The sequence below is a fragment of the Eupeodes corollae genome, chromosome 3, assembly GCF_945859685.1.
Source record: "Eupeodes corollae chromosome 3, idEupCoro1.1, whole genome shotgun sequence".
Taxonomy (NCBI): domain Eukaryota; kingdom Metazoa; phylum Arthropoda; class Insecta; order Diptera; family Syrphidae; genus Eupeodes; species Eupeodes corollae.
The window spans coordinates 895548-953514 of NC_079149.1; the positions used below are offsets into that span (position 1 = coordinate 895548).

The following is a 57967-nucleotide window of genomic DNA, read 5'->3' on the forward strand; positions in this document are numbered from 1 at the left end:
ATTGTGTTTGGGATTAGTTTTGTACAAAAATATACAAAATTTATACAGAAAAGAAATGAATTGTTCTTCATTTAATTATTTTCCCGAACGAAGGTAATATGATTGTTTAGAGAAAAGATTGTGTTAAACAAATAAAAACTACAAAGCGTTTCAACACTAAAAATGCAGGTCACCTTAATGTCTAACATACCCTGGAATGATTTAGTCCTTAAAGTAACGATTTACATGATCTATGCTGCATAGCTCCAACAAATTTATTTTTATAAAAAATGCTCACTGAATGTCTTATAAGCTTTTAGTTAGTCAAAAGTATTAAACATTCATTTTCTTAATGAATAGAAATTCATTTCGACATATCGTTTCTTATAAAATAATAATAGCTTTTTGCAAACCATCACTTAACGAAAAATATTAAAAAAGTTTCTTTTATCCACAAAAAAAGCTTAAGGCTATCAAAGACGCAAACCGTAAGAAAAAGGCTATCCTTATCCGGCCAAAAATTGTCAAATTGGTTTTGCTTTATTAATTAAATTAAATTAAATTACATACAATGAAATTTAAGTTCTAAAGGTTCTGAAACAGAGAAATACGAGTTCCAAATTTCAATTTTCCTAAAAAGATTTAAAATACAGACCTTTAACAAAAATAATGGCTTAAAAGGTTTAAGAAAATAACATAAATCTTAAATTTATGTTTGCTTCAATAATTCGACGGAATATGTAATTTTTCTGGACTAAACTTTTCCATGTTTTTTCTTAATAATTTATTTCAAAATAGTATGATCTACGTTCAAAAAGTTTGTAAAAGTCAGCCATATATACCTTTACATTATAATTTTTACAGCTTATCTTCATTGTGTCTTAAACTAAAAAGTATAAAGATAGTATTAAAATATTTCCTTTTGAATTTGAATCAATTTAAGTCAATTTCAGTTTTAATCCCCAAAGTATGGTGGGAGTGCCCCCATCGTGTGTTTTGAGTTTATATGGAAACAATATTATAATTTAATCACCATCCTTTGAAACGCCAGAAGCAATTTAAAATGGCAAAATATATCCTTAATTTAATTCTGTGAACTTTAAAATTAATTTGCTTTGATTTTTTTTCTGTTGTTCCAAGACTAAAATAATTCAATTTTCAAAAACTTTCAATAATGCTTGTTCAACTAATTGGCTTCGGAAAACTGTTATTTGCTTTTCTAATAGTCAGCTAGACAGAGGAGACTGGGAGACATCATATTCCTATAATTACCTTATTTTTTAATTTTTAACTTTTCAAACGTTAAATATCATTCCAAAAAGTTACTTACAAAACAACAAACTTTCACCATGAAAATATTTAGTGTAACATTTTACTTTCCTCCGGACAACGAACATATACGCACTTGAATTAAACTTTTATTCAACTTATAGGTAGGAAGGTTAGGTATAGATTGAAACTTTGAAGCAAAATGTAGGTAATATCATTTGTAAAGTTTATTCTTTTATAGAAAATGAAATAAAAAGAAGTATATAAAATGTTATTGGTTCTTCTTCGCCTATTTTGTCGAAGAATACAAGAATAGGTCTGCCATGACAAAAAAACAAAAACTTTATTTGTCGTACAAAAACAAAAACTCATCTGAAAAGAGGATTACTTCTTCTTTCGAACAAAACATTCGTGGGAAAAGTTCAAAGTCTAGGCAAGGTATATCTACCATACAGACATGACGACATCGTGTCAATATAAAGAACTCAAGAAGAGAACCAGGAACTACCTACCATCAGCGAAGCAACCAGAAACAACCAAACAAAGGATAAGGTTGGTGAATGGTGATGCCAACAACTTCCACAAATCGATTATTGTTTTTATTCTCCACCTTAAGTTTATACTTTCCATTTATTCAGGTTGGAATCCGCATCCGGCGGCGGGAAGTGAATAAAGTTAAGAAAAAAAAATTCAATTTAAACGTAATTCACAAGTTGGAAGATTTTCTCCATTAGGAAGGTCGTAAGAAGCAGGTTATAGGAAGGTAGGTACGAGCATAAAGTAGGTAGGTATATAGCATCCATCGGATTAAAAAGACTGTATATCCTTCAGCTCCGCTTACTTCAATGCTTAATGATTTGGAAATGAGGCATAACGCGAATAATGGCGACACGGCATCAAAATCGACATCGCAAAAAGAAAACAATGTACATGTAAACTCCAACTTCTGGCAGTGAATTGCAATCATCAATGAACTTATTTCTTTAAGTTGAACTTTATTTTTTTAAAGTTTATTTTTGTTAGGGGGAAAATTTGTTTTATGGAAACATTTGGTTAAGAAAGGTAAACAATGACTTCCGGACTACCACAACTACAGGAAATTTGTTTTCAAAAATGTTATGTTTTCGGATTTATTTTTGTTTTGTTTAACAAGTCAAAATCTATGCATACAATATGTATAAACGACGTATAGATAGCAAAGAACTCAACTCCATTGAAGTTATGCATTTTAAAACAGTGACGAAATGTTTATTTTTGTTCACGTTTTTTTTTGTAAGTTTTCTATCTGAACTTGAAAAATTATGCCAAAAAAGTTGTCATAAGGCTAAGTGTCCCATTATTTTATTTTATTTTTATGAACGACTTCAGAAATATCGACGAACATTTTACTACATACTTTGAAACCTAAAAGTCATGTGGACATATAGTTCTCATTTAACAAAATTCTATTAATAAACATTCAGAACTTATACGTTTTTTTCCAATTTTATGAAAAAAGAATTAAATGAGTAGGAGGAAAAGCAACTATGAAATTGCGTTAGAAATAATCGTTTCGATTTCGACCAACGTCACAACGATTACCCAACCTTGTTTTTAGGTATCGTTTATTGGGTTTTTTGTTTTCTTAGGTATGTGTGTAAGGTTATATTTTTAATAGAATGTTTGTTATTTTTATTTCTAGTATAGTGCGTGCTGAGAAAAAAAAACATCACACCAGCATTTTAGTGAATCCTTTTTTAAACACATAAACACTTTATACCAATATGCACACAAGCCTAATGGTTTTCAGACGTCAGAGGATGATAAACAGCTATATAGTTGATGTATATAGAAAAAAAAAGGACATATGTATATGGATTTCCTTAGGCTTTTATGGGAGTATATTGGTATATTCTTTTACCTAGTCCTAAAAGTTTATTTTTTTACTTTTGGTCAGTTTCGTTTTGGTGAACCCTGATTGAGGAAAAATATTTGCAAAATAACTTTCTTTTGGATTAAATTCTAGGAATTTCATCACCTGCTTATTCAATATTCACATCACAACCACGAAGCAGGTTTAATAGGAGAAAAAACAACATACCTAAGATGATTTTTATAAAAATCTACGAGTAGGTATGAAGGTGAGAAAAAATAGGAATTTATATTTTCTTACTAAAGGTACATACAAAATGGTTATTATATACATACCATACATGAACATTGAAAAAGGACGCGTTCATAGGACGACGATGAAGACGACGAAGCAAGAATTTCAACGTAATATTACCCTATTCCTCCATATGCAAACCGTTTGTTCTTGCTAAAACTTCCTAATCCATTAGTAAATTTTCACCTCTTTTTAGTTTTTTTTTGTTTTTATCTTGGATTTAAAGGTCAGGGATATGTTTGCATACATAACATACTCCAAACATATATTTGAAATTAGGATAAATATTGTATGCTTAAAGGATTGGTTCCTTCTACCTAATAAAATTGTTCTTTGCATAGAAATTTAATAGGTTATTAAATATAAATAAAAGAATTAAAGTAGTTTATGCTTCACATGACAGGAAACATCCTTTACATGATTCATGTTTCCATATGTTATATTATTTTAAACTTAAGTATGATAATATCAATTTGGCTTTTAGTTTATGATTCTATTTCGAAGGAAGACAAAAGAAAAAGTCCAGATCTATAATATGACATTTGTTTGGATTGATAAGCTCATTATGCATAGAGGCTTTGGATATATTTACTCGGCCATGGATACGACTTGCGGATGGCCAAAACTCATCTGTATTATAGTAAAAACCTTATAATTTATCATCCTTTTATATTTAAAACGATTCTTCCATCTTTATTTGATTAAACTTTAAATTCCATCACATCCTTTTTGAATTTTATTAAAAGCTATTTTATTTTACTGCTCGAAGAATGAATGAATTATGTGCTAAAGTTCCTGCTCAAGATAGATCTTAATGTAAAATAAAAACTTTGATAGAGTTGAGTGAAGAATATAAATGCAATCAAAAACTGTCTATCCTTGCTACCCCAGATTTAGAAAAAACCTATATATTTCAAAATTAATGCATTTTCAGTAGTTCCTTTTAGTCTGGTTCCATAAACATTCATATATATGTATTAGAATGAAAAACTATAAGAAAATTATTATTGTCGCAAAGTTGAATGAGAAATAAACAGTTTTTGATCAAAAGTTTTATGATAGTTATATCCTTAAACCCACGATTATACGTACCCAGTGAGAGTTTTGTATTCAGAAACTTCTTAGTGGAGTTTTCGTTTAATCGGATGGTACGGTTTATGAGAAGTTGGAGGTTAGAAATAGTGTGTTTGTTGATAGCTCCACATTCTAACTGAAGGGTGGAACAGAGAATTGATATCAGGACGAGTAAGGGTGACTGTGCGAGAGTAAGGATTTCAATGACACATCAGATGGTGAAGGATGATTTTATGTTCTTTTAGTTCGTTATGATTTATGACGAACGATAAGTGACGGGAAGAGGTTTTAGGAAAATGGTTTGACTTAACAAAGTAACTGTTTTCTTACACATGATATCTTCATTTAACATTGTCATTTGGCTCTTTTGCAATAAAACGAGTGAATAGTATTATGAAATGTCTCAAAATGAAAATAAAAAGCTTTAAGTTCAGCCAATCGATTGAAAATTAAGCAAAAAACATCATTAATTTAAAATACGAAGAGAATTATATACTTTTTTCCATTGAAATGGTTCGTCTTTTTTAAAGGGATTGATTGCTTAACCACCATGAAATAAATCGTATAAAAGAAAAATTTACTTGAGTTTATTTTAAAAGGAAGAAAGGACAAATACCAAAACATTTCTATTTTCTTTTTATAAAAAAAAGTTTTTGGGACACGTAGTTTATATTTTGACAGTCTGTCTGGTACATGGAAGACAAACAGATTGATATGATTAAGATTAACATATCTCATAAATGATTGAAATACTTAAAGACTAAAAGGTTGAAAGATTGGTTTAATTTCAAATAAATAAAACCCAAAGCATCGACAGATTTAAGTCGTTTATGCTCTAAAGGTTATGGCTTCTTAAGACCTTGACTGAAGTCCAATAAGACTTTGCTGATTGTGTTGAACTCAATAAAAGAAAAGACAAACAAATCCAACTTATTGGTATTTCATGTTTACTTAATTTGGATATTGAAAAAAGTAAAAATTATGTCCATCGTCATCAGACCAAGCAAATAAATAAACTTGCTCAATTTTTGTCTGCATACAAATTGGCCTACACTAATCCACGGGAATAATTCACGTTCTTAAAGGCAAATTTATGGTCTTGCTTTCACGCGGACATGATGTAAGTGTATCTCAATAACAGCCCCTAACAGCCCCACTGAAAGTCCTAATGATACTTTTTTTTTTAGTCTTTTAGTCTTTCCAGAGTTGTTAAGAATTTAAGGCTATAAATATCGTAAAATTTGCTGTTCATGGCTTTGCTCCCAATCGTAAGCACCCATATACCAGTCCATTGGTTAGTAAAGACGCAGTTGGGATGTTGTTGTTATTCTTGTTTATTTTTGGTATATTTTTTTAAGAACCTATCCATTTGAAAGCAGAATTTTTGTTGTTGTTGTTTATTTATTATTCGTTCGTTGTGCTCCATGTCCTTGAAGGGTGTTTTTTTGAAACTCAAAGTATAGTCACTGAAGCAATTCCATGAATCATTGTTGCCAAGTCCGATGAAGCGATAAAATGATTCGATTTCAATTTGAATTTTGTTTTGGAGGGAGAAGTGCTCTTGTATAGTGTTGGCAAAGGTATTGCTTTATATTCTTGTCTTATGAGACACACCGTCACCTTTACCGTCACCGTCATAGTCACAGTCACTTCATTGATTTCATCTTCGTTTGTGTCCTCTAATAAAATGAAAGTTGGGGCCAATTCGAGAGTTTCAAATGAACTGCAGTGATAATTTTTCACGCTTTTCTTGGCAGTGAAATTCGATTTCTATTGAAATTTATGTTGATTTTGTTGTTTTCTATATTTTGCTTTGTCTTGCATAAAATGTATATACAGACATGCATATCTATGTAAGGCACTTCGTTTTGATTTGAGACATTTATCATCGCAAGTGATTTCAAAATAAAAGTTTGAAAATATAAGAGAGGTGAAATAATGGAAGCAGTTTCTTGCAGGTTGCATCGAATTTGTGTATTTTTTTGAATATTGATGTCGAAAAAAATAACAAATGATCCTCGTTGAAATTTTGTGTAAGGTAATATTTTCTAGTTGAATTTAAAATTGATTATTTTTACATAGATGGATTTTTTCAATGCTTTTTCTAACATTTCAATGGTATTCACGTCATTCCAAAATTGATACAAATGAAACCTGAACAAAATTAAAATTGTTAGTTTGGTATTTTGGACTAATTTAGTCCATCCACGAATATTTAATAACAACCAACATTATTAAGATATAAGTTTAAATTCTTGACGAGCAAGCACTTGTGGGTAGAAATGTTGTTAAAAAACGAGGACAAAAAATACATCATACTTTTTAATTTAATTTTTATGAACGATGGAAAATTATTAAATTTTCATCACTCATTAAACTTCATAATGTGAACATAAAATTTCATTAAAACGACATTTTTTAAAGTTAATTACCCGAATTTCCTCAGCCACTCTCATATTCATTATAATATGAGGTATGACTCTCGCAATCGTTATTACCTTTTTTTTGTTTTAATTACCCTCAATAAAGTATACAACCTTTTTTTAGCCTCCCAACTCAAACTCATATTGTCATCATCCTTCAAAGGCGAATATTGAATTTAGCGGTATATAAATGAACAGTTGCATACAAAGATAATATTGAATAAAATTTAAAAAAAGACGTAATTTGTTTTTAATGTGTACAAAAATTATGCGTTTTTAAAATTTAAATACGCGACGTAATCGTACGTTCTTGCCTTTTTTAACGAGCTTATTACTAATACTAAAATTATTCTGTCATCATTAAAATTAAAATTAAAATTAGTTTTTGTAGCATGTAGAAAAAATGTTTTTATTTCAATTTTTGTTCAAATCAATCAAATTACTGTTTTCGAAAATCGTGGGTGGATAGCAAAACTTAGATTTCCTATTTAGAGTACTATAATTTTTTATTACAGCTGTTGGAAATAATTTTTCTCTGAATTGTGTGTGATCAAATTGGTCCAAATACCGTATGTCTTAAATTTAATATTGCAAAATACTGTAAATATAGAATACTGTATAACAAAGGGCTGTATGAATGAATCACTGTTTCTTAAATTTGTTTGTACAAAAATAATGCATATTTAAAATCGAAATTTGAAAAATTCCTTGCACTTTTAGTTCAATCGTTGCACTCGAAGATTCAAATCTTTTTTAGATCCCAAACAAATTCATACAGAAAAAATTAGTCTAAATAAAGTTAATGCAAGTCAATGTGATAAAAGAACCATTTTGATAGCTTTTTCTCACAAACTAAAAAAATGGTTTAATACAAATGTTGTAAGAAGGACGAAAAAAAATGATTACATTTTGACATTCAGCTGGGTTCTTCATTTTTTTTTCACTTTCACTCTAATAGAATTAAAAACGATTCAAAATATAAATTAGCGTTCTGAAATTCAGCTTTATCGATATTGACTTCTTTTTTTTTAACTCAACACGAAGTGAATTTCCGTGTTCTACACTTCGTACATTTTGATATTAGCGATTTTCCAGAGATTTGACCAGATTTAGTTGGGGTGATTTAAATTCGACAAGTGAAAATTGTTTAAAAAGAGTATAAGTTTCACTTGAAGAAAATAAACCAGCTTCTACTTCCAAAGGACAATGGATTTTAAGCTATTCTTCCCTCCCACCGTTCTTCCAAAAACTTTCAAGACGCATTGAGAAACTATATTTCGAATATATTATTAGTATACAGGATAACCGAACTTTCCGAGTGGCCAACATTGACTCGGACCACTACCTCGTTGTAGCCAAGGTACGGCTACGGATATCCCGGTCCAAAACAAGGAAGTACTGTGAAAAGTTTCGACGTTAGACGGTTACAATCGCTAGAGACTGCCATGTCCTTTTCCGATCGCGTCTCAAGTAACCTCTTAAGGAGTCCTATGCTGTATGCATTAAGCATTAAAAACCAGTGGCAACATTGCCTTGCAGCCATCAGAGATGCCGCCTCTGAAGTGCTAGGTTTCACACGGCCACAACAGCAAAACCCCTATTTGACGACGAATGCCGGCAAGTGCACGCAGCGAAACAAGAGGCATACAAAACGGCGCTGCACAGAAGGACCCAAACTGCTCGCGAGCTCTACGAGCAGAAGAGGAGAGAGGAAAACTAGCTTCTTTGATGGAAAAAAGATAGCACGAGAAGCGCGCGATCGAGGAGATAGAGGGATGTCACAACAGGAATAAGGTTCGTAAATTTTACCAAAAGGTAAAAAAAACTCAAAACGGTACCAGCCACGAACCGAAGCCTGTGAAGACGATCAGGGGAACATCGTAGTAGAAGACCACTTCTCCAAATTATATAACGGCGATCAGGAACCAAATTCCGCTGTGAGGGAGATAGAACCACTCAACCAAGGTGTGACGCAGATCAACAATTCCGCCTACCCGACCTCGAAGAAGTGAATATAGCTATATCTAAACTGAAGTGAAACAAAGCTGATGGAGCTGATGGCATCGCTGCGGAACTATTTAAAGCAGTAGGCGATGACTTGGCACGGAGCATGCACCAACCAGCGTTACCACTTCTCAAAAAAAAGTGGAAGTAGATTTTGGGAAAAAAGTGAAGTAGATTGCGAAAAATGGAAGTAGATTTCAAAAATTAACTTTTTCATATTATTCTACATATTTTTAAATTACATTATTTCAATACAAAAATTAAAAAAAAAAAATAATTATTAAAGGTTTCATATCATATACTTCAATATGTTAATGTAACATTTCTTAAATTAAATCTTAGTTAGCAAAAGCAAAGATTTGGCTCGTGTGACTTTAGGATGTTTTTATTGCAAAGGACGAGTTCTTCAAGAAATAGTTATTGTAATCGTAATACAATTTCATAACATCAACAAACCTTTTATCTTTGTTTTTGGACAACTTGAAAATATCATTCCATATTGAAAACAAAAAATCAAATCCAAAATAAGACTAGAGCACAACTTAAAATAAATAACAGAAACAAAATAAAATGCACGACTGTTTAGCATGAACACACTCATGTATTCAAAAATGTCTGCGTGAAACTATTTCGTGTATTGAATTAAAATGTGCCTGCAAAAAGGTTTGTTTTCAAAAATGTAAATGCCATTTCATTTATCAAGAAAAAACTAAAAAATTTTTAAATTTCTGTTTGAAAATCGTTTTTAAATTTTAGTTTAAAAATATTTTAGGTAACAAAATTTTGAACTTATTATTAGACGACTGGCATTTCAATTTTGTAAAAAATGATAACCCATTTTCAAGAAATCGAATTTCGAAAAAAATAATATTTGTTCTTAAATTAAAAATAAAAACAATGATATTTTTGGCAGAAAAATAAATAGTTTAGTTCTTGAGAAAACTTAAAAACAAAATAAGGGTTCTAGCTGGGGTAGCCTTGTGAAGCAATACAAAAATATTTTTTATATTGAAAGAAGCTAAACTAAGAACACAAATTTTAGCAAGAATTTAAAAAAAATCTATTGGTTTGTTGCTGAAAAAAATCGAATTATCGATTTTTGACCGTACAAATGTATTGTATTGAAACTACTGTTATTTTTATTTTGAAAAAATCGGGGACCCACTTTTTTCGTCTTCTCTACCGTCGTAATGTCACGTTCGATTAAAATCTCGAATTCGAATTTGTTTACGAATACAAAACTTGCAATTAATTGTAATTATTCAATGCCTATATGTAAGATAGATAAATATATTTACAATTTCAAACTTTGTAAATTTGTTATTGTGAGATCGATAAGCTTTGAAAACGTCGTTAAGGATTGTTAACGAAACGAAACAAAAAGAATAAATAATTTTCAACTATTGAAATGTGAAACCATGAGAATTAGGGCATTCTTTTCTAAAATCAAGTCGTTGTTATTGAAATACGGCCTAGACATTTTCAACAGCGCTTTTGACTGGAAATTATTATAAAGGTCCTTCTTGGCTCTTTCATGTATGTTTATATGTCGAAAATGACAAAAGGGTTACGCTAGAATACATAAGATAAGACGGTAACTTCACTGCAAATACTCAAGCAAAACTCTCTAGATAGTTTTAAGACTACATACAAGAGTAAGAGAAATAAGGAGTAGATGCAAACTATTTTTATTAAAATTGAAGTAGGTAAAAAACAAGATATTAAAAACGAAGTAGATTTCACTATTTTGATGATGGTGCGAAGTAGGAAGTAGATTTTAAATTTATTTGAAAAAAAGAAGTAGATCTACTTCAATTGAAGTAAAGTGGTAACGCTGGCACCAACTCATCTGCAAAATATGGTCGGAAGAAAGCATGCCCAATGAGTGGAATCTCAGCATAGTATACCCGATACATAAGAAAGGAGACCCTCTAAACTGCGCCAACTACAGAGGCATCAGTCTCCTTAACATTGCGTATAATATCCTCTCTGCAGTATTTTGGTCCTTATCAGTGTGGCTTCAGACCAGAAAAGTCCACTATCAACCAAATATTCACACTACGGCAGATCTTGGATAAAACCCAGGAGCTTCAAATCGATACCCACCATCTCTTTATCGATTTTAAAGCCGCGTACGACAGCATCCATAGGGAAGAGCTCTACAGAGCAAAGTCTAGTTTTGGTATCCCTGTCAAATTTATCCGTTTGTGCAGAATGACGATTATGAATGTACGCTGCTCTATTAAGGTCGAAAAAGATCTCACCGAAGCATTTGATGTCAAAAAAAAGTTTTAGACAAGGTGATGCACTGTCATGCGACGTCTTCAACATCGTTCTGGAAAGAATTGTGCAAAACTCAACCGTCAACGCTAGAGGCACAATCTTCCGAAGGTCCATTCAATTACTCGGATACGCAGATGATATTGACATAATTGGAAGATCAAAGCGTGATGTCAGGGGAGCATTTTTGAGCATTGCGACGGAAGGAAAAAAGGACATTGAACACCGACGTCTAGGACAAAACGTCACCATGGACAGCTTTAACTTCGAGGTAGTTAAGGACTTTGTCTACCTAGGCACCGCTATTAACACAGACAACGACACCAGCGCTGAAATCAAACGAAGAATAACTCTTGCAAATCGCTGCTTCTTTGGACTTAGAAGGCAATTGAGAAGTAAAGTCCTCTCTCCAGCTCCTAAAAGCAACATCTTTAAGACACTCATCATCCCGGTTCTCATTTAAGGCGCTGAGCCCTGGACCATGTCAAAGAAAAATGAGAGCGTCTTGGGATGCTTCGGAAGCAAAATTCTGCGGGTGATTTTTGGTCCCAGCCCGGAAGGTCTTCGAATCCAATTGCGAGGGACGGTGCAGTTGAAGAAGATCGAGACTCAGGTGGCGCATTTAGAAGGATGAAGAACTCAACCAACTTGGGGTGTGAAGCTGGACACAGCTAGCTATGGACCGAGCTGGCTGGAGAATTTAAATTTCGATTTCATTTCACTCGATTTTGGTAATCTTAGCTAATTATCTAAACGATTTTTCTTGCTAAGCATTTGCGAATACAGAGTTTTTACTAAACAGGAACTTTAAGGCAAAATTTTGTTATACTATATTTCTGTCATACAATATTTTTTAATACAAATTTTTAAATGGAACATTTTGAAATACAGTATTTTGACCCATATAGTATGAATTTACTCAGAGTATGAATTTGTTTCATGTTTTACCCATTCCTGAATTTTGCTGCTTGGCTGTCCTTTTTGGTTACTTTAAGGATTGTGAAATTTTCGTGCTTGTTTTCGACGAAGAATAAATTTAAACTTTTATTTTAATACTCTCTCATGTACGCATATGCAATGAAAAGTTCAGCTGAAAATAAAATATTATTATAAACAAAACAAATAAAAACAACATTCGCTTTGGGATTTACGTATGATTATAATTCGTATTTTTGTCTCTTGTTTTTTTAAATATTTTTTTATTTATAAATTCATTCTCAAAGAAAACATACATTTGTTTAGTTTTCGTACACGCAACAAATTGTATTTACAATTATTAAATAAATAATTTATCAGGAATTATTTTTAAGAAAAATTAATAAAACAAAAAAAGAATAAAACATTTATCTAGTATATGTTAACGTTCTTTATTTGTTTAAAGATTTTAATATTAAATCTCATTTTTGTAACAATTCATATGATTTTATTTTTGTTTAAAGTAAAACTACAATTTTGTTTAACAAGTTTGAGATTATATGTTTTATCTAAAGGTACGTTAAATACATTAGTTTTGGCACAGGTTCTTATGCATCTATTTTTTTTAAATAGTGTTGTTGTTGCGGATTTGGGAAGTTACTGTTTTTAAAGTTTTTTTTTGTTGTCAATGAAAAAGGTATTTTTAGCTTATAACATAAAAAAAACATGCGTATATTTTATTTAATACTTTTGATTGTTGTATATAAGGATTCAATACAAAATCATATTTTCACTGGAAATATAAATACCTATATAATTTTTAATAATTTAAATTGTATCTGTTCAAATTGAGTATTTTAAAAATATTCCAGAATTATTTCTTTACATTTGTGCTTGCATTACAAATCATATGAAACTATGAATAAAAAAATAAACATGTTTGTTAAATAGTAAATAAATTAAAGAGACTCAATTAAAAATGCCGGTCTGAGTTAAACATTTTTAAAAAAGGCAAATAAAATCATTTTCATAAATTAAAATCAAAATTTAAACAATAAATATATACATAAACTATTCATTAAAATAAAATTGAGAGAAAATGTAATTTTCAATAATTTTCTGGAAATTAATTTACGGCATTCACAGTTTATTGTGTAATTCGTTTTTCATATTTATATTAAAGCGAAAAAAGTAAAACGAAATAAATGAAAATGAGAAAGAAAACTCCATTTGCCCGAAGGATAATGGTTATGGGATGGGAATAAAAGTTCTGATAGAGTCGATATTTAATTTTGTATTCAATTACCATCTGGTGGGTGATGTTGCTGCGCTTCACAAAGGACTCTCTTGCTACAAGTTGTCGTTGCCGTGGAATACTTGATAAGTGAAAAATTTGCATACACACATCCAGTGCGTCGCAGCGCGTTTTGAATCTTATAAAAATAAAGGATACACGAAGAATATGTAATGCAAGAAGTTTTAAGATACTTTTAAATTCCATAAATGGGGCAGTAAGCTATGATCCGTTATGTAAGCTTCCTCGTGGGATTGGATTTTATTTCTTATTTTTCGTTTTTTTTGTATGTTGATTTTTGCTGCAATTACAAGAACAAATTGAATCAATAATACAAAAATATTCTGTACATATCAATTCAAAATACATAAATAATTAAATAACTTTTTTAAAGTCGAATGGGGATAGAATATTTTAAGGACAAACAAAAAGATTAAGTTTTAAAGCTAAAGAAGCATACAAAAAATGTAAATTTAAATAAGTACACGGCTTATTTGTTAGATTATTATGGTCGCCTCAAGGAAATCCTCTGAAGAGTTCTTATGAAACGATTTTCGACAATAACATACAATTTATGGAATGACCCACAATACACCCTCAAATGTCCTTGACTTAAATCTACCCTTTAATGACGCGTCATTATTAGAAGTTCCTAAAATTAAATTTTAGATTAATAAGACAATAGATTCTCTTAAGCGGCCCTCTTTCAGCTGTTTATGTATTGAATTGCTTAATTCCAGCACACTTCCTTTTTAGTTGTCCCTGAAAAACCATATAACCTTCAAAACAAACGAACATTATTGTAAAATTAAATAATGTTACCATGCACACTTTAGATGCCAGACAAGTTTTCAAATTAAAGTTTTTGGCAACCGACCCTAGTGCCCGCAAACAAAAAAATAAAACAAAATTTAAACCCAACTTCCCCACATCGGAGTAGACCAGAAAAAAATGTTTGATAGAATTCATTTTCGTTTTTCTGCAGCAGAAAATGTTTTTATTTGTTGGTTTATCACATTCATTTTATCAAAAAAAAGAAGCGGGGTTGAATGAAATCAACCACCACCCTCCGGGTCACCGCAACACCATTTCAATGTAAAAGTTCTGGTATTTTTTCCATTCGTCTAAGTCGTCGTTGTATAGTAGCACAATATTAGCATCACCGGATGCGGCTTTGGTCCCTCTTTCCCTTCAGCTTTGGGTACACATTTTTAAATTCACACTCCAACCCCAGCGCTGCGGACGGACGCGACGCGTCACGCGCCGGATCAGAAAAGGTGGCTATTAATTAAATTGCTTCATTAAATTCCAGTAGCAAATAGTTCCTAACAAGGTCCTTCGCGCCCCATCGACCGGATCTAACCAAAAAATAAAAAAAAAACAACAGGAAATAAATTTTTCCGAAAGTGGCAGTCAGAAAATATTAATACCCGCATTGTTCCAGCTTTTGTATATGGTCCATGGGGTGAATTCGTTTGAGTTAGCGATTTGAAAGTAGACGCTCTCTCTCTCTTTCCTTTTCTGTTGTAAGGTTGAATAAAAATTAAATTGGTTTTTAGAATTTGTGTGGATTTGCACACAAGTTGCTGTCGCTTTCGTTCTCGTCGAATGTTTTCCAAGGAAGTGAATAAATCAATAATTCACGATTGGAAAACGAGCCAAACCAGCAAAACGATTAAATTCACTCTCGGAATACCGAATAATCGAAAATTTGTTGCTTCAGAAGAGAGTTTAGCAAAATAACTTTCGGTAAATATTTCAGCATCAGTTTAAAAGATTTCCATTTGATACTCGTTTTGATATTTGCTGTTACCGTTTATGACTGTTTTTTTTTTAACAGAAATTTCAGTAACTCCTTCCCATAACAGTAATAAGAATAAATATACCTGCTTAAAGAAAAGTATAGAAAAGCTTTATTCCTATATGAATCAGAGACAGTTTTCAAGACTTATATATATCTTTATACTCAAACTTATAAAGACCACACACATTTAAAGGAACTATTTATGGATTTAAAACAAAAACTTTGAAAACCAAACAATTTCCATAATTTTGTAATGTCGTATGTCGTCAGGGCTAATAACCCTTTTTGGCAATCAGATCCTTTATGTCAGTTTTTCTTAATTTCACCATTTCCCTGCGGGATATGCTTCTACGCACGATTTATTTGGGGCACTTTTCATTTTCTTTCCGAGTCCCTGCTGATTTGATTTTCCTTTCGCAAATTACTTCGGCATTAAATTTATCTTTGCTGGGTACCGTTTTCTTTGCGTGACTCCTTTAAGTTGTGTCACAGGATAAATAAAAATAGGAATACACCACCGCTGCCGCAACCGCGCTGCGTCGCAGTCGCTTGATAAAAGATAACATCCATTCGTGATCCTGTGTATTTATGTACGAGTCGAGTATAGACATTTCCATCCCCACTTAATAAATCGTCGTCGTGGGTAGTCCTTAGAGTTGATTGACTATAATTGTGGTATGTGGTATGTGAATAGGAACTTGTAAGTCGTATATCTTTTTGGAAAGGTAAATTTGCAAGATTATTCATTACAATTCGTTAAGCCTTAGCCTATGCGTGTAGGTATATATTACAGAGGTTGGTTGACAAGACTCTCATCTGTTTGAGAAATGAGAGTGGATATTAACGCGAATGTTTTTCTTCAGTATTTTCAAGCGAAAAGGGAAAGATGATGAACATTCATCAAAAGATTAACTACACGATTTTAAGAAAAAGAAGGAATAAAGAATTGCAAATGTTTTGAAATTGTACTACATTTTTAAAACAATCAAAAATGTTAGAATTGAATCGTATTGAAACGAGCTATAACTATTTCTGAAATTGAAATATTTTTAAGCGATAGAAAAAGTTGAAGTCGTGCACACCCTACTCCTTCATAATCACATCAATACGAAAAAAAACTCTATCTACTAACAGGAAAAATGATGGATTTTGAAATATGCTTTCTATATTTTTCCAAAAGCAAACCTCTAGCGTGTGGATTTCCAAAAGCCCCTTTAAAAAAAAGTTTCACGTCATAAGCTCAGATATATAAAGAACAACAACAATTTATTTTCTAGAACACAACATGAATAATGTCACACTTTCTGAAACAATAAAACAAGAAAAACTTTACAACTTAATGCGCCGCAATACGCGTCATCATGTCTATAATCGATTTCAATTTATCTCCCCTGTTTCTTGCATATACCATGTAGGAGTTGTAGAAGAGGTTATTCATAAAACATGTACTTATATACGATGATGTCCTTACACACAAATGTACCTATGTACATATATCTATAAACCATATGTAGAGAGTACAATTTTTATACCCCCCGAGCTTTGAGTAAGGCAAAAGGGAGTTTGGCGAATGTTAATGGCGTACAAGGATGCTAGGCGCATTGTAGTACATGTGCCATAGAAAACCACTTTTCCATGCAGGGACACCATCAACATCAACATCACCACCAAGCACCAAGCACCGAGCACAAGCCCAAGCCCAAGCCCAAGCGAAGTCGACGCTAAATCCGATGGATCTTTGAAGTTTTTGGAATCGTGCCAGGGAGATTTAAATGCACTTTGGTTCTAATAAAAAGAATTTCTTTTGGGTTTGTGCTAGTTTTTCGGTTTTCCCATTCAATCCACAAATATTGATGGGAAATTTAATTTTTTTTTGTGGTCTAACTCTTTCCCTTTTGCTACATCCGGAAGCGGAAATGTGTGGGTGAAATTTGTATTCATTCTGGCATCTAAACTTGATTGTGTGGATTTTGGGTGTTTTTTTTTCTTCTTCTAAGCCAAAAAGGCATTACAATGTCGCTTGAATGACATGCCGCAACATATTTCAAACCACTGACCTGGTTGCAACGATAATCTTTTTCTTTAGTGGCCGGCGTAGCAGTAGCAGTGGCAAATAAATTCGAAATTCGAATTCACAATATTTTATATATGTATGCGAAAAATAAAAACTTTTGTTGCACCGCTTTAAGTTTTCCAAATAACAAATATCATGTCCAAAAAATCAAACAAAAAAAATTAATTGTACGATTTTATTTTCTAGAACAAATACAAATCAAACATAGAAATCATTTTAAGAATAACAAACTTACAAATTGGTATATATACAACGATGAAAGAAAAATAAAAAACTATTTAAAAATTTAATATTATAAACACTCCTTGACAAGATTTGAAATCAGACTGAAATTATTGCTGAAAATTTTGAAAAAATAAAAAAAAGTCAAAGAAAAATGAACTGAAATAAAAAGTAGTTTTTTTAACAAGTAGAAAATAAAATTTACGATTTAAAACTAATGAGCAAAAGATTAAACACTAATGAAACATTATAATAAAAATATGGCTTGATGACAAAAACCTTTAAAAAAATGCTACTAAACATTTGTAAAAATTAATTTTCAACTGGAATACCTTTAGAAAAAATTAAAGTATCGCTTTCAAAGTTAATTTATCTTATACAAAATATTGTTGGTAACTTTTAGAACAATTTGAATAAGAAATCAATTGATGATTTTTTACATAAGAAAAAAGATGAGACTCACACTGATAACTTTCCATCCCGTCAATTTGTCTTGCTTTATAGTTTTTAGGTTTTCGTGTTTTGTTAAAAAAGTTGTCACTTGAATTATTTAAAAAAAATTTAAATTATCAACAATATTTTGCTTATTTTGAAATAGTTTGATTTCAAAATCAATTTTTGTTAGCGACATTTTTAGTTGAAAACTAATTTTTACCAATTTTAATAGCATATCTTAAAAGTTTTAGTTTATTATAATGAACAAATACAAAGTGGATAAATAAGAAATTATTTGAAATCTTATATTATTCAAGAAATATCGAAAACAATAATTTTTACCAAATTTTCGTAGATTTTATTTTTAATAAAAAAAACCAACTGTTGGACTTTTATAAAAAGTTTACTGAATGTCGAAAACAATATTTTCTGTGGGATAAAATTGGTTTGAAGCTAATATTTTTAATTTTAAAAAGGAAATTTGAGTCGAAAATAAATTTTTTCCAAGTATTAGTATTGTTTTTTTAGAAAACTGTATTTTTCTTAAAGTTTTACCGAATTTGAAAACAATATTTCTTATAAGATAAAATTAGTTTAAAGCCATAATCTTAAATTTTTGAATAGATAGTTAAGTCAAAATTCAATTTTTACAAACTTTTAGAAATTTTTTTTAGGTTTTTATTTTTTGTTAAAAAGCTGTCAATTCGATTTTTCTCAAAATTTTCATTTTAAAATCTCAGTATTTTGAAAAGATATTTGAGTCGAAAATCCAGATTTAACAACTTTTAGTAATGTTTTTTTTTGGTTTTTATTTTTATAAAAATAAACTATAAATACATAAATACGATTTTTCTCAAGATGTCACCTGATATCTCTACTGTTTCTTTAGCTATGAACAACGAAAAAAACTTAGCGAACGTATACGGACGTACGAACGCACGCACAAAATCTTTTATTTACTTTAGGGACCTTGAAACGTCGAAAAATGTCAAAATTTTCAATTCCACAATTCGAAACGATTACAATAACTTAATTTGAAGGTTAATAGAATCCTGCCAAAGATACGACGTCACGAATATATCAACAAAAAAAGCTTAAGCTTAATTTATTGAGTTCATACTTTTAAAAGCATATTAAATGAAAACTTGGATTATTGCTAAAATATTATACTTAATTTCAAAGGGCACTAATGAGAAGTTATCATACCAGTATCATTTTTGGTGATGCTTTAAATTTCTAGACACGTTTTAAGCTTTTTCCTGACAGGGTTGTAAACTTATGCTATTTACTTACTTTTGTATTAATAATAATATAGAAAGGAAGCATACAGTAGTATCAAAGAGTGCAAATAGGACTACACCCTAATTATTTATTTTTTGAGATATTGTACCCTCTCATACCCATAGTATAATACTCTTCGAAAATGTTGTCACAAAAGGTTCAAAGGTTGAATATTGAACCAATGATTTTCATTTATGATGAATAAGTCACGATACGCTCTATCAAGATCAAAGTATATTATTCAAGCCATTAATCAAACAATACACTCCACTGGGCTGAATTTTAGATCAATTCAAAAAGCAAACCATATTTACCATCAGCCAACACTATTAATTTAACCATTTATGTAGGTACCCACAGAAAAACCACTATACAAAAAGTCCAAAATTCCAGTGAATTAAATGGACCACAAGGAAATCAAACGTAAAATGTTTGACGTTTGCTATCTTAGCTTAGGTTTTTTTTATTTTTGCTCATCATCCTTGTGGTCCTGGGGACCTTGGGGCTGGGAATTCGAAAATAACTTTTATTGAATCCTCACAGTATACAAATACATACATAGATACACATTTCTATGTACTGTACTGTACATTAGGGTGGGTCAAATGCTTTTATGAAAAGTCCCGTGCTTATAGCATGGCAAGGCGTTAAGTTTTATTGTTCACTTATAATTAATGCTTCATAACATTATTTCAATTCAGGATTGTGGTGAATTTAAAAAAAAAAACTTAATTTTTGATTAACATTACTTATGCTTTTCCCAACTTATTCTAATCAGATTTTATTTTATAACCGTTTGATTTTTGGTTTAGATTTTAAGTCCAAACAATAAAGTAGTTTCAGCCACAGTGTTAGACTATAAATAAGTCCTGATTTAATGGAAAATTGTTGAAAACGAAATAGTGTTCTACGTGCCCAAAAATAAATATAATCGTATTAAAAATAAATAATCTGTAAACGAAGAAAATTTCAGAATGTTTGTAGAACAAAAAGAAGAAGGTCTTTCTTGTTTTTTCTCCAACCATATGTTATCCACCCTAACGTACATGCACCTCATTTTCTATACATCTATTAGCTATTATTGTTTCTCTATATTCTTCTACTTGATCTTTCATTTATTCGGCTTTTTTATTTTTTTGTAGCTACTAGCTACCCCCTCTGTCCAAAACCAATTTAATATATATTTTGGGGGTGGTTAAAACCTGTTGTATATCTATCCGTCTCTTCGTCTTCATCTTCAATAGATAAAAGTGAAAATAAGGAAATCTTCCTCTCTGGAGATATCTATTAATATAATATGGAAACATGGATAGCAAGCAATTCAAGGATATCGATATCAGGTTTGTCTTTGTGGAGCCATTTAAACATCAATAATTCTCGGCCTACCAATCGAGTAAAGTCTCAGGCAGTTCATAAAGAAGATAAAGGTTTCCGTTTAAAGAAAAAAACAAAAAAAGAAACAAACCAAAACAAAAGGACATGATGATATGAAATCTTTTAGAGTGGTGGCTTATTAAAGTTTTTGGGTCGTTGGATACTCCTCCTGCAAAACATATCCTTGTAAAAATTGTGGGGCTGTATACTTTGAGTCATGTTTAACAAGTCAACAAATAGAAGTGATACACTATGATGTAGGAAGAATAATATTTAAAAAAAATAATGCCTATTTCCAATGGTTAAGTATTAAGAGTATATGAAGTTTTTGGAATTACTTGGCATTAATTTGCTTTCTTTCTTTGATTTCTTTTCTTTTAAAAGATGAACTGAATTATGAAGAAGGTTATCATTAATTTTGCTTTTTTTTAATTTCTTTAAAAACTGAACAATACTTTTCAAAAGGATTTTATTGTCCTGGGGCTTTATTATGAGGTTCGCGGGGATAGTTTTCAATTCGACCTTTCAAATTCGACTCAAGTTGCATTTTCTTATTACCGAATTCGAGGCGAAGCAAAAATAGTTCTTCCTATATTTCAGTGATTTGAAACATTTGGTTAGACTTTTTCTTCCTATATTCCAGTGATCTGACAGCTTTCGCAACAAAATTCGTTTTGTGGATTTTGGATAAATTATAAGAAAATTAAAATTAAGCTAACTCAAATTTGTATATATGTAATTACAATGAAGAAAAAATCCACGAAATTGAACAGTGAATAATAATGAACTCTTTTGCCTGTGAATCCGCCTAAAAAAACTATCGGATATCAACTCGCCAACAAGCATTATGATTATGACATTTTAAATTCGCCTTCGAGTTCGTTAATTGGTCGAATTTAAAACGAAGAAGGCGAAAGAGAAAGCAATAATTAAAAATTGCCAAACTATCAAAACGGTTCGCCGCGAATCCCATAATCATGCCCCCGTATTGGAATAGAGTATTGTTGAAATACATTCTTTTAACAGTGCATAAAATCAGTTAACTATTTTCGAAATTTCTCATAAGTTAGGGGATGAATTATGAGTCTAAACCATTCTTTTAAAACACACGTTTTATAGTAAGTTTTTAGTACCAACTCTGAATCCGAATTGGAATTCCTTTTCTTAACGCAACGTATACGATTTTCCAACGATCCTACATAAGTGGCTCACAATCTGGATATAAACCGGGAAAGTCTTAAAAGAATTTCAAGCTAGATTTAGATCAAATACTCTATCGTTCATAATATTTTCATTCTTTGAAGTGTAGCGGAGAGCTTTAGCGCGCAAAATAAAAAACTTTACGCATTTATCGTCGACTTCAAAACAGCTTTCGATACAACTAATCGAGGGGTTTTGTTCTAAGTTATATAGTCGAAAAGCAATACCCAAATCCGGTCATGTGCTCGAAGAGTTGTTCAAAGGAACTCAGTCGGTAGTGTTGAGTGCTGCGGAACTTTCTGACTGGTACGCAACAACAACAGGAATGAGGCAGGGTTGTACATTGAGCACGACCATGTTTTCGCTTTTCTTTAATGGCCTCTTTGATTACCTTCCTGGTTGTGTCGATTTCGCAGGAGTTTGTATCAAAGCTTTAATATTTCCGGATGGTGTAGTTATGTTTGCTTATTCTCTCCAGAAACTTTGCAACTCATGATTAACAGATTATACCACTATTGCAGTTTATGGAACTTGATAACACACAAAAGTCCAAAGCTATGGTTTTTAAAAAAGTTGGAGGTTGAAAAATGGAAGTATAATAGTGAGACTATTGGCTGTGTCAGTGAATAAAAATGCCTTAGAGTAATCTTTTCAAGTTATTTGAGCATGGAAAAAGAATTTACAGAAAAACTGCAAAAAGCAAATACTGCCATTGCTCGTTAAAAAAATGCTAAATAAAATACAAAAAATATTTGAAAAATAATATTTAAGATAGGGTTTATAGTTTTAGAAAATCATCACGAACCTTATTAGAAAAAGCTGTTTCAAGAATTTACATAATCTCTAAAAGTCTAATGTGATGTTTTTTCTAATTTTTAAATTTTAAATCTGAGAAACTTGACGTAATAGATTGATTAAGAAGTCGAATTCGGCCAACGGAAATATAAGGAAAAGCATAACTTGATTACGAAACATTGTTATCTGTGAATTTAAGTCCAAAGATATATAATATATATGCATGTCAATTTCATTCTCTTATACAAACTTGACAAGACTTTTTGTACAACAAGATTATTTTTAACATCTGTGCATGACGCAACAGCTAAGGTATAAATATTTTATTCTTCCTTTTATATCAAGCAATTTATGTTTTTTTCTCTGATGTTTTTGTATCCCCCCTTTTAGACATACTAAAACCCCTTCTTTTCAAAATATCCGTATAAGCTACATAAAATTGTTGAGGAATTCCACAACAACAAAAAAAAAAACACACACACACACAGAATATTTTTAAGACTTTTCAATTAAGATAACGGTGAAACAAAGCTTAACCATTAATTAAGTTTTTTCATCAAGGTAATTTTGCCTGATGCGTTGAAGTCTATCTCTACCTCCTCCTACCCACAAAATAAGGTTCATGTTTTTATTCCCAAAAACTCAAAAGGTACACACACCTAACTACCGCCGTGTTTCTCTTTGAAGCCAACCCGCATTAACCATCAACATCCCGAAAAAAGAACGTTTAAATACAACGATACAACTATAGGGAAGTGAACATAAATGGATGGCGGAAATTAAAAAAGAAAAAACTACAAGACTAAAATTGCATTATGCAGCGAAACATCCGCTGAGTGAATTTGTTGGACCGCAGCAAGTTTTTGCGGTCAGCCAGCACTTAAAACAGTTAAAAGTAGTTTTGGCTTAGAGCCAAGCCAACAGAACTGAAAACGTCAAATAAAATTACTTACCTTGGCTGAAATGGAAAGAGAGAGAGTGGGTCCTTGGCGTAGTTTCCTTCTGTTTTGTTTTTGTATGTTGTTTTGCTCCTGGCATGAAAGCACTAATTAGTCCTCGTTCTCAATACAGTTCTCCTCGAGAGTTAAATCGTTAAGGGATTCACAGTGGTCAAGTACGTTGTTTTCAAAATCGGCACTCGCTGGCTGCTGATCTTCGCAAACGCTACTAATTTCATCTTGGGAGTGGTGCTGTTGATGCAAACTTGGCGATGTGCGATGATGGAAATTTCTATCGACTTCCGTCGGTAGGGATTCGAAGTATTCGTCCATGAAAGAAAATTCCGAATAGCTGTCAGAGTCATCGCATTCGAAGTAACGACTCTGTTAAACAGAAATAAAAACAGTTAAGTAAACATTTATGAAGCTATTTTTAGAGCGAAAAGAACCAATAACATTTTATTATACTTACTTGACAATCGAGGCATCGGCAGTTATCACATAGGGTGCAGGAAAGTCCTAGGAGTTGGGCTGCTTCCTTATATAGTTCGGCGCTTGATTTTTGATTAATGTTGCTGTTGTTATTTTTATTCGTATCGCTGTTTCCGCTCCAATTACTATTATTTAGGTTGCTGCCGCTGCAGCTTCTTGAATTATTTTTGCTAGAATGGTTATTAATAGCTTGGGTAATTCTTCCATCATTTTGTGCATCGGCATTCGAGGTGTGGTTATCGTTTGAGTTTGGTTTGCTGCTCAGTGAAAGCTTTTCAATAAATCTTTTGACGTAATCCCCCCACAAGTAGAATTTTCAGTTTTCAAGTGTTTGGTAAGGAACATGCAATAAAAGAAGAGCAATATTTGTGAGCATAGATAGGGACATAAATTTTAAGAGTCGTAATTTTATAGACGCTTTTAAGGTTGCTTTGAGAGTTAAAAAGGTCGATATTGTGTTACATGTACCAAATATATGGTATACTTAACAATTATTGCGGTATAAAGATAACATAATTTTTTTTTTAATACAAATTGACATAATAACTTTAATCGTTTTATGGATCCTTATCTAAGCTTTGAAAACAAAATTTTGCTTTGAAATGCATTATTTTAAGTTGCGTAAAATCATTTTTTTTATTCTTAAATTGAATTTGGAGAATACAAGAATATGAAAAAGCTTTGAGAACTTAGTTAAACAATTACCAACTGCCCTACAAATTTTCAAATCGAAGACATACTTTCTTAGAACAATTAATATTTAAAAAAGAAGAATTTTAAGGAGTCTCAACTTCAAACGAAAAATTTGTAATAAATTGTTGCTATCTTCAGTTCGTCTCCTTATTTCATGTCATGGTTGTAAAAGATTTCCAAAAGATTTCATAACTTATAACCAAGTGTTACCCACTATCCGGAATTTGAACGAAAAAGTCGTTCATACAAGAGACTCGTGTTATTATTGGGTTATATTTATAGGAGTGTCTTTTATTACCAAATTATCATACGAAACTAAAAGCTTTAAAGAATATTTGTCATGTTTTGATTATGTTTTTGATTTCGTATTCCTTTTATTATTCATCCATAAAGACTTGTTAAGGGCATGAAAATAGAATTCCAAGGTCGTTGTTCGCAAGTTACCGCCGCAACCATTCAACCGTGTTACCATATTTATGGCGACCGTTTTATCAAGTCCCAATCCAATTTGCATTGTCTCCCATCAAATGGGACCGACCAGCCGGAGTAGTTTGTTATGTAGAACTTTTTTTTTTTTTTTTAAATGAAAACATTTATACACACCTCTCAGACGACGACGAAGACGACGATTGCTTTGGCCAGAACCAGAACAAACTCTCAAGTGCCCCGCAATACAAATTCCAAACTCTCATACGAGTATAAGACGAGACGTTTCACTTTTGTCGCACCAAAAACTTTTCTCATTTTAATGAAACGGAAATCCCTGGCTGGTAAGTTTTCTTTCTTTTCTTCTTGCCATATAATGCTCAACTCATGGTCGGGCTCGTGCTCGTGCTCGGGCCGACATCCGGCTCCATTGGTCTTATTTCTATATGGTTCTCGAATTGCCATGTCATGCATGGCACATTATTATTCTACCATAGTATCCAGCTATTATGAGGTTTTATTTTACTTTAGATACAAGAAGTACAAAGGAAACATAATGTATTCTCCAGGGAAGGACATCCACGGAAAAGATTTATTCACGCATTCGAATGTACTAAAATATGTACTACTATACCATATATCTAACCTTTATATATGTACATTATGTTATATGATGTCGATCCAGATCCAGTAGCAGTTCTATTCACAAAAATTGTATAGGGTTGGATTTAAGATAAAAGTGGCTTTCATCGCCAAAACAAAGGTTATTTTTTATTTCTCTTCTGACGTCATATTGTTGGTATGGTATGGTATGGCTTTTGCCAAGCTTCTTGAAAATGCATTTTCACTGCTAATTTCTTCAAGGAAAATCATAAAGTTGTAGCAAGACCAAGAGCAACAAAGAGAAGGAGGAGGAGGAGAAGCAGTTAAGTATATCTTACATTTATACGATAATATAGAACATTAAAATGAGCAAGGAGTAGAATTTTACGTGGTTGGTTCTTTTGAGACTTAAGTGCTAATGGTCACTGCACCTGCTAGTTGAGTTATAAACTTATTGGTAGCTTTTGAAAGTGTTCACGCTTTGTTTTACATTTTTAATGACTTTAATTTTTGTTTGTCCTTAAAAAGGCGTAGATATTCATGTTGATGCTTGAAAGTAAAAACTAAAGTTAAGAAACTAACATAAGTAGTTCTCAGGTGACAAGTACAAAAGAAAGTTAAAATGGAAACAGGATTAGTTTTTGGGTTTATTTTTATTAGTTTTTGGTTGTAAAGAAGGAAGTCCTTGAAAACAAATCCCATTGAAAGACTCGGTTCTCATTTAATCGGAATAATTTTCACTTAAGTGAACTTAGTACTAAGTTATCATTTTACATATTATACGAGCTTGTTGAAGGATCACAATCCATATCCCATCTTGTTTAAATTCCCTTAGTGGATTAACTTAGAAGACAAAGAATAACTAAACGAATGACGTTTTTCACAAAAAAAAATTATTTTAAATAATTTTCCGTCCATATTTTTAAATTATGTTTCTATTTCTTTACATATGTTAGTTCCTTTCAATGTTTTCAAAAAGTAGGTAATACTTAGAATATTCCTTTATTAAATTAAAAGATTTTTTTTCAAATCATTTTTGCCTCGAATGATGTTGACTTTAAGTGAATGAACAAATTTAAGAAAAATACTCAATTAAGATCAGGGTCATTCAATTTTAATACATGAGCACAATTTTTTTTTATTTTAAAAATAGTCCCAATAGAACGCAATCTAAATCCACGTTAAGTGTTTAATAAAAGTTTAAGGTGCTTCTATTGTAAATTCATATACGATAAAACATGGATAATTAACTAACTTTCTTTTTTTTAGGAACCGAAATTCTTATTAGTGAATTGAGCTTAACTGCCTTCTCCGTTTGGTTGCACATCATTTTGTATAAATTTAAGAAATTTTATCTTAATGAATTTCTTTTGAATAAACTTTTCAAGTTTTTGTAAACTAGCTAACAATCATATAATTGTCTTTTAAAACGTGCCATACTAGGTGACGCTTTTATCCAGGTTTTACTGTATGTACATATTTTTGGTGGAAATTATGGTAAAGGTTTGAAATAAATTCGTTCGTACAAAGACCGCTTTTAAGTTTGTTAAAAGTACATTTTATTAGAACGTTTCAGTTCCTTACAATTAAGATCGAGATGTTATAATTAAAAATGCTATGTATGTGTTGATAGATGAAATAAGTATTTAATAATTGATATCTTCTTGTTTTTATAAAGTTGCACAATAAAAGATAATTCATTTGCAATAAAAGACGCTTTCTGGCTGAATTTTAAAAGTGCATCGATTATACAAAAGGAAACTTCAAACGTAGTCATTAACAACCATATACTTAAGAGAGATCGCATATAAGACTTCAAAGGTTTTTCCTCCAAGAATACTTAAAGACAACATTTTTTTTCTTGTAGTTCTTTATCCTTTGAGAACTTAAAAGTTTTTCCTTTGCCATAGTGTATGCTTTTTACATGATAATTGCTGACAGTATAAAACTCACAAGCGCAACTTATACACAAAAAAAAAAAAAACAACAACAAGGAGCAAAATAAAACTAACAAATTATTCAACTTCTTCCTTGTGCACCTGCGGGAGTCTCTTTATCCCTTGAATATTCTTGCAAAATACGAGAAAAGGAAGTAAGATTTAAAAGTTTCATCCTTAACAACACGAGACAAATGAAACTGAAGCATATTTTTACCTTTCTCGGTCGCGTACACAGTTGTTGGTAGTTGGTAAATTCTCATCACTATGCTTCCGCCATTTCTCTTCCTCGACTAAGTATTTCCAAAACTTTGTCTTCTTGGCAATTAGCGCTGATTTAACGGAGTTAGATGAATTGAAATGTTTCTTCTTGCCGGCACCTACGCCACCTACGCAAGGAAGCACGCAACTTGAGCCACTACCATTACCACCACTGCCGCTACCGGAAGTACTGTTGTTTCTGCCACGTAACGATAGTGACATTTGGTTCTCCATCAAATGATGGTATTCTAGTTGCGGGTGATGCACCGGATGGGACTGTGTTCCCGTTTGGGGATCATTGCTAGTACCATGATGATGGCTCAAGTCAGGACTTATATGACTATTGGGAGAATGGCAGTTGTTGTTTTGTTTGGTGTTTCTATAATTATTAATACTTCTGCAGCTGTGGACCGTACTACTGCTGCAATTGAATAGCTTTTGTAAAGCGGCCGCAGCGGGCGAACAGGATGTCATTGATGATGAATTACTCTCTACGGTACTCGTAGCACCGCCCGCAATCATTTCGCTGGAATGGTGTCGTAAACTTTTCAATTTATGTAGACTTCTTGAAAGTGAACAATTCTTGGGGTTGCTGTAAATTTCATCCGAGTTGTTTTGGGGATAACCAAAGGCGTTAGGACGACCAAATTCCTAGAAAAAAAGAAGAACATTTTTGATAGAAAAAGTTTATTTTGTCATAATTTAAGTGGAGATTTATGTATCTATGCCAATTTTATTTTGTTAGAAGTTCCTATTTTTCTTAAATGTCATTTGGGAATTTTGAAAACAAATTACTGGAATGAAAGATGGATTTTATGGTATTTCAAAAACAATCAAGTTCTCTTAGAGCATAGAGAAACCTCTCTCTTGTATAGTTAAGTTTATTTACAAATACAAAGAATAAATCTTTATTTTTCATCATGTCCCCGCGTTGTACTCGTGGTGTGACGGTTAGTACGTAGGACTGTCATTCTAAAGGTCTTAGGTTTAATCCCTGCTTGTTCCACCTTATGTTTTGAGGAATTGATAAATTCTCCATGAGTAATTCTTGACATAAAAAGTGCTTTCTTAAATAAGCCGTTCGGTTTTGGCATAAAACTGTAGGTCCCTCCATAGCCGAGGGTTGTAAAATACTCATATCCCGCGTGAAGGGATGTGGACACCATGTATAACTTGGTCGACTTCTATATATATACAACTTATACTAATTCATCAATTGAGAACGGTTGGTCCGTCTGAGAATTTTCCGAAAGAAAATTTTGGGATCCGGAAAATTTAATTCTTTGACGAAATTTTATCACATTTGCAATTTGTAAGTGTGTAATGTAAGTAAGTGTGGACAATTCGTTGTGTTTTAAAAATTTGAGATAGTTGTTAAATTTTTTCTTTGATGGAAAATGCAATAACCCGATAGATGGCATCATAGTTCAGGTGTGGGCAAAACGACTCCGTTGTTTGTTTTTGTGCCTTCAAAATCACTTTCTACAGATTTTAATTCCATTTAAATATAAATCGTATTTAAATTATCTATATAACTGTGGTATATTATCATTCTAGAGCAAATCTGAAGGCGTTAATTTAAAGTGAATCAAAGTTTGTTGTTCCAGCTATTAATTAAATATACAAACCTTTTTGAATCTCTTTGTACTTTCTTAAACAAGTTTAGATAAAAGTTCTTCAAACTTCATGACGTTTATTATATTGTATTTAACACCTACATAGATGATATTTTTGTTATTTTACGACCACCTTGAAGGTATTTTCTTAGCTTTAATTGAATCAAAGTTAAGAACAACCATTAATCTCTAATAACGTTTCTTGTACCTGTATTCCAATGTCTTAATATTCCTTATTATCTTAAGATTAATGAAAAATAAGTCATAACTCTTGCTCTTTAAAGCAAGGATTTATGTAATGTTGTAAGCTTCTATAGATTACCGTTTGTAATTTGGTACGTGTCTCCAAGGCTATATCAAAATAGTTTTATCGTTCAACATACACAACACACAATCATATTACTTCTACGTGCGATAACGATACAAAAAAGGTCAAAATTCATCCATGAAAGGGATTTAAGTTAAAAACGCTAAGGATCTCTGTTTCCTATAAAATTCCTTAGACGTAACGGTGAGTATATGTATAGGCTTTAGGGTAATACGCCATTTCAAGATATAGGTACGTACGTAAAGGCATTCGTATTAAATTTAGTTCTATCACGAATGTGCCTTGTTTATATTTTTTTTATTTCACATCCGTGTCCTGTTCCGGTTGTGTTGCTCTCCCATTTATATTAAACAAATATTGGAGTGGTATAAATAACAGCGTATAAGCAGTTTCTCATTAATGTGAGAGCTACTTACCCCGTATGTGTTATAGCTGGTATTAAGTACATAAATGGCGTTTTTATTATTATTCTGGAATACCATGTCGTCCATGTTATCTGAAACAGAAAAAAAGAAAAACGAAATTAAATAAATAATAAAAATAAACAATTGTATCCAAACATATAAATACAGAAACAATATTTATATATTGCAAAAAAGGACCTTGGATAGAATAACATTGGAAATTATTATTGTTTTCATTTCGTTTATGATGGCAGCAGCAATACCTCTCTTAAAATGAATACATGGACAGGATTATTTTTTTAAGGATAACGCAAAACCAAATAATTTATGAGAACCCACAATAAAGTGTAGGATAGAAAATTAATTCAATTAAATCAGAGTTAAAAATGCTTTGTTCAAGCACCATCACACAAAGGAGTCCTGGAAAACGCAAAAAGGACAGCCTCGTTTACATACAATCATTAAAATTTTCACCAGCCATCCCAGCGACTTAAAAATCTCCAGACAGAAAAACGCTCAATATAATAAGTGTTTTGTTTTTGTTTTTGTTTTTATTTTTGTTTCCGCTTTGTTGATTATTTTTTAATTTACTAACGGAATTGTGATTACAAGTGCTTACTGGTCGTGATTGCTGGGGATTTCGTCATAGACAATAATTTTAATAAAACAAAAAGCTTGAAAAGTCCAACGATTGTTCCTGGAAAGTGGGATGACAACAAAGGATTTGATTTCGCTTGCAGAAATTAAAGAAGAAATTGCTCTTAATTTTTGAATTTCAATTTATATGAAAGGACAGAAAGGGTTGTTCTGAAAAAAGAAGAGAATAACATCAGAGTACTTAAGAAGATTAAAGTTAGGCTTTTCTTGAAATAAAAATATTGGAATACTGATTAAAAACACTTTTTTTATTAAGAAAAAGGAGTTGAATTATTTTGCATTGTAATCTTGCCATGAAAGTATTATATCCAAATTTTGAATTTTCTTAATTCACTTTACAGATTCAAGAATCTGCAATTTTAGCTCTTTTTTAAATTTTTTAATTTTTCATTGTTACCCATTGAACATATTACGAGACAATTTTTGGCGTAGTGGAACATTTTCATGTTAAACGTATCCATACTTATTTTGTGCCAATGATTTTAAGTTTATATTTAAAGTTATTTTAAACTGGTATTTGTTATATTACGAACGACTTTTAAGCAAACCCTTACTAAATTATTGGAATCGGTATAGTCTTTTTAGTGTATAATATTCATAGCTATATAAACTTTAAATAGTATCCATTAAAATGTTTACTTTTCAACCTTATACAATGTTTGTAGTTATAGTTTATAACTTGAACAAAATCTAACTTCTTAACCCCTTTAAATTGAAAAAACCTTTTCAAATATTTAACCACAACCTATTAAAATTTTCAGTATCATTTTTGGAATCCACAAGTTTTAGTATAAGTGCGAAAAAGGAATTTTATTATACACTTTTACTTTCTTCCTGGTGTTATTAGAACACAAATTGACAGTTATAAGGGGAAGCACAAACGACCACAAATTTTGTGAAAATTTATGTTCCCCTATATTTTTTTGTTTTCTAAAAATATATATCGGCAATTTAAAACATTCACTCCAACGCTTCGGCATTATATTTTGCCATTTCGTATTCTTTATGTCCTTCAAAAGTACCATAACAAACACACTGTTAGGGCTGCAAAAAAGCCCCCAAACAACCCTCATTAAAGGCTTGAAAAATAAATTCAACTCCTTTGCGTCCCACATACGACCGACCTATACACCCACCGACGACGAATTGCGGCGACGACGACGGGGGGTTGTCACTCCTTTTAACTATATGAGTCATAGCCCCGTCTGGTTGAAGAAACACCTAAATATAAAAAAGGAAAGTGTCAAAGGCAGTGTGGGGGTAGAAAAAGAGGCAGAAGAGAAAAACACAGCATGATGATAAGGCAACCAACAAGTGGCATGAAAGAGCAACGGCGAAAACGTTCAAACGTTCATCCTTTGCATTTCCTTTGACAGCATTCATTTTATTTACTTGCGGGTGAAAGGGCGTCTTGTCGACAACGACGACGACTGTGACGATGACGACGACGCGAACGCCTGTTTCCGCTCATGTACCTATACGTATATGACAAACTTAAAGTCAAATCCTGTCGTCATCCTGTCGACCCAACGTAAAAGTTGAACTGAAAAAAAAACGGGTAAAAAAAAGGTAAACAAATTTGCCATGTAGGCAAAGAGGGTTATATAGACTTTTTTATGCCATGCCCTCTCAGGCAGTAGAGTGTACTTCTAAATGGCCTGAAAGAAATCCACAAGTTGAACACTTAAAAGGGGGAGGTTTGAGGGGGTGGGTCAGAAAATATTCTTCCAAAGACGATTCTATACGATGATGTTTTGCTTTGCTACAAAGTGCATGAGAATCCCCTAGAATGACGACTCCTTTAATCTCAAGACATCTCATCGCCATCGCCATAAGGAAATGTCAACATAAGATAAAAATAAATTAGAGGAAACGGCAGTAAGTCAAGAAAACCTTAACCATCCACTGAACTTACAAAGAATAAATTGTTGAGATAGCTGAAACCTCCAACCCTCATCCCTTAAATAACAAAAAAAAAAAAAAACGCGGAAGTTCTTAGGTGTATAAAGTTGGTTGGTGTGTCCTATTTGGTTTAAACAAATAAGCAGAACGAGAAGTAAATGGACAGGAGCCAGGAGCTAAAGAAGGCCTTAAACTACGAAGAGGTACACAATCAAAAAAAATAAGAAAAAACAAGACAAGCTCAGACTTACCCAGAGAGCTGTTGATGAATTTCGTCTCTAATGTTTCCAGGTCTGTGCTCCTGCCAAAGAATAAATCGCCTTGTTTCCTCTTTTTCAAGTTATCCTTAGGTAAACGTTTTCTCTTGTGTAGATCTGAGCTACACCAGCTCGTTATCCATAAGGATTGGAAATCTGTAAGAAAAAGGTGTTTTTTTTTGTCGTGTAAGCATTGAGAAAAAAGAATTTATTTAAAAAAAGACATCCTTTAGATACAGGGAATGAGTTGAAGATAGGTTTTCTCTTAGTGAAAGTAGTACACGAAGTTGTAAATAGGGTGGTGTTTTTGAGCATCCAGACAAAAACAAAGACTGAGATGAGTAAATGATTAGGGGATTGAGAATATGATGCAATCGGTAGAGTATAGCTACACCAAATTATGCTGACCTAAATTTTGCTACGCTATTGCTAAACACAAACCACATTGGTAGAATAGTTTAAGATTTGTGAACGTGTTATTTAAAGTTAAAGATCCGTATAACTTTAAACAAGAAACCTCTTTTATTTTCATATTTTTTACAAGTTGTGCTCACAATTCTACACCTATTTTCATCGTTATTTTTTTCCCTTTTTACACACATGTTAAGACGACAAATCAATGAAAAGGGAAGCAATAAAAACTATACACAACCGAAAGGCCTCTTGACACGACTAAGTTTTACCTGGTTTGGAAAAAGTAAAAGAGGCTGGGATGCGACCCACACCGATAACTTCCCTACCGTCTGTCGATTTGTCTTGCTTAAAAGTTTGTAGGTTTTGGTGTTGGGTTAAAAAAGTTGTTAGTTATTGAAAAATCTTTAAATTACCAACAATATTTTTCATATAAAGAAATAGTTTAGTTTAAAAATCTAGTTTTGTTAAATAGATTTTTAGTCGAAAAAAAATGTTTACCACTTTAAGTAGCATTTCTTAAATTTTACCAAATTGGATGAATGAAATTAATTTGAGAGATTTCAAACTGAACATCAATTTTTACCAAATTTGCGTACTATTTTTTGTATATTTTATTTTTTTATGAAAAGACGTACTGTTGGATTTTTAAAAAAAAAAACTACTTAACATCGAAAACAACGTTTTCTGTAATTTAAAAAATTTTGAAGACAATATTTTTAATTTTTGAAAACTGTTTGATTCGAAAGTAAATTTTTACCAAGTTGTAGTATTTTTATTTTGTTGTAAAAAAAACTGTCAATTCGATTTTTCTCAAAATTTTACTGAATGTTGACAACAATATTTTTTAAAAGATAAAAATATTTTAAAGCCAATATTTAAAAGTTTTGAAAAGATATTTGAGTGGAAATTTAATTTTTACCAACTTTAAGTAATTTTTTTTTGTAGGTTTTTATTTTTTATAAAAAAACTGTCCATTCGATTTTTCTCAGAATCTTACCAGATGTTAAAAACGTTATTTTTCGTCCCACGAAATTGTTTTGAAGATAAAATTATTTTGTATTCGTTAAATTTTCAAGGTGACACATTTTTTTCAGTTTTTTTGATTAATAAAAAAAACACTGATTTTTTTCAAAAAATATACTTGTTTGGTATCACATTTTAATATATTATAGTAAATTGAATTCAAGTCTCAAGCGTTTTTAGTTCGTAAGATATTTGGGGTAAACCAAAATGTTCACCTTTTTTTAAACTGCTAGGGTAAAAAAACAACCCAGCATTATTGTTTGTATAATAAAATTTATTTGAAGTCGATATCTCTCCTGGTTCTTGAGCTACGTACTACGAAAAAAAAAACGTCGGGAACGTACGGACGTACGAATGCACGTACACACACACGCACACACATCTTTCTAAAAATCTTTTATTTCGACTCTAGGGACCTTGAAGCGTCGATAAATGTCAAAATTTTCATTTTGACACATCGGACCCATTACAATAACTTCCTACGGGAAGTTAAAAATGAATTGACTTTTTTTGCTGGCTCAAAGACTTTATTGAATTATTATTTTACGCTTTTATTGCCTCAGTTTTATGATTATATTTATTTATTTACAGTTTTATCAACTAAATGCTTTGAAGCGTTAAAAAAAAAAACAACGTTTTGCTTGAAAAATTTTTAAAATCTTACAATATTAAAACTATGCAAGTATAAATCTAAAATTTGTATATTGAATTTAAATATAAAATAGTTAGGCATAAGCACCCCCCATGTATCTCTATTTTTGGCTTCGGTGTAGCAATTTCTGCTTATTTGTGATAGATCGTCACTCTATCTTTTATTGGCTCGTCCTGGTGAGTGCTGATTTATTGTTCTTTTATCTCCAATTAATTGTTATTTTTGTCCATCTTTGGTCCTGAAGTCTAGATACATGTCCTGCCCAGCTCCATTTCAGCTTTCTTGTTCTATTTATGACGTCAATAGTTTTGTTTCTGTTGCGAAAAACTTCATATCGACTTGGTCGTATGTTCAGTATTTTTCTTTGTATTTTGGTCTGACATATTCCTAGGTGGTCAAGTGTTTTTCAAGTAAAGTTCATTATTTGTAATCCGTAAGTAGAGATCGGTAGAAAAGAAGAGTGAAAGATATATTTTATTGTGTTTGGAATTTGCCCATATTGTAAAATTGTTAAGACTGCAGAATTGGTTTGTGATGCGTCTGTTAATTTTTGTATTTTCTTTGTTCTTAAACGATTTTAGCTCACCCAAATAAATGTAATCGTCTTAATACCCAAATTTTTCTTCGTTCAATGTTATATCGTCCTTTGTAGGATTGTTCATGACTTTAGTTTTCCATTCCATTTTTATTTGAAGTCCATAATTTTTACACAAGGTATTTAGTTTCCTCTACATGTCCAGTGTCCACATATCCTTATTCCATATTTAGTCTACCAGTCAGCTTTTGGAAAATGTCTTAAAGAACTGAACAAAATAGAGGAAGTGAAAGCGGATCTCCTAGCCTAATTCCTCTTGTTATATTAAACTTGCCTCCTATATTCTCTGTTATATTTCTGCTGTGTTTTTTTTGTATATATTTTTATTGGCCCCTACTATTTTTGGGTTTATGTTTTGATTTTTCAGAGAGGATTATATCATTTCGTGTTTAACGGAGTCAAAAGCTTTAATAAAGTCAATAAATTGAAAATAAACCGGTAGTCTATGTAAATTTATTGCATTTTTCTATTAGCTAATTCATTGTCTGTAAATGGTCGGTTGTTTAGAATTTTTGATGGTCCTGGAGAAGAGCTTGTTGATTGTCAAAATGGTTATTATGGATCTTTAGTTATTGATATCGTTTCTTCTTATTGTTGTTTCTTCCCATTATTCAGGGATATTTTTTTCGTTTGTACTATTTCGTTAAATATGTTCGTTAAAATGTTGGAAGGGAGTTTTCCCATAAATTAACATTTCTGATGATATTCCGTCATTTCCGGTGCATTTGTCTTGCTCATGGTCTTTATGGTCTTTCTGATAGTTTTTTTTTGCTAAACATAGGGGTGCATGCCGGTAGGTATTGAATATTAATTTAATATTGTATCTTCTCTTCTATAATAATTATGGTCGAGGTGAATAATTTTTCAAAAAACTAAGTTGCGTTTTCATTTATATCTTTTCGGTTTGTTTTAACAGCTGTGTTTTGTTCCTTCATACTTGAAATCTATTCTTATTTTTTATTCAAAAAAGATTTAATTAGTTTACAACAAAGTACTGATGTTCATAAAGGTCCTGTTGTTAGTTGTTAAATTAATATGCAACGGGTAAAGTCGAAATTGGTGAAAGAAACAAAACAGTAAAATTATTTCCCTACATTTTTTTCTTAGAGTGCAAACAAATACATATATCTAAATTGGAAGCCTTTAAAAACATACCAATTATATTTCCTTTTAAAATGTCCCACATTCAAATATCAACATAATATAGAGTTTAGCTTTCGTTATAAACAAAATGTGTTTTCTTCAAAAAATAAAAATTTAAATCCCTAAACGTCGAACATACCAATGAGTTATGATACTTTAAGAAATATCACATAAATCCTACCACACACCCATTAAAGACTGCTTTGGGATATTTTTGTGGGTTTTTATTTTTGCTTTTTTATTTGTCAAAGATTAACTCTTCCTTTATGTATATCCTGCTTAGGCTCAAGATACGGTCTCAAGAGATAGAAAATAAAAAAGGTTTAGTTCCATTTTTCGACCGTACTCAACTAGGTATAGGTCTGTAAGTATACAACAACAGATTCAGAGATCCAGATTCCAGATGCGTGTGACCCAAAAGGAAAAAAGTAATAGGAAACATATTTATTTATGTTCCTGTCATCAGGTTTCTAAGGGATAGTTTTCATTGGGTTTGAGGTGGAGGTAATTTATGAGTTTTTCATTAGCAGTTGGAAGCTTTCTTGCTTTTCTTTTTCTTTTGTTGAAAATAGTGCCGTTTTCTTTAACATGGGTATAATATATACACTACACACATTCATGTATAGTATGTGTACGTGTGCATAATGGCGTATAATATTGTATGTATACATTTATATATTTAAATTATTCTAGCTCTCCACGTTTTACCTTTATATTCTGTTTACTCCTACCAAAATTGTGAATCTTTATACATTAGGTTATAACTTAATAATAGGTTTTCGTGTAATAATAAATTTCGTGCCTCAATTTGGTAATTTAAAATTTACTTTTAAGAAATTAATACTTGAAATTATTTTATGGGTCAAATTAGTTTTATAATGTTAAAATTAGTTTTAATAGTTTTACAATGCTGCACAAGTCCGAACAAATGAGCTTTGTCAAACTCTTCATGCCGGTTTGATTGTTCGTTCAATATGAAAATAGATAGTGACCTATTATTAATTCATCATTGGAAGTCATGTCATTGTAATTAGACTTCAAATACATTTTATTTTACATTTGTCAAATCGAACATATTATGAACACAAAACGAATTATGTTTTTTAAAATCTGGTGTAGTTTTAAGAAAAATCGAATTGAAACATTTTTAACTTACCATAGGAAGTTATTGTAATGGGTCTGATTTGCCGAATTGAACATTTTGACATTTCTCGACGTTTCAAGGTCCCTAGAATCTAAATAAAATATTTATAGAAATATGTACATATGTGGGTGCGTGTGTACTTATTTACGTTTGTACGTCCAAACGTTCGGAAAGTGTTTCGACGTCCATATCTTAAGAACCAGTAAATATAATATCGACTTCTAATAAATAATGCAGAAAGATGCATAAGAGACTCTCAAAAAAAATTGAGTAGGTACTTTTTAACTATATCAATTTGAAAAAGTACCCGTGGCATGATGGTTAGTGCGTTGGATTGTCATGCAAGGAGTATTGGGTTCAATCCCTGCCACCTTATTGTAAAAAAAAATATAATTTTCGCGGGTACTGCCTCTTGCGAGGAATTGACAAATCCTTTAAGAGTAATTCTTGCCATGAAAAAGTGCTTTCTCAAATCAGCCGTTCGGATTCGGCCTAAAAAATTGTAGGTCCCTTCCATTCCTGACAACAGTGTAGTGGTCATTTCATCCCATTGAAGTTTAAATAAAACTCCCTACGCTACTGACCGCGAAATGAAAGGAGAAAGAAGAAAAAGCTTGATTGAAATTTATATAATGGAGTAGTTGGAAACAAGCTCTCGTGTGCGGCAGTCGAATCGGCTCTTAAGTTCAATAATTGTGTTTATTTAAAATTCAATGGGATGAAATGACCACTACAACAGTACTTGCACACAGGAATGGTTGAGAGTTGTAAGTCACTAGGCGAAGGTTCCCAACGGACTGTTGAGCCATCCAATTTAATTTAATTTAATTTGAAAAAGGCAATGCAAATTTTGGTTGGACTAATATATTTCACAAACCAATAACAATATATGTGACAACAGTTTTTTTTCATACAAATTAAAATCTCAAAAAAAAATTGGCAAAATTGGTAAACAGTCATTTGCGGCTAAGAATCTCGTTAGCGAAAATAGATCTTGAAATATAGTTGGTAATTTTTAGTGAATCCTTTAGAAAAATTCAACTAACAACTTTCTTAATGAAACACCAAAACCTACAAAGACAACAAAAAACTGATAAGAAACGGTTTTCGATTTAAGTATTAACATAACACAGAAAAATAGTGACTTCAAATTACTTATCTAACACGAAATACTGTACATTCTGTAAGAGTTTTAAGCATTTCAAATTGACACACGGGATGGGAAGTTATCAGTGTATGTCGAATACAAGCGTTTTTACTTGCGACATATAGGAACTATTTGGCAAGTTTTGCATTCGTGCAAAATTTCGAACTCGAGATTTTAATCAAACATGATATAACGATGGTGAGAAGTCAAATAAAGTGGGTCCCGCGATTCCGTCCGGTCGGTTTTGTCTGTCTATCCACGCCCCTACAGCCTAAACCATTGGGTCGATTGAGTTCAAACTTGGAAGTTTAGGTTTTGAGCAGATTCGCGTTAGGCTTTTTATAATTTTTTTTTAAGAACAAAACTAACAGTGGCCCGCATACATTTTTTTTTGGTCAAAAAACGAAAATTCGAATTTTATCAAAAAGAAACCGATACATTTTTTTTTAATTTTGTCTAAAATTCTTTTTTTTTAACTTGGCTTCTTTTAATAAGAAAAACATATTTTTGTATTGCTCAGAAAAGGTACCGCTCTTAGAACAATTTTTTATTGTTTGGATTTTTAAAAAAATGTTGAATTTTTAATTTTCAAAATTCTAAAGGTACCTCAAAAACAGGTCAACAGTTTTTTACGAAATTTTAATGCTAAGTGTATATTTACAATCACTAAACAACTGCATACTAAAAATATTTTTAGAATAAAATTGAAAAATTTTATACATACAAAATTAATTAAAAAAAACCGCTCTAACGATTTTCAAAAAAAAAATATTTGAAATAAAAATTGATTTATAAAATGGAATTTAAATTTTTGAAGACAAACTTATTTTTCGGGTAAAATTTTGAATCTTAAAATAGTTTTTTTTTAAATTATTTTAACTGTGCATGAGCCTGAAAGAGCGCATTATTTTGACAAAATTGTAATTACATTACTATCCTAATTAATGCATTTGGTACACATTTATATGATATATTTAATCAACAACCTGACTGTAAACAACACATGAATAGCAATTTCTTGTACTTGTTCGTATGCTTGCTTCTTGGAAAATTTAACGAAAAAAATAAACTCAACGTAATAATTCCATGTTTGCGTTTAAAACTTGTTGGAAAGAAGGAATGTGATTGGATTGTTGTAAGTATCTTCTACCTGCCAATATCATTCCCATATTATCATCATAAACATGGCTGAGCACGCCAATTAACTATTCTTTATTCTTTTTAGACATACATACATGTTCTTCCTCTTTATTATCTTCAGATAATTTACTTTCCATCCTGGTCGAACTAGTTGAATACACAAACAATTGTTTTCGTTAAGTATGCTTTCAAGTATTTTTCATTTGCGGGATGAAATGTCCTAAGATGAGTTGTATCTTTGGATGAATCGCGCCGTTTTTTTATAAATCAAAAAAACTAAAAAAAATAACTGCCACCTAAAATATTTTACGAACAAAACATGGTTTCTCCAAAAGAATTTAATGTAAGGATAATTAACGTTTTTGACATCTCTAAGAATTCTGAGAAAAATCAAATAGACAGTATTTTTACAAAAAATTAAACCTACAAAACATTGCTAAAGGTTGGTTAAAAATTGATTTTCGACTCAAATATCTTTTGAAGAACTAAACTAATTTTATCTTATAGCAAATATTGTTTTCAACATTAAGCACATTTTTTATAAAAATCCAACAGTTGTTTTTCCTACAAATTAGAATCTCCAAAAAAATTGGCAAAATTGGTAAACCTTCATTTTTGGATAAAAATCTGGTTAGCGAAAATAGATCTTGAAATATAGTTGGTAATTTTTAGTTAATCCTTTAGAAAAATTCAACTATAATAACTTTTTTAATAAAACACCAAAACCTACAAAGACAACAAAAAACTGATAAAAAACGGTTTTCGATTTAAGTATTAACATAACACAGAAAAATAGTGACTTCAAATTACTTATCTAACACGAAATACTGTTATGAACATTCTGTAAGAGTTCTAAGCATTTCAAATTGACACACGGGGTGGGAAGTTATAAGTGTATGTCGAATACAAGCCTTTTTACTTGAGACATATAGGAACTATTTGGCAAGTTTTGCATTCGTGCAAAATTTCGAACTCGAGATTTTAATCAAACATGATATAACGATGGTGAGAAGTCAAATAAAGTGGGTCCCGCGATTCCGTCCGGTCGGTTTTGTCTGTCTATCCACGCCCCTACAGCCTAAACCATTGGGTCGATTGAGTTCAAACTTGGAAGTTTAGGTTTTGAGCAGATTCGCGTTAGGCTTTTTATAATTTTTTTTTAAGAACAAAACTAACAGTGGCCCGCATACATTTTTTTTGGTCAAAAAACGAAAATTCGAATTTTATCAAAAAGAAACCGATACATTTTTTTTTAATTTTGTCTAAAATTCTTTTTTTTAACTTGGCTTCTTTTAATAAGAAAAACATATTTTTGTATTGCTCAGAAAAGGTACCGCTCTTAGAACAATTTTTTATTGTTTGGATTTATAAAAAAATGTTGAATTTTTAATTTTCAAAATTCTAAAGGTACCTCAAAAACAGGTCAACAGTTTTTTACGAAATTTTAATGCTAAGCGTATATTTACAATCACTAAACAACTGCATACCTACTAAAAATATTTTTAGAATAAAATTGAAAAATTTTATACATACAAAATTAATTAAAAAAAACCGCTCTAACGATTTTCAAAAAAAAAATATTTGAAATAAAAATTGATTTATAAAATGGAATTTAAATTTTTGAAGACAAACTTATTTTTCGGGTAAAATTTTGAATCTTAAAATAGTTTTTTTTTAAATTATTTTAACTGTGCATGAGCCCGAAAGAGCGCATTATTTTGACAAAATTGTAATTACATTACTATCCTAATTAATGCATTTGGTACACATTTATATGATATATTTAATCAACAACCTGACTGTAAACAACACATGAATAGCAATTTCTTGTACTTGTTCGTATGCTTGCTTCTTGGAAAATTTAACGAAAAAAATAAACTCAACGTAATAATTCCATGTTTGCGTTTAAAACTTGTTGGAAAGAAGGAATGTGATTGGATTGTTGTAAGTATCTTCTACCTGCCAATATCATTCCCATATTATCATCATAAACATGGCTGAGCACGCCAATTAACTATTCTTTATTCTTTTTAGACATACATACATGTTCTTCCTCTTTATTATCTTCAGATAATTTACTTTCCATCCTGGTCGAACTAGTTGAATACACAAACAATTGTTTTCGTTAAGTATGCTTTCAAGTATTTTTCATTTGCGGGATGAAATGTCCTAAGATGAGTTGTATCTTTGGATGAATCGCGCCGTTTTTTGGCAAATCAAATGGCATTTATATTTTCGAAGACAAACATATTTTATTTTAAAATCCGTACGGTACGTCAAAAAATAGCTAAACATTGTTTTTCAACGTCTGAAACGTATTTCATGCTTTACGAAATAGTGTATTTGACTTTCGGCGAAATTTAAAAAGCAAAATCAATTTACATTTTTTTTTTCAAGAAATTAAAATCCTAACAAAAATGTCACAGTAAATTGTTTAACGTTCTGAATGAACAGCTTAAACTTAAAGTATTTACTATACAATTTTTTGAGTTCCTTAAAAAAAACTGTATCTCGATTATACTGCACCCTCAGACTCTTTTTTACGACTTCTAATAATTAAAAAACTGCTTCATCAATTTTGACCAGTTCATTATAAAATCCGAAATTTGTAGCACATTGATTTGAAACACAATCTTTCTTACTTTTTTCGTGCAGTTAAGTAGAATTTTTCAAAATTCTAGTACACCACCGCTGCTATTAAAAGAAATTTGGTGATTATCTAAAAACACAAACGAAAATGATTAATCATAACAGAAATATAAACAAAAACAAAAATGCACAAACTTATGCTGAATCGGAAGAAACAGCAACAAAATAATCAAGCTTAGAATTTCAATCATTATGATGACCTTGCAATTTTTGACTTTTTTGTGTGGCAAATTGTCCATAGAACATTAATTTGAACAGCTTTTTTGTGTATTATTTCAATCAAAACAATAAAATGACAGAGAGCATATAAGAACTTTTTAAGAGAAATATTAAATTGATCTAAAAAAAAATGTGATAGATCTCTTCAAACTAACTAGCAACATGAAATCGATCGCAGTCTTTAAAGCTTTTAGTTCAAATTCTTTAATATTATTTGTTAATAAATAAACAATATGTTAAGTTAACTTCAAATATAGTAAGAAGTTCGCATGATTCAAAATAGGGCTTTTACGAGCTCTCTTATATTTTTCTTCGAAGCATGCATTTATTCATGAGAAAATATAGCTAAAGCTTTAATCATACCAAAATTCTCACAACACAAAAATTATTGTTACCAACAAAACCAAATCAGCTGAAAATATGTATGTTGTTATCATATCCGTTTAATTCACTCAAATCAGTCTTTAATTAATAGTCATCAAATAATGACGACTATTGCCACAGTTGTTATTGATATTCTGTAACTCTTTTACCATGGAATATATAATTGAAATATTTTGTTCTACATTAATCTTTGGTTATTTGTTTTATAAATGGGCAAATAAAAACTTTGAATGTTTCTCCAAACGCAATGTAGCACATGAGAAACCATTTTTTCTAATTGGAAACAATCTTACAGTCTTAGAAGGAAAAGAAACAAGCCCAGAACTGTTAATAAGACTGCATAACCAATTTAAAAATGAGTAAGTATACAAAAGATTCAAGATAATTAAATAAAAAATAAAAATAAATATGTTAAAATAGTTACCTATTGGAATGCCAAACATTTTTAATATAACTAAACTAAAAAAATAACCTTGAACTTGTGTACCTTAAGCGAGTGCGTATGAGTTTCGATTTCGCAATACAAGACAATTTTTGGTAGCATTTATCGGTTGGATAGGTATGATGTTGATGGTGATTTGAATTTGAAGGTGGGCATTAAAAATGGGGTGCTCAGCTAAAGCGGGGTTAAAATGTTTGAACCTTAATCTGTAGACTCAGTATAAGATGTAAAAATACTGTTTTTACAAGAATTTGTCATGATTAAATAATCAAAAAATAATGAAAAGAACCGATTCGCACGAAATTTGACATGCAAAGGCAAAACACCGCGCGGTATAGAAAATTTTAGCATCTCATTTATTTTCTGGAAATTATCATTTATCGAATAAATGCTTCAATGTTATCTTCCAATGCGTGAATTGAAGCGGGCTTGTCTGTATAGACATGAGCTTTAACATAGCCTCACAAAAAGTAGGCCAAAGGCGTTAAATTGCACGATCTAAGAGGCCAATTGGCCAGTCCCGAACGTCAAATAAAATGTTCACAGAACTCGCCTATCAATGAGTTCATTGTTGCGCGTGGTGTGTGTGCAATGTGCATGTCTTGTTGAAACCACATGTCATGCAAGTCAAGTTCTTTCATTTTGGACAAAAAAAAGTTGGATATCATCTCACGGTAGCGCTCACCATTCACAGTAACGTTACGATTCGAATCATCTTTAAAGAAGTACGGTCCAATGATGCCACCATCCACCAGCCACCGCACCCAAACTGTGACTTTTCTGGATGCATTGGTAGCTCTTGCGATGCTTCTTGCTGATAGTCACTTCAAAATCGACAATTCTGCTTATTTGCAAAAAAGAGCTTCAGTGTTATAATTTCTATATTTCCAACTATTTTCCAAATATTAAAAAACTTATTATTGCGACCCTATATTTTTTTCAGAAAAATCTATGGTTACTATGGTTTCCGTACTCCACATTTCTTCGTTCGTGATCCTGAACTTATTGAAAAAATCGGAATCAAAGATTCCGAAAGTTTTCCTAATCATTCCAAAAATAGATCATTGTTGAGCAATGAAACAATTGGCAGTATGCTTCCTGTTTTAAGAGATGAAAAATGGCTGGAAATGAGGAATATGTTGGCTCCTGTTTTTGCAGAAAACGAAATAAGTCAAGTTTTTCATATTATAAGCGAATGCAACATAGAAGCTATTAAATACCTGAAAAATAAAACAAAGACTGATGAAGGGACAGAGATTGATTTTGCAGATTATTTTAATCGATATGTAAATGACGTCATAGCTTCGGCAGCATTTGGCTTGGAGATAAATTCTTACAAAGACGAGGCAAATGAATTCTCCAACATGACGACAGTTCTTTTAAGAACTAGAAGTCTTTGTGCTGCTGTTAAATCATTTTACCTAACAGTTTATCCTCAAGCTCTAAGGGTCTGTTCTTTGGATTTCATCCATTTTTGAAATTATTTTTAAAATACTTTTTCTTCCATTTTAGATTTACAGACTCAATAGAATCTATATAAAGGCCTTAGCATATGTAAAACGTTTGATTGGTAAATCAATTCAACCTCAAACTCAAGTTAAAATAAGTAATGTAGAAGGTTCGATTGAGAATCAGAAGACTACAGGAACAGAATTCCTCAATATTATCAAAGCACTTTTGAAGAAATCAAGTTCCGCAATCATATCAGTGGTGTTAACAATTTTCCCGCAAATTTCAATTGTTTGTATATTAAATAATTAAATTTATATATTTTTTTAAAACATTTTAATTTCAGATTTTCTCTTTATTTAGTTTTGTACAAACAATTCGTAACTATATCAGAAGTTTGTTCAATCCGAAACTAAGAGAACACCAGATAGAAGAAGTTGCTCAATATCATGATATTGATACCGATCGACGGAAAAATAAAAATCAGTTCTTATATATTAGCAGTGCAATTTTAAAGAAAATCGGGAATTCGATAAAGTTATTGATATTAACCATATTTCCACAAATTATATTGGTTCGTAATTTGTCACAATTCGAAATGAATTTGAGTTTTTTCATTTTAACGTCTCATCATTTAATTTTGTTCTCACTTGATTCCCAGTTGTCTGTGATTTAATGATAAATTATTTTATTTTAGATAAGCAGGATATTTTTTTTAACCAAAGCTGTGTTAAATTATTTGAGAGGAAAGACTATGCGGCAAGAAGTTTTGCTCAAGAACAGAAAAAAGAAGCTGTCAAAGATGGAATCAGCTTTATTGAAATTCGAAAGGTTTATCGTAGTTCTGAAGTTGTTGTTTTTGACATATCTCCCAAAAATGTCAATGGTCTGTTCATACATGATATCATCTTATTTTTTAGAATCAATCATAAAAACAAAATGTTCCTTTTCAGATTTTTAAGTTACAAGCTTTCAATACAAGATCTCTAAATTATTTGAAAAATTCAGCTAGACAGACAATTCACCAACGTCAAAATGACCACATTGTTCGCCTTGATATGATTCACCTTATGATTGAAGCACGCAAACAAAAAGAAGAGAAATATGAAAATGATGCTGAAGAGAAAACTACTTTTATAAGAAACGCGACAAAATGTACAGAAGACGAGCTTATTTCTCAGTGCATTATGTTTTTGTTTGCGGGATTGGGACCGATGAGCAATATGTTGTGTGCTACCGTCTACGAACTGATGAAGAACCCGGAAATTCAAGAGAAACTATTTGAAGAAGTTTCAAGAATTAACAGCGAGCTTGATGGTGCTGAAGCTTCTTATGAGAAAATACAAAATATGAAGTACTTGGATATGATTGTTTCTGAGACACTTAGAAAATGGCCTTCTCAGCCGTTAATCGACAGGATTTGTTCTAAGCCTTATATTCTGACTAATTCCGCTGGTGAAGTTGTTGCCGACTTCAAGCCTGATGACGTTGTTTGTTTTTCTGTTTATGGAAGCCATTTTGATAAGGAGTATTTTGAAAATCCTTTCACTTTTGATCCTGAAAGATTTAGCGAACAGAAGAAGTCAAGTATTAGACCTTTAACTTATTTTCCATTTGGAGTGGGGGCTCGAAATTGTTTAGGTACACATCAAATGTTGTTATATTTTTTTTTTCAAGTTATACAAATATTTTTCTTTCGTTTTTAGGACAAAAGTTCGGTCTTATGGTAGTTAAGATTATGTTGTATCACCTTGTGTTGGAGTTCAAATTCGCCCCTGGACCTAGATCAATTCCGGATCTATTTGCATCACATCGAAAAATACAATTAAAACAGTCAGACTTTTATTGGATGAAAATTATTCCAAGGATCACTGAACAGGTACCGTTAAGTCCATGCAATGATGAAACAGAAGAGCTTCAAAATGTCCATGAAGAAGAAATAACAAAGCTTTAAAAAATAAAAATATTTGTGCGAAATAATACATTAAACTTTATTGTTATACTTTCACCTTTAATTACTTTTCTCTCGACAAAATCCCATGTGTTGATTCATGTTAACCTACATTATGTGGTTATTTATATTAAATATTTAATAATAATAAAACGAACTGTTCATACCCTTGGGGCTGTGAATAAGTTAAACTTATATTTTCATTTTTCCCTCGGTGGACTTTTTTGCAAGGAGAAACTAAAAACTTTTGTTACCAACACAATTCCTGACGAACGTTGAAGAATTTCAAACATCATGCAAAAGTTCATTTTGAATTTAATTCGTAGATGAAGAAAACAAAAAAAAAACAAAAAGGATTTCTTCTCTTCATCCTTTGAAAGGCAAAGACCATCATCATCATTATGTTGTGATGTAACACCATAGAATCGTTACTGTCTTCAGAAACTTTTTAAATTGCATTTCCATTGCTGCAAAGAGGATTACATTATATTTCAAATGCACGTACATGCCACACTGCCACCCGTCTCCCAGCACCCGGTACCCGGCACCGGTAACAGTACCATAGGCACCATCATCAACATTATCTCCGACGACGACACGATACTAACAACAACACATATCTTATTGCCTAAGCTTTCTTTCGTCTTTCCTAGCAGCTATGCCAAGCACAAAAGGATTTAATTACGTTGATTATTTAATGTACTTTAAGGTGAGGGTATAGAGCTCGCAGGAACCCTTTTTGGCCACCCGGCCTTCTACTCGGAAGCTCTTAGAAAACGAAACGAAAACGAAGAAAAGAACGGAATTTTATCTTCCTAGTTCCTACCTACAAACCTACTTACATGTTTCACTGTATTCAATGTTCACTGTTCACGGCCTTGGGCCAAATAAATATTCAGGGTAAAACACCCTTGGTGCACATAGAGCTCTATGCTTACGAACCTTAAGCCAACATAAAAAAAAAGAAGAAAACACCATCACCCATCGCATCGCAGATCCTTTATGTAATTAAAGAAGATTGTAAGTGACTTTGTCTGTATGTCTGACATAGTAGCAGTGGAACATTAACAATTTATTCTTCTGTTTCACTGCCTCTCTACCACTATACCCCATCTCCTTAAAAATGGAAAAATGTTTGAACGGCCAGCCAAAGATATTCGCACAAGTCCTTAAACGGGTTAATTCATTGACCCAGATTTTATTACTATTTTGTGCATGGAGTTTAAGAGAGTCCAAGCTTCGTCCTTTGGGTTTTCTTTAAAGGATAGTATAGTTTGTCTATATACTATATAGGTATCCATTTGGCGACAACAACGTTGTGAAAATATTGCTGGCGCCAAGAAAACTATTAAGCTCCGTAGTCTTATTATCTCTTATATACATTCGTTGTATAGAAAATGTGAAAGGACGAATTGGAATAATAATAAGATACATTTATGTGTTAGCTTTGTGTTAGAACGAAGATGGGCACAGAGTGCGTAGGCACGATTTTTGTGAATAATAACATTATCTTGCAGAAGGAATTAAACGTAGTATCTATGGATAAGGATATCTGGGGCATCTATCTGCATAAATTACTATAAATATAGTATGTTATCTTCATCATTTTTTTTTAAATAAAATATAGTATTTTGATTTTTATGTTTACTACGAATGTATAGAATACTGAAATTAATTAACAATCACGAATTGGTGATTGTTTACAGTCTGATTCACAATGCGTCAGGGAAAGGAGATAAGAGCATAGCGTGGCTAGTTTGTATATGGTTACGAAATCCTTAATTAAAGTGTAATAATGTGCGTCAATTTAAATCCAATAAGTTTTTAGGTAATTTAATACAAATTAACTTACATAGATACTTGGTACCCTAAACAAAATTTAAAAAAAATTATAGTTATTGTAAGCTTAATTTTTATTTAATAATAATAATTAGTTTGCAATTAAAAATTGGAGTTTGTGATGTTAAGTAAAAGTTTTTCATCAAATTTAATATACATAATTATGTACATAACAAATACACTATTAATCAGATTTAAAAGACAACTTATATTCAAGATATTTTATTTGCGAACCATTGTTTACCAATTTTTGTATTTTTTGTTTTATTTTTAAGGTCTACCAAATTTTAGGTATAATATTTTAAGCCAATCTTTCTTCGTTCTCAAGATATTTGAGTCGAAAATCAATTTTGAATAGTATTTTTTCCAATAGCGTAATTCTTTTTCGTGTAAAATTTTTGTAAAGAATAAACAAAATAAAATTAAATAAAATAAAAGAAATAAATCGAAAAAAATATTTATATTCGTAGGATATTAGGGATCAAGTAAATATTCACTTTTTTGAATTGATATGTAAAGAAAAAACAACTCACTGATTTTATCGAAAGTCATTTCTGCATATTTTGAAATATTTTTATCAAAAGAAAAATATTGTTTTGAGGTCCTTATATTTGCTGGTTCTTGAGCACTGGAAGACATCTTTCTAAAAACTGATCTGGCCCTAAACCAACATATCTAGCCAGCTCGGTTCCTAGATAGCTGTTTTCAGTTTCGCACGCTAATTTAATTGAGATCCTTCCCTTAAATTCACGTGTTTTTTTTGTCAAGAATAATTTTTCAGTTTGTGTTTTTTTTTTAAGTTGTCAATTGAAGTTTTCTAAAATATTAACTAAAACTTACCAATCTATTTTTTCTAACTAGATTTTTAGTCGAAACCAATTTTTACTAATTTTAGTAGCATTTGTTGACAATTTGTGTATACATATGCAGATTCAATTTTTCTAAAAACAGCATCTTACGTTAACAACAAAATTTAGCATAGAATGAAATCATTTTGAAGTCATCATTCACAAGATATCTAATATGAATTTTTACAAATTTTGCGTACTATTTTATGTTGACTTTAATTTTTATAAAAAAAATGTACTGATGTATTTTTAAAACAAATGTATTAAATGTTAAAAACATTTTTTGAATTGAAAATAAATTTTTACAAAATTTTAGTAATGTGTTAATTCGACTTTTTTCAAAATTTAACCAGATGTCAAAAAAGTTATTTTTCGTTCCATTAAATTATTTTGAAATTTTCATTTTTTTTTAACCCATTGATTGAATTTTTTTCAAAAGTATACCAATTTACTTACACGTCACAATATATAATATTAAATTTAATTCAAGATGCTAGCGTTATTGGTTTGTACAAAAATCTTCCAATAAATTTCTTGAGAATCCTTTCTGCATCTTTCTGCTTTATTATCTTTATAACAAAATTTATTGGACTATACGGAGGTACGAATGTACGAACGTACGTACACCCGCACGCGCAGACATTTCTCTAAAATTCTTTTATCTAGAATCTAGAAACTTTGAAACGTCGGGAAATGTCAAAATTTTCAGTTCGACAAATCGCACCGATTGCAATAACATCCTATGGTAAGTTTAAAAAATGGCAAATATCAAAAATATTTATAATTTAAACTTTAAAGCCTAGTTCTTTTAGAATTAAGAATCTTTTGGAGATTCAACCCACCTAGCGGTACTTTTAAATTTGCACTCAAATATTTATATAAAATGTTATTTTCCCTCATCCGCCATTGTGTAGGGATGTTCAGGAAAAACAAATCTTTAACTATCAAAAATAAAGCCCTCACTATTGTTTTTTTTAGGACAGCCTGCTAAATCGTGTATCGTTAAAAAAGAAATATAAACAAAGTCTATCTGAAATCCATTCAAGCACAAAACACTATAAACACTGCAATTCGTTCCACCCTATTTCAAAAAACAAAAAGTGCTGTTTAGTTTTACAATTGTTATTGTTGTACTGTTTGTCGACAACCTTTTCCATTTCCTGCGATGATTTTAAATTGCGTGGAATGCTTTTTGCTGGGGATTATATAATTTTGCCGGATCCAAAAAAGGGAGGAAAAAACAAAAAACAAAAGATACACAAAACAAAACTCAGTCTTTTTCAACTCAACATAAGCCTCTGACTGTATGGGAAATGCATTTAAAAACAAACATACCATGCAAAAAGGACATACAAATTTGGAGATTTGGCCGGAATGGTGTGATGTGCTTTCAACTGTGTCTATGTCTACATCCGCGAACGGAATTCACGTACATTGAATTTAATTTTCTAAAAACGAAAAAGCAAATGTGTGTTCTGGATTTCATTGTTGCACTTTTTTTCGTTTATTTCAAACGGAAATGCGAATCTAATTGTTGACGGAATTTTCAGAGCTTTGCAAATACTTTTGTTATGAGCTTTGAAAAATGCACGCTATAATATGTATCAAGATACTATGTATGAATGTACAATACACAAGACACATGCTTGTTCTAATTCATAATTTTGAAATGGATGCGAAATGTATTTTCCTGATTTTTGATTTATAAGTTAAAATTGCATTTTTAAAATACTTAAAATTGAAAGCAAAAAGAAAATAAATTTGACTGTGACCGAATGATTTGATTATGTATCAGTATCTTCTTTTTGAAAGTTTCAATCACACATACATATGTAGTTTTTAATATTGTATGCAAACTTTTCCAATTATTTATGATAGTATCAAAAAGTAACTTATAACGCCTAAAAAATTGAATAAATACAAAATTGCTTATACGGCGCGGCGTAGTGAATAATTGTTATGATGGTTGTATTAAACGGCAAAGCTAATTGGTTCACCTAAACAAGAACTTAGTATTTATTTAAAAAAATAATAATAATTTTTGCAAGGAATATGTTTCCCTTAAAAAGATTTATTTATAGACATTTAATCAACTATTCGAAACTTGTATTGTTTTTCCTCCATAAATTGGCCAATTTAATATATAAGGATCTTTTTCTTTCAGAATAAAAAGTTTTCAATAATTGAGACAGTTATAATTGTAAAACTGTGTTTCAAAATTGTTTAACAAGGTTTTGAAATTTTGATAAATCAACAACAACATTCCTGCAAAACTTCTTTGAACAAAATTAATACTGTTAAAAACAAAAAAATGTGCTTAGTCATGAAGTGTATTCCTGGTAACATTTTTAAGATAAATAAAATGTTCATTCCTTAAAGTCCATTTTTTCATTTAGCGCGCTTAAACATGTAATGCAAAATCAAACAAGTAACAATATTTCTGTCTTGTATTAATATATTAAGCTCTTAAGTCCTTATGAAAACATCCGATACTTACGATAGAAATGCAGGTAAAGGATTTGTTAAAAAACTGCTTCTCATATTAAAAACGTCATTCAATCAATTTGGTTTAGTGTCCCTGTGTGCTGTGGATTTTGAGTCTGTCAACTATCATGTTAAATACTGGATTTGTTATAATTTTTCCAAGAAGTCTTATGAAGACGTTTTGAATATTCCAAGACAAAAAAAACAATTCTCTTACTCAACTTAACCCCTCAAAAATGTAAGAGGTATAGTTCGAAAAAATGATTAAATTTGGGGTCAGTCATCATCGATTTCCATCATTGAAAACAATCATTGGATTTTTTGACGCGTAGGTTACGAATTCATTGAAATCAAGTATTTGAGGTTAGATGTACATATGTGATCATGAAAAGAAAATTGTCATGTGGAAATGCAAATAAAATTTAATGCTTGCAGAGGAACGATATTGTTTCGTATTATTAAATCAAAAATCATCTGTTCATTGAAAGCGCTTTCTACATTGAAACACATTCAAAATAAATAAAAAAAGTTCTGAATTAAATTCAAAATTTTTGTGTAAAAAAAAATTTAGAAATTATTTTTTTATTTTGATAATAATTATAACCAAATTGACTCTTAATCACTCCTAAATCTCGAAACAAAATTTTCAATAATGAAAACCAATGATAGCTATAAGTTACAAATTTGTGAGCAATTTCAAAATTTGTTATTAAAATTTAACATTAGTTTAGTTTACATGATTTGTCCTTAGTGAAGTAGAATTTAGAAACATATAGTGGTTTAATTTTTTTCTACCAAAAACTTTGAAGTTCCCTTAACACAAAATTTTATCCACACTATAGGATTTCAAACAAATTTTTAAATTTAGCTTATGTTTTTTTTCTATCATGCTCTCAAGTTCTTCAATATTTGCTCGCGATGGGGCTCCGTATCAAAATGGAATATTTTAGTTGTTCTTTCTTGTCTTCAATTTAGTAGACAATATTCAAAGCAAAACACAGCACCTTCAGCTTAGCTATACATTCAGAAAAAAAAGCTGACGAAATGGAAACAATTGTAAAAACTGTGTGCGTGTAGCTATTTCAAGCTCCATCTTCTCCTTCATTCTTTAAAGCTATTGTCTTTCCATAACGCCAAGTTGCAAAGTTGGAAAAACAAATGACGAAAAACGTTCTGTGACAAGGACGAGATGGCTACTCTCTATCTCTGGTATAGTTGTTTGTGCTTGCTTCCTGGCTACACGCCATCATCAGGCGTTTATGCTCTTTAATATTTGATTTGTTCAACGTGCGGCATCATCACCTGTGTTTGTTCAGCATATTCCGGTGTTCCTTTTGCTGTTTGCCATCATATATCATATCGTCATCGTCATCGTCGTTTTCAAGAAGTATCCATCTGTTTGCCTTGCATTTATTTTTCTTTCATCTCTTCGGCACGGTCGTGATGGTGATGGCGGCAACGCTATAAGGATATACACTTTACTGTCGCATGGAAAAATGAGTTTTCCATTATACGGTTTCCTTTTAGAATAAAGAAAGTTTACGTATAAAAGGCATTTTGTATTCTGTGGTTTATTCGCCACTTTCATAAGTTTATTCCTTGATGTTGTCTCGAGATATAAACGCGTACAAAGTATACATACATTTTCAGATTAAGTCGGACATACAAAGATACTTATCTAACAAGAAGAGGATTTTTAGTTTTTTTGTAATTCACTTTTCTTTTGTTTTTTGAAAACTTCAAGCAATAAGAAGCTAAAGTGGCTAAATGATAAAAGCATCTGAAAGCATATTGAGCTCTGGCTAATGTTCAATGTACATACTTATGAGACGTTTAACCATCATCAACGTACTCTTCAGTTGACAAAAAGAAATTGGTCATAGACCTACAAAAATTTGTCATTTTAAGTGTTTAAACATTTATTGGCCTAACTTTGAAATTGCATGGAAGCTATAAGGATTTTACTTTCAAACTATCAGTATTTTTTTGACACAAAGAAATTAGTCATACATTAAAAAAAATTGGTTGTTTTTAAAAGTTTTTGACCTAAGTTTGAAATTTTATGGAACCCAAAAGGACTTTACTCTAAACTCTCCTTGAATTTGCAAAATATGTAAATGTGTAATTTGAAATTATTACCCTTACAAGTCATTGTCAAACAATTCGGTTTGTAAGCACATTTATGTCAAATGTAATTGTTTGCTAATTTCAGAAAATTGTCCAAATTTGTGAAAAAAATTATTTTTAAATCAACGCTTATGTTATTTTTCAGTTTCATTTTAGTTCTTGGACTTTAGATGTTCAGTAAAGCTTCATAGAAATGTCCGCGTCGTCCAAAACGTAGTTCACATTTGGTTGTGGTGAGGCATCTTATTTTGAAGTCTCATAATCTTAATAATAATGGAAATTGGTAGTTATGAAGAAAAATTCAATTGGGGCGAACATTTTTAAATTACAAAAATTAGTGTGAGCAAAATTAAATGATAATATGTCAAATTAAAATCCCTCGAAAAAGTGTAATGTTAACAAAAATATTTGTGTGTGTATATTCATAAAAGTATTTTTTGCCTTTTCAGAATTCAAGCCAACAATCAACATTTCTAAGAGTTCCAAATGCTCCTTAGATGAACAAAAGATGCTGATATAGTTTAAGGACAAAAAATGTCTCAAAAAACATTTGGAAAATTAGTTTTCAAAATTGGTCAAGAAATATTGTGACTAACACTTTTTTGACTTCTATATTCGACCCACAAACGATTCAAGGCGTTACAGATGGGACTCCAGAATTTTTTTTGCTACAGCAAAAATGTCTTAATTTTATTTCAAAATTGATTTTACTGTTTAATTAACATTTTTCTATACTTTGATTATATATAAGCATATTTTAAGTAAATAATTAAATAAATATTACGCAACAAAAATAAGCAATTCATCTCACTCTTTGACGACAATACAAACTACATATACATGACGTATCCTTTGTTATTTTTGTATCTCCTCGTATGAACTCATCGAGATAGATAATAGATTAGAGACTATTATTAAACAAAAAAGAAGAACCACAATCATCAGCCCTTGTCTGTCTCTATCGCTTGCCTCAAAACCTACGAGAATGGCAGACTACCCTCGCTTACTCGAAATTACAACTTTGTTGAACCACAAAATTAACGCTGTCGCACTCATCTATGTCTAATTAGGACCTAAATTCCCCACGCGTATTCGCATATTAGAATTTTTCGCAAAGTATCTTCTGATGAGAATATACTATATCTACCCTTTGTTTCCCAAAATGAACTCACCAAGTATTAAAAAGGTTCTACGAACTACCATTTTGTTGATTACATTCCTCGTGCTTTGAGGACTAATTTCCATTTTTTACAATTTAGAGTTTATGTGTTTTGTTTGTTGGTTGTTTTGTGTTTTTGTTTTTGTTGGAAAAGGAGAGGATATTATAGGTTATAGCAGCTTATACACCCTGTCAAAATCCTTACCGGTTGATCAAACGTCGACGTCTTCTATACTTCTACGTTCTACTATACACAAGCCTGCTTAGGCTCACCACACGGAGATAATCGGAAATAAAAGTATGTAATAAGGGAAGAACGAACACAAACAAAATTATTTAGCTTCTTACTTTTAAGTAAATCCGACAACGTTTTGAAGCCGTTATCTGAGGACGTCTTTCAAGGAAAGGAAATTTGCTTTCGTATGGCTGCTGCTCTCTTATCTGACAGGATATCACCCACTTCCAGTATTCTTTGCTCCCTTCGGCTTCAGCTTCAGTTTCGTCTTCAACTTCGTCGCTGTCACTATACTATACTCTCCTCCAAGTCGATTGTATCACGCAAACAGAAGGCGTTAGCGATTATCCTTATAGGGTTTAATTAAATTTATAGCACATGTGGAAAAAAGGTGGTTGTTACACAGTTTAATTCGAAGGCACATAAAAGCTTCGTATATTATTTCGTATTCCTATTCGTATCGTATATAGGCTCAAGCAATTTAAACGCAAGGATTTGGCATGTCTTGACTTACTTTAGATATGGATATGGTACCTATAGAAGAAGCTAACACATTTTATTGTTAATAACATAACATTGAACTGCAACCCGAAAAAATCACAGCTGTCAGTAGCACAATCGAATCATTTATCAACCGTTCATCGATATTTTCTGTTTGTATACACACAAATACCGTTACTCGTCGTATTACCGTCACTCGTCGTTGTTGCCGTTGCCGTTGGTATATGGTATATGAGCTTTTTTGATCCTTTTTTTTATTTGGCACTTTAGAGGCTACCCATGCGTTCAAAGCAATAGAAAGAAAATCCTTAATAGGCCTTGTTTTTCTGTCGATGATGTTTTCAAAACGGGATAGAGATAGGGGTGGATGGTTGGCTGAGTTCTTTTATCTTTCGAATATCAATTCCGCACGCAAGGAACCGTAGCCATAGTAGGTACGTATATTTGATCCGAATCAAAATGAAATTAATATTCACGGGTTTTTAGAGATACAATTTTTGAAAGCACCAATCTCGAACACAAACTTGCTGATGTGTTAAATCTCTAAGCTATGCGAAATCGGAGCTATTCCACTTCCAATTCCAATTGCAAAACCGTGAAAAGCATCAAACAACAAAATTCCAAAACCGGCCGAGAAGATTTCAAACGAAACGACCAAGCTCTCGCAAAAGATACCAGATGACTGAACGGAAACTTCAAAACGGAGAGGACTCGAAGATGTGTTTTGTGTATCCTTGCAAAGTATACCGTCATACTCGAACTCGAGCGTGTGTACACACAGAGAGATTTTTTTGACAGCCAGGGCAAACTTTAAGTGGATGATGTTGAGAAAGGTTATTTTGTTCGCAATCGCAAAGCATGCGCACCAAATGTAAGTATTATAGGCACTACTATTAGAAGGAGGGGAATTTTTTTTCGCAATTCGAATTTTCTTCTTCCCTGATAGATCCTTGCTCGCTGTCGCTGCTGCTGCTGCTGCTGGATGTCATCTACCCAACTCTGAGACTGTGGCTAGTCATACGAGTAATATAGATAAATTTACATGCCACCCAAGGAGAATGCTGTTATAGGATGACACCTGCTGAGGCTTGCTCTGGAAATAGCTACAACTACAAAAGACAGTGGTTCAAGTTATATGGATGGTTGCTTTTAGGTCCACTTAGTGGATGTACTTACGAGTATGTGTGACACAAAGGCAAAACTCCTTGCTCCATAACTAAAAATGTTAAGATAGCAAACAAACTTTCGTACGAAGAAGTTAGGATTTTGGAGCTTATATTTGGAATAGCAAGAGTAGAATTCTTTAGACGTTTCGGAAAATAGTTCACGATTAACACTT

General features: G+C 31.4%; 2 protein-coding genes across 2 annotated transcripts; one reads left to right on the forward strand and one right to left on the reverse strand.

The window, feature by feature from the left end:
- Positions 1–12473: 12473 nt before the first annotated feature.
- Positions 12474–57319, reverse strand: LOC129952120 (putative uncharacterized protein DDB_G0286901). Its single transcript, XM_056064564.1, has 7 exons — positions 56241–57319; positions 33078–33239; positions 30280–30359; positions 27876–28570; positions 23980–24283; positions 23523–23891; positions 12474–13685 (listed from the first exon to the last, which is right to left on the reverse strand). The coding sequence occupies exons 3-6, from the start codon at positions 30352–30354 to the stop codon at positions 23619–23621; spliced, it is 1347 nt and encodes a 448-aa protein (XP_055920539.1). The 5' UTR covers positions 30355–30359; positions 33078–33239; positions 56241–57319; the 3' UTR covers positions 12474–13685; positions 23523–23618.
- Positions 43690–47603, forward strand: LOC129952119 (cytochrome P450 3A7). Its single transcript, XM_056064563.1, has 7 exons — positions 43690–43952; positions 44979–45483; positions 45548–45775; positions 45831–46058; positions 46182–46370; positions 46438–47125; positions 47191–47603. Exons 1-7 carry the CDS (start codon positions 43744–43746, stop codon positions 47436–47438), a joined length of 2295 nt encoding a protein of 764 aa, XP_055920538.1. The 5' UTR covers positions 43690–43743; the 3' UTR covers positions 47439–47603.
- Positions 57320–57967: the final 648 nt, after the last annotated feature.

What these genes read in the sequence shown, in the direction of transcription:
- LOC129952120 (XM_056064564.1), bottom strand. Translation starts at nt 30,354, where the DNA reads ATGGACGACATGGTATTCCAGAATAATAATAAAAACGCCATTTATGTA. An exon ending in CCAGCTATAACACATACGGG is followed by an intron (nt 28,571 to 30,279) that starts GTAAGTAGCTCT and finishes CTTTTTTTCTAG; the next exon opens with GAATTTGGTCGTCCTAACGC. An exon ending in TGTGTACGCGACCGAGAAAG is followed by an intron (nt 24,284 to 27,875) that starts GTAAAAATATGC and finishes TTACGTCAAAAG; the next exon opens with ATTTATTGAAAAGCTTTCAC.
- LOC129952119 (XM_056064563.1), top strand. Translation starts at nt 43,744, where the DNA reads ATGGAATATATAATTGAAATATTTTGTTCTACATTAATCTTTGGTTAT. An exon ending in CATAACCAATTTAAAAATGA is followed by an intron (nt 43,953 to 44,978) that starts GTAAGTATACAA and finishes TATTTTTTTCAG; the next exon opens with AAAAATCTATGGTTACTATG. An exon ending in TTTATCCTCAAGCTCTAAGG is followed by an intron (nt 45,484 to 45,547) that starts GTCTGTTCTTTG and finishes CTTCCATTTTAG; the next exon opens with ATTTACAGACTCAATAGAAT.